This window comes from Peromyscus leucopus, chromosome 20 (genome assembly GCF_004664715.2).
Source record: "Peromyscus leucopus breed LL Stock chromosome 20, UCI_PerLeu_2.1, whole genome shotgun sequence".
Lineage (NCBI taxonomy): Eukaryota > Metazoa > Chordata > Mammalia > Rodentia > Cricetidae > Peromyscus > Peromyscus leucopus.
Genome location: NC_051080.1, coordinates 62759006 through 62831094, shown reverse-complemented (window position 1 = coordinate 62831094; position 72089 = coordinate 62759006). Strand labels below are relative to the sequence as shown.

The window sequence follows — 72089 nt, the reverse complement described above, 5'->3', positions numbered from 1 at the left end:
CAAGGAACAGCAGCCAGTTTGTGTTTTACAAATGTTTTCCTGATGAGACCTGGAACACAGATGAATCAAAAATGTCCAGAATATGTTCTTAAGGCTTAGTGGAGATGAAGACACCAAAACAAACAAAAGCAACACTCTACCTACTTGAATGATTATTTTTTTAAAAAAAATGATGGCTTATGGAAAATAAGTAAGAAAGTTCATCCAGAACAAGGGATTCTCAACAGAATTTGCTGAATGTGTCACATATCACAGGTTCAAACATTACCACCACAGTCCTAAAGCCTATGAACATTAGTTCTAGATACTTTTTAACTTGTCTGTATGGATTTATTCCAAAACATTGTACATAGAAGGTCTTTAATTAATATGCTTAATTAATTAGTACATATTTTTAAGAGTGAAAAAGTGAGTGAATGCCTAAGATAACTACTATCTTAAAAAAATTATACCCCCTACCATCACTCTTAATTTTCCATTTTCATTCAGAAAGGAAGCATGCAGACTTCTAAAAAGCCCTGCACTTTTCATTTCATTGATTAGTGTTGTTTTGTTCCCTAACAAGTTGCAAAGAGTGCTGTTGAAGGGTGATTGTTTTCTCACAGAAGGCTGTGGATGAGAAAGAAAAGGTCTCAAAGAGAATTGATCATCCGTGGACCTATTTACATTTTGTGTAGGTTATATGAGCCTCTCTACTGATATGGGAGAACCTGTAGCAATGAATTTCCTTTAGAAACTAGTTAGAGAGCATTGCTATTGTTGTGGCCTCCCCGGCCAGTGAAGACTGATCCAGTGGGATTCCAATCCCTGGTGTGAACTTCAACAGTTGAAAGCCATGAGACAGCTTGGTAGTGGAGGAAAGCAGAGGTTAGGAAAAGCTTAGTCATCACAAGAAATAGGAGTACAGATGTTGGTTTACATGAAGTAGGCTTGGTGAATCCATCGCTGGAGTGTAATGTATGGCATGTTTACTTATTGGTGGTCATTTAAAGCAATTCTGTCTTACCAGGGGGTCACAGAGAGCTTAGCTGTTATTTGCATTAAGAAAAGAAAGGATGCTGTTTTAAGTATCCTGTGTGGTTAAAGGCTGAGGAGAGTATCTGTCCCTTTACTTAATCACTTACTACAAGTCTCTAAAATATATCAGTAGACTGTCATCCCTTTGTGTTTGAGAATAAGGCAGGTCCTTTTTCCGGTATCATCATTACAAAGGCCCTCCATGCTGGTAATTCATTAAGCGTCCTGTGGTTATTAACCATTTATGAGGCTAATCAATCAACTGCAAAGTCTTGTTACTGACCACCAAGCTTAAAGTTCCATCCTGGTCATTGCCTACAAGGCATTTGTAATTGAACAGAATTAAAAAAAAAAAGATTGTTATTGTATGAATTTCTTCATAAGAGAATCAAATATACAAGCAACCATTGAGTTGCTGAAAGACTGTTTAAAAGCCACACTTTATCAGTCTTTTCTTGTAAATTATTGATTCTTATTTCTGTCTGGAAACATGGAGTAGTTTCTCTCATTTAAATGATAAATGTCAACAAAAATCAAAATCCTCACAGGACACTTGTTTTCTGCAGTACCCCTTCACTGTGAGTTTACAGAATAATATTTCTCAAAAACATAGCCTTTAAATGGGGTGAAGCTAGGAGCGGGAGAGGTGGTCCTCTTTAAGAAAGAGCATACTAATTGGTTGTTCAATGCCAAATGGCCAGTCCTGAAAACATATATACAAGTAACATATGAACTCAGGTTATATTTGGGGATACATATGTACATACAAATAGGTATATGCATGCAATAAGAATGATAAAAGAGGCCATGAATTTGAAAGAGAGGAGAGGGGGTACATGATAGGGTTTAGAGGGAGGAAAAGGGAGAAATACTGTACCTAAATTACTATCTCAAAAAAATTAACACATAAATATACAGTAGTCTTTAATTCCATCCCTCTAGATTCCATTGGTGTAGATTATATACTTCCTCTGATGCCTCCAACAAATCCAAAGTGACTTCCAAAGTCCTAGGTCTAGTAAGTAACAATGGGCATTTGGCTTGAGTTTTCAGCCATCTTTGACACAGTGATTTCTCTGAAATATTTTCTTTACATAGCCCTCTGGGTGCCACTCCCTTGGATTTATTAATCAAGTGACTGTTCTTGGTGTCTGGTGTGTTTGTGTGTGTGTGTGTGTGTGTGTGTGTGTGTGTTCTTAAGATGTTATTCTATGCTACTCTATTCAGTCTTATTTACCTTGTCTATCTTTAAATACTAAATGTCCTAGACACTATCAGTCTTACAATTCTATTTTCTTTCTGTGTCAATTCAGGCAGTGTCTTAAGTGGCTTTAACCACATTACTTAAGAGAACCCTCAGATTTACATATCCCATCAACAATATTATGAGAACCAAACCCTGGATCTTCTCACCCAGACTTGCTGGTGTCCATTCATTCTGTTTATCAGCCTCACTTACTGGTGTCCATTTTTTCTGTTTTTTAGCCCAGCCACCCTGGAGTCATGCTTGACTTCCTGTGCACTTTCACTCCACACCCAAATTTAGTAAATCCAAGGGGAGCTATGGATCCATGATCCATCACGATTGTTTGCACATGTTTTCTCTAATTAACAAATGGACTTGCAACAAGAGATGGGTGTGATGCTTTTTATAACAGCCATGTTAAAATGGAGTTAAATGAGGCCGTGTGTGGTGGCATGCACCTACATTTCTAGCACTGTGACATGGAGGCAAGAGGATCATCTTTAGCTACATTGAGAATTCGAGGACAGCCTTGCTTCAGGAGCCCCCATTTTAAAATTCAAGAAGAGAAATCAAGGGAGGGAGAATTGATAATCAAAATAGCTCTACAATCCAAGGGCCAGAAATTGGGGAGAACTGACATTAGCAAAAAATAAACTACAACCCCATGTTTCATGAAGAAACAGCATCAAAATATCTTATGACAAAGATATAAAATTAACATTTTTGTGAGACATGCTTTCATTATGTATCCCTGGCTGGTCTTATATTCACTATGCAGACCAGAGTGGTCTGAGACTCATAGAGATCTCCTAGCCTCTGCTTCCTCAGTGCTAGGGTTAAAGGCATCCACTACCACAACTGGAAAAGTAAACAAACAATAATATATTTAATATTCAAAATATTTGTGTAGCATAATAGTAAAAGGTAAGCAATCGCCATTAAAGCACTATTTGGGGGTATACTTAAAAATAGCCAAGCTATTAAGAAGAGCATGAGAATAATTAGATAGAAGTGTGTCATATCTAAGAGACAGTTGGGGAAGCCAACTTTTCCTTTAGTTGATTGACATAAGCAGGTATTGCACCGTCAGTGTTTCATAGGCAATTATGTAATCTGAACTTTGTGTATTATTATATTATGCACATCAAATATAGAAACTGATAAAACTGAAGGTGATAAATTATTATAATAAAGTAGCCACAGGACAAGAATAAAGCCAGAACAATGTGTACAGTGAGAGGGTGGGCAGAAGTCAGACTGACAAGTACCTCGTGTCCATTTGGATTTTGTCCTGGAGATAATCCCTCTTATATGGCTTCCTTTGATACAATCTCTCTCTCCTTTACCTCAACTTCTGGATCAGCAAAGGTCTCAGATGAACAGCTGATAAAATGAAGGACCATAAAAGCGTTGTAACACTGGAGAATGAAGAGCTCAGTCATAGATTACAAATGTAGTGAAAACATTACTATTTCTGGCTGTGAGAACAAGCTATTGGCCTGGGGAGATGGGCTCAGGCTACTAAGGCTGCTCTGGTTGCTAATGAGCCCTAGAGCTTTTAACCCTGCTGCAGCCCTGAAGTCCTACCAGGTTGGTAGCACCTCTATGGCTCCACCAGATCTTCCAACCCCTGTTCACTGATGCAATGCTGTTACCTTTCAGGGCTGCACTCAGAAATCTGGTTTTTCTCTTCCTGGTTGCCTATTAATTGCTAGTGTTTCCCAGAGGCAGCTCCTTTACATTTGGAGACTGCAGGTTGCAAATTTTGAGAAAATACATTACAGAACCCAGAAGAATAAGATTTGAAGTCAAAGCGAATAATATGCAATTCTCAGTTCTAGTCAGCTCCCCACCGCCCCCCAAACCTTCCTACCTTACCCAGGCAAAGCTCTCTCTTGCCATTAAGCCACTATTTTTATGGTTTCCTTTGTGTGTGTGTGTGTGTGTGTGTGTGTGTGTGTGTGTGTGTGTCGTTAGCCTTATTTCTGTGCATACATAGTTTGTTCTACCCTTCAAGTCTCCATTTAGTCTGAGGATACAGCTCAGTGGTACAGAATTTGCCCAAAGTCCTCAGTCCAATCCATAGAGCCACAAAAACAAACAAATCAAAAATCTTGGTTTTGTTTTGTTTACTTGCTTTGTTTTCTTGAGACAGGGTTTCTCTGTGTAGCCCTAGCTGTTCTGGAACTCACTCTGTAGACCAGGCTGGCCTCAAACTCACAGAGATCCACCTGCCTCTACCTCCTGAGTGCTGGGTTTAAAGGTGTGCACCACCACTGCCCAGCCAGACAAGATTCTTCAAATGGTTAATATTTTTGCCACAACAAGATCTTCCCAATCTAGAAGCTCATCTTTCCTGCCCCATTCACTGCTCTGTTTTCGTGGAAAACTCCTGAACATGAGGATGTAATCTAGAAAGTGAAAAAGTAGACTATGTTTTGTTACTTTAAGGGGATTAAAGTCTATATATATGGAGAATTAAATAGCTGAGTAAGAAGTCACAACAAATGGGTTAACTCTGGCTGAATGGTCTTGAAACAGTTGGACTGCATTTATGAGAAAACCCATCATAGCTTTAGAAGATAAATTTATTTGTCTCATTTCAAATTCTGTAACAGTGATTCAGAATTAAATCTGATGATCCATTTCCACTAAGTTTACAGTCTTCAAACTCATGTTACTGCTTTGCTATTGTTAGCTCATGGCTCCTATTGTCAAAGGCATCAATCATGAGATCCAGGATAGTGCTTGGATAGCTCCTATCACATCTGCCCACTGAACTGTCTCATGGAGGGCTATGCAAGGGTCAAAAAGGGAAGTAGAGTTGAGGGGGAGCCTATAGAGTAAAATCACTTACTTCATTTTGGTCACAAGTGAGTCACATTTTTTATGGTTTGAAACTAAAATGTTCCTACATTCTGATGTCTGGGGGTTTGTTCCCTGACTGTTGGCAATATTGTGGGACACGATGAACCCATAGGTAGTTAGACCCAGCTGGCAGAGCTCTCTATTAGTGAGCCTTTGAAAAGCTGCTTTGGAAGACTTGGTCAGGCCCCTGTTACCTTCCCATTCTCTCCTATCCTTGGTAATCCTGTGTACAAGCAGCTTCCACTATCTATTCCTTCTGTCCTAAGTGAGCTGCTTATTGGGGTGGACTCTTTTATTATTTTTAAGGGGTCATCAGGTTGGCCTCCATCTTCTCATATTCCTGCCTCCACCCTCCTCAGCACATCCTACTGATGTGTGGCACAAGAAGTAGCCCATGGATAACTCTTCTAGTTGACTCCATCAGGCATTTTGTCATAGGCACAGAAAAGTAACTGATACATATGGTAATACTTAGTTATAAAGGAGAATGTGGGGGGGTATTATTACACTATGTATAATGCTAGTGCATATCCAATTAGAATTTGGTTATTAGGAAAGGGAGACTGGAGATTAGTTAGTAATGGGACATTCTTGGCTACATTAGCATGACATGGGTAACCAGATGAGGGATCATAAACATACCTTTGGGAAGCCACAGCAGGATGCCATGAGGAAATGATATCAGAGGCACATACATATATGTTTGTCTTCATATATGTTTGTCTTCCCTATAAGACTATGAAGTCTCAGTCTGCCCTCTTCATTATCTATAACTCTTTAAGGGGGAGTATTTTGTGTAGAAGAATTTTGAGACATTTTTAGTGGACTGAGATGAAAGTAATAGTTTTTTTTTTTTTAATTGGATGACAGGAAAGTGTGTCATCTTTGTGAACATTTTTGCTGTCTTGGGGCTTTGGGGAAAAATGTCTCAAGATTTTATCATAATGGCAGCCTACACAAATACCTCTTTGAGGCATCTGTCACCTTACAATCTTTAAAATTCTTGCTAATGGCTGATACGCTTTTTACTCATCTCACCTAGTGGAGCTTTCCTTGTGCCTATTCCTAGTCTAACCTCTACCCTAGACATCTTAGCACAGTCTAGAATCTTAAGCCAAACCAGCTTCCAATCATGCATCACAGCTAGATCACAGGCATTGCGTAGGTAAGGAACAATGACTCAGGGATGCAAAGACCATGACTTGCCATCCTTTTTTTTTTTTCAATTCTAAAATCAAGTGACTATAAAAACCAACATTTAGACATAGGTCATTGCAATAGCTGATTCTCAGATGAATCATATTAACCATTTCCGGATTTATGGGGTTAACTAAAGTTGAAAATGTACATGACTTCTTAAGTGAATCTAAAACCTGAGACAAATCCCCACAAGAGGAAACTTAAAAGCAGCTTTTAACATACCTCCTCTTGTTTTATCCTATTTGTTTGAGCTGCTATGAGATTAGTGTCTTACTCGGAAATGACAGCCAAGCCTGCACGGTTATTTACCTTCCTGTTGGGTTTCATTTTAAATTACTGAGAAATGGCTCTCTATGTACGTATTAATTGTGCCAAGGCTGATGGAAACTTACTTGGCTGTTCTAAGTAAATAGTGAGCCTGGATATTGCTGGGACTTGATCCAGTATCCAGCTAGATTCTATCTACCCCCCGGAAGTGTCTCTTCCTGTATTCCAGCTTAGAGACAAAAAGACAAGCATACTACCAGTCACTTCACCTCAGTGTTTCTGAGTTGTCTGTTGAGTGTGGATGAGAGAAAACAGGCTTCAAGTTCTGCCTGGTCCAAATGGAGAGGCATGTTCATGAGTGCAGATTTCCGAGGAGCCCTACAATGTGCTTTCAAGTGCTTCACAACGAATGAGACTCTTAGGACAGTTCCTTATCTTTTAAGAATAAGAGATAACTGTCTCTGTTGTGTTTCTGGGTTCCACATGTGATGATTTGTGAGGAACTAACAAAGTCAGGAGGTCAATCTCACTGTTTAGGACAGTAGAATTACCTAAAAGGGCATGCTGATAAACTCATGAAGTTAGGTCGCCTAAAGCTACTAGGAGTGTGGTGTTCCTTTCTATCAACAGGGACTCCCGGAACACTGAAACTCAGGAAGGAGAAAGAAACAAGAGATGCTCATTTCTTGATACAGACTTCCAGAAATTATCAATACAGAATGTAAAACCCAACACTCTCTGATAGAGGTGTGTTGGCCCTGTGAGACATAGAAACTGGCACCTAACAGCCGGTCTATCACAGAACTGAAAAGAACCCAGATTTTGAATCCAACAATATTGTTACAGATATGAGACCAAGACAAAGGGAGGTAAAGTCAGGGGTTTCAAACCAGCCCCTAGACACACCATACACATCTGTAATGTATTCAAAAGTGGAGATATTGGGTAGAGATCTGACAGCTACTTCAGTATCTCTGTAAAACTGGTAGTTTATTGCCAGACTTGGCAGAAACAACCCTATATGCTAACCCAGACAAAAGTTTGGATTTTTTTCTTTAGTTGGAATGACATCAGCACAGAATGGCCCATTAGTTTCCCATGATCAAAAGTAACCAGTCAAAATATACAAATGATTTAGTAAACAGAATGAGTTTAAATCAGCTCTCTGAGTCCCAGTTTTATCATACACAAAATAAAAGGACAGGGGACAGGGAGCAAGATCGCTCAGCAGATAAAGGTGCTTGCTACCAAGCCCATTGCTGACTTCACTCTCTAGGACACATGGTAGAAAAACAGTACGAACTCTCTAGGGCTGATTTCCATTCATGTACTATGTCTCTCTCTCTCTCTCTCTCTCTCTCTCTCTCTCTCTCTCTCTCTCTCTCTCTCTCTCTCTCTCACACACACACACACACACACACACACACACCACCAAATTAATGAATAAATATATTAAAAATATTTTAAGCATCTTCCTGTTGATAAAACAATTCCAGATGATATATGCTGAGAAAAAACTTGCTGTTTGACTCTTTATACATACAATAATAGTACTTATCAATGCTATCAGTGAGTATTATTAGCAAGACAAATTGACAGCTTTAAATTGAGAGCAAAACTCATTTCTGCCTGGATCACAGACTTCCTGGTCACACCTCTTTTCTGTTTTCATATAAATCAGCCTTTTGCCAAGCTATGGATTTATATTCAAGCCTCAATTTAGCTCTTGACTCCTGTAAGGAAGTATTTTCCCATACATTCTTGTCCTGAGTCACACGCTGTTCTTAGATATCCTGGCATCCCATATACATTTGTTGTGTACTGAGTGTTTCTAGGTTGTCATGGTTTCTAATACTTCTAATCTGTAGAAGACAGCTTGAACTGAGAGGTTACCCATTAAAGGGAAGGAGGAGACATAGCCATGCCAGACTTCATCTAATATTACCACAAACTACTAGTCAAATTCATATTTCCCTTCCTCATAAAATGGGACCATCATAGCTACTTAACTAGTTTGCTGTGAGAATTACATGGACCCATACATGATAAAACAGGTAGTTCACAATGCATCAGGTGTTTTAATACCTACCTTTTCTTATCTTTGATGTTTTTTCTTCCTCTAGCATCCCTTAAATAATGTAATCTCTATAGTCTAGTCAGCTCTCTCTTTCTTTGACATACAGACATCCTTATCTCTTCTTCCCTTTCTAGGCGGTTCTCTTTTCTTTCCTGTTAGATCATTGAAATACACACAGTTGTAGAAAACAGTAAGAGACTTTGTATAACATTGTTTTCCTTACTGGCTCTAGTACTTTCCCTGTTTCTCAACATAAACTGCTGAAATCTTGTGATGAGCAAGATTTTCCAAAGAGGATGGGCTGAGTCACTCTTACTCATAATTGAAACCAAAGTGCTGAGCAGAATATAAAATCAATATGTATCAGGACTTCAGCATATGTCTTTTGAATCTCAACTCTCTCCTACCTTTGAACTTAAGCTACTTAACCTTTTTAAAGCTCTATTTTCCTGCCTTGAAAAATGGAACTGAATCCTCTACATGTGTTGAACTTTGTTAAAAAACTAACTTTATGGCTGGCCATTGTTATGGACTGATCTTTTACACTGGCCTCTAGCAGAACAGCGTAAAGCAAAATGGAGTCCTTGGTGCCAAGTGTGCACATCAGTAAGTGGAAGCAAAGTTGATAAACTAACCTGAGTAACGAGGAGAGAGATGTCACTGAATTCCCAAAGCAATACTATGGCTAGCATGAACAATGCCACTCCACCTTTCTAGCATGCGGAGGGTAGACTGAAGTAGACCAGTGGCGATCACTCTCCTCTCTATCCTGTGCCTTCCTCGCTTCTGCTCATCTCCCTCAGAAGAAATAACTGCTCTGTCATGCCGATCAGAACACCTCATCTAAGTCCTAATGTGAAACCCTGTCCCAATCCTAAGCAAAAAAAAAAAAAAAAAAAAGAGCAATTGTTGACTGTGGAAATTACATTTGTTGAAATTTTGCTTTGCAGAATAAAATTCAAGTGCTTAGCCTGTCATAAAGGGTGGGTGACTTTTCATATTTATTGACAATTGCAACCCAAAAGTATCGAGTGCAGGAGAAATGATTGACAGAACGGGCACTGGAAATTAGATCCGATTTATCCTGTGATTACATGAGCAGCTATCTCAGGGCACTCCAGCCTAACATCACTTGTCAGTCTCAAATATGTCATATCCTGAATGCTGATGTTGCATTCTTTGTGCGCACACTTCATTGCATCCTTTAGAAACCCTATCCTCCTTTCAGATACAACGTGAGTACAGCACACGCTGCTGCCTCCCTGGATGTTCCATCCACGTGACGCCAACATGCCTTCCCTGTTCCAAGCACAAGAGGTCAAGGGTCTCCTCTCTCACTACTCCACAGGGACCTGTTCACACCTTCCTGGTTTAATTGGCCTCCATGGCTTATCTCTGTGAGATTAGGAACATCCTGTCTCACAGCCACTTCCTTCTTTATCTCCTGCATAGGGAAGACTGCAGGAGTCTGGCCTGGTCTTTGGATCCCATTGTGTAAATTCAATTGGAACTCGGGGCAGTTTATGAAATCATTTGCCTGCCTTTTATCACTCCTTCGCAACCCTTGCTGATACAGCTACTCACTCTCTTTACCTCTTATTGGAAGCGTGTGTTCGGTTTCATTTCTTGATATACACAATAACATGGCAAACAGGCTCCAGAAGGGTGAGGCTGCCTTATGTGTGATTATAAGGAGTTTTGCAAAGTAGCATCATGGGCTCATTTAAATCAGTAGCATGGATCCTCAACACTAGAGTCTCAGAGTTCTCAAATATCTTTATGCTTTCTTTCCTAAGAACCATCCTGAAATAGGGTCTCTCTCCATGGACCAGTCTGACCTTGAACTCAAGAGCCTCCTGCCTCAGGCTTCCAAGGGCTAGCATTGCAGGTGTTCTCATGTTGAAATCACTTTCTGTTGCTTTCTCTTTTTCTTTCTCTCTCTGTCTGTGTCTCCCTGCCTCTGTTTCTGTCTCTCTTCCTTTATTTTTAAGGAAAGTCTCACTAGGTAGCACAGGTTGGTCTCAAACTAAGGACTCTCATGTCTCAGCCTTCTGAGAGTTTGAATACAGGCTTCTGCCACCATATATTGGACTCCATCCTTCATTTTTATTGTTAAAATGGGGGGGGGCTGCACACATGTGCATGCATATGAATGCATGTGTAAATATTTCTCTGCTGTTGTCCTATTTTATTTTTTAACATACACGTGTAGTATATATTGACTTATTTTATGTAGAAAGGAATGAAGGAAGTGGAAAGAGTTCAACGTATATTTTAAGTATTGACAGGATATTGGTGACCAAAACAAAATATAGATCGTCTGACACTACAGCTAAAGCATACACTAATTTTGGTAGCTGAAGGCCAGAGAGTCTAACCTCCTAAAGCAATGTATAGCCTTACACTAATCCTGGGAAAGTCCAGAGTGGATTTCAAGTGTCTGCAATCTGTCACAGAGACATATGTCTGAGTCTGTTGCCTGCATCAGTGTTTCACGAAGTGGTTGTCACTGATCCATTGACTCTATGCCTTCAAAGCAACTTCCATTTATCCTTGAGGAGACAGTTCAGATGAACTGCTATGTGTTTTTCTTTTCTATCTGAGGAAGTATCCTGTATATCCGTATAATCTGAGGAACTAATCCTGTTCTCAGTATTTCCATTGTTGTCTGTTATATTGTTTTCTTCTGTCACTTACTTCTATCCACTCTTAATTTCTCCACAATAGCACCTACTCATACCTTTATATACTCTTGTATCTCTTGTAGTTCAAACTACCAAATCATTATATGTCAATGAACTTCTTACTTATGTAGATATGAGACTTGGCTTATGGTGTGTTACCACACTGAAATGTATATCCTCATTCAAGGATGATATTGTTGATATTTAAACAAGATTTTTGAGTATCCACCACTCTACAGGTTAGGTCATTTACTGTATGTGTGGTACTAAGCATATTGTTTAATGTCTAGATCCTTCTTTCTGTGTGTGTGTGTGTGTGTGTGTGTGTGTGTGTGTGTGTATATGTGTGAACCTTCCACCTTATTTTTTTGAGACAGAGTTGTTCACTGAACCTAGAACTCACAAATTAACTAGCCATGTAGCCCCAGAGATTCTCCTGTCCCTCCCTCCCCAGCACTTGAATGACAACTACACACTGCCATGCCTAATCTTTGATGCTTCTTACTCTTCATGTGTCTGGCATTTTATTATATGAGGTGCTGGAAACCTGAAAATTAGGTTTTTCGTGCTAGCTTGGTAAGCATCTTATCAAGTGAGCTAAATCCCCAGTTCCCTAGTGTTTCTCTGTATGGTGTCACATGACTCCGATGCAGCTTTGGTTCTGAACACATGAGAATGCTGCACTGTACTTTCTGTTACCCTATGAACTGTCGATGAATGCTGCTAAAACATTCTAACTTCTATTACTGTGGGTTAGTAATTGATGTGTTTTTACTATATATATCTCGAATATTATTAAGGACCATCCTTAATATTCTTCCCAGGGCAGAAGAGAAGCTATTTTCGGGAAAGGAATCTATATACACCAAGCTCTTTTGTCCATTTACTTTATTCTTCAGGGATAAAATTCTATCTACATAGCTTCTGAACTGTTCTCATGCCTAGCTTCTGTCTTGCCTGATTTCTCTCTACATTTATCTGCTGTCCCCTCTAAGTTCTATCTTAATTCTCTTGTCTTAGTTCTGCCCCATCTTGCTCTTTCTCATCTCATTCTTCTGTGTCTGACTCTTCCTCATCTTCCATCTCATCCTCAAGTACTCTAGTCAAAATCCTCCTCTAAGTCTCCTTATACTTCTCAGTTCTCTCCAAGTCTCTGAGGTATTCAGTTATGAACCCAAGCAATAGCAATTCTCTGGCAGAGCAAGGTCACCAGGCTTGAATTCTTTCAGGGTTATAAAGGCAGATAAGAGTTTTCTCCAGGCAGTGACCATCAGGCTTTCTTTTACAACCCAAAAGGGGAGTGGTAAAGGAAGAGATCAACTGAGAGCTAATGATCGGTTAGTACTAGAGAACAGTTTGGAAGCTATGTATATAGAATTTTATCCCTGAAGAATAAAGTAAATGGACAAAAGAGCTTGGTGGGTTTATGTGCTCAATCTACACTCCTAGAAGTAGTTTGGTAAAATGTTAGGAGTCTATAATGTTAGTATAAATGCTACTAAGGCTGTATAAGAAAGGAGGGTCTCAGCTTAAATTGCACACGAAATAAACTATCTGCCTGACCTAGGAGACAGGTATTGTTTCTATAAGGGTGTTACCTTAGTTCAGGAGATCATTTGGCCTTGGATGTTTGATAGATATTTTAGATAAATGCACTGTTAGGAGTTCTTGGAAGCACACATAGTGTACAAGAAAATCATTGCAGGAATCAGCTAATATATATACAAAAGCTAAAATATCACCAAGACTTCTTAAGCCATGGCTTGACCTTCAGAAAAGTCCTTGACCTTTCCAAATAGTAGCTTTTGAGATAGTAGCTGAATTCCATTACATTTTCCTGTGGCTTGCAGCATATATACTAAGTTCTCTGATCTTATAAATATACTGGTTTTATAATGAAAAACAAAGAATTAATAGTTTCCTGCCATCATCCTTCATTTTGTATCTTAGTTTCATTTCTGTAGCTGTGATTAAAAAACAAAAACAAAATAATAAAACAAAACAAAACAAGACTTGACAAAATAACTTTAAAGGAGAAAAATAAAGAACTTAATTGGCCAAAATTCCATGATATAGTTCCTCATTGTGGGGAAGTCAAGGCTACAGCATTTGGGGGCAGTCAAGGCTACAGCATTGTGGGTGTGGAGGGCCCCAAAACAGCTTGACCACACAGCAGCCATGACAGGCTTAGAGGCCTAGACAGCTTCTGTGAAAGGCAACACCCAGATCCAGGAAAAACCTTAAGCTGATACCACCCAGGGATCCATCCAGGGATGAGGAAGTACCTGACATCCCAAACATTCCAACCATTAGATAAGGTGGCCAGATGTCCTTGAGTCTGGCACGTACCTATTTTTGTTTTACAGATACCCCTAGACAATTGTCAGCCAATCCCCTGGAAATCCCCTCACCCCAACCTCTGCTATGATAAAAAAAACTCTGCCGCACCTGAGCTCAGGGCTCTCTGCTCTCACTGCTGCGTTGGACAAACAGAGGGACCGAGCCCTGGAGGGAGGAGAAACTGTGATCAGGATGTAATATGTGAGAGAAGAATAAATAAATATTAAAAAAGAGAAAAATATTGACAATTCTTATATATTGTTGTATCAACTATTCAGACAAGATTTAATCAGTTATGTAAAAAAAATGTACAACTATCTCATTATTATACACATTTATTTTAGCCTTTAATAAATGATAATATATGTATACCAAAGAATTAGTTTAAATAAGTTTCTTTATGGCTTATCATCAGAAAAGGTTTGATTTTATGTACCTAGGGTTGATAAGATTTCCGTGGTGAAAAGGGACCATGATAAGAAAACATTTTAAAAAGCCCTGATCTATACAGTGGAAGTCGAAATCCCCACCTGCACCCCATGTTTGACACAAACGTTAAACTAATGACCACAAGCAAAGTGTTAGAAGCAGTGCTTGATACTCAGGCGTATTAACTCTCAACTCCTTTTCACAATATATCACACCAGTTAACAGCCAGGGGGTCTGGAACCAAATCTCCTGATTACATGGAGGGACCTTTATAAACTCCACCACAAGCACTAAAATCTAGCACCCTACACACTCATGGACAGATTAAGTCTTCTTTTTTATTTTTTTATTAAGGTTTTTTTTTTTTATTCATTTTACATACCAACCACAGATCCTCCTGTCTTCCCTCTTCCTGCCTCTCCAGCCTCCCCTTCCCAACCCACCCCCCATTCCCTCTTCCAACAAGGTAAGATCTCCCATTGGGAGCCAGCAGAGCCTGGTACATTCAGCAGAGGCAGGTCCAAGCCCCATCCCCTGCATCAAGGCTGTGCAAGGTGTCCCACCATAGGTAGTGGGCTCCAAAATGCCAGCTCATGCATCAGGGATGGATCCTGATCCTACTGCCAGGCGGCCCCTTAAGCAGATCAAGCTATACAAGTGTAAGTGGATACTAGATGCAAAGCAAAGAACAAACAGACTACAACACAGCCCCAGAGAAGCTAGCTAACAAGGAGGACCCTAAGAGGGATGCATGGATTGCCCTGGGAAGGGGAAATAGATGAGATCTCCATGAGTAAACTGGGGATGAGAGGGGGGTGGGGTGGGTTGATGGGGGATAGTGCTTAGGGGATGAGAACATAAGGGAACAAGATGGTCAAACTGGAACAGGGACAGAGCTGGAGAGCAATGGAAGAGATACCATAATAGAGGGAGACATTAAGGGAATAGGGCAATTACTGACCCCAGTAATCAGATCAGTGAATACCCTGTCATCATAGAGCCTTCATCCAATAACTGATGGAAGCAGATGCAGAGATCCACAGCCAAGCACCAGGCTGAGCTCCAGGAGTCCAGTTGAACAGAGAGAGGAGGGATTCTCTGAGCAAGGGGCATCAGGATAATGATGGAGAAACCTACAGAGACAACCAAACCTAACTAATGAGAACTCATGAACTTTAGGCCAACAGCTGTGGAGCCTCCATAGGACTGGACTAGATTAAGTCTTCTTGTACCTGTACTCTGCTAAGCACCTTATTCTTGAACTCGCCCAATGATCCCAGAAAATGACTATTTCAGGTCAGCACTTTCTCTGCAATTTTACAATTGAAACCTGAAAGTATTTATTCAATCAATGGATGTATTGATATAAGATCTTTCAGAGGTGAACTTTGGCTTGATTTGAGACAGTCTATTCATTTATAGACTTTATCTATTTAAAATCAACGTTTATCTGACTCACTATAGATATTGTAATAAGTTTCATGTTGGAATTGTCTCAAATTCTCTAAAAATGTTAATATATTTCTTTGGATTATTAAGTAACATGCAGTGTTTGTACTGCATTGCTTTCTAAGCATTTAGAACTCCTGATCCCTTTTCAGGATGATAGAAATTATTCATGCATGTCTGCCAATTTACAAAATAGTAGTGAGTTAGACACTAAACCTAGATGAATGCTGTGTTCTAAAAATTTTAACTTAATAAAAAGCTTCAGATGACTTAAAAACATTGTCATAGTTGTTAGGAGCATTAAGTATAAGCTACATTTGCAACTTTTTGAGTTTAACATCACCAATCGTTCTATTTGCTGATTAGTCTGAATCAGGGTTTAGCCGCTCTTTGAAGATCACTCACATGGGCTTGTGATGATATACAGCTAACACTCTCAAATTCTTCACTAAAGAGAGAGGAGATGACAGTAGAGACATAGAAGAAACAAAATTAATAAAGAGAATTTGTGAAAAATATTAACATCGAAGAACAAGTCCACATATTATTTCCCTTATAAGCTGTTCCTGATGTACTCACTCTAGCAGATGAATTTTTGCCTCTGTGTGTCTGCAGAATTTCATAACTTTACAATAAAACTTAACTCACACTAGCCATCTAAATTATTACACAGGCATAAGCTTCCTGATAACGAGGCCAGCCAGTATCCATTTTTGTACTATTCAGGGTACATGAAAAGTGCTTAAATGGTTTAATACATATCTAAATTACATTAAGTAATTTCCTTAAATAAAAGTTTGTATGTAAAATGTTTCACTTTTCTATATTACCAAATGCATCTGCTCTCCAAAGTTTTAATTAAGGAATTATCAGTCATTATCGTAACATCATGTAGCAGAAATGAAAACCAAAAGTTGAAGAGCTACTGTTCAAAATGAGACAGCTGCCAATGAAAAGGGCATCCCAGTCTGTGTTTGGTAGACTTAGAACCCACAGCTTTATGTTTCACAAGAAGACATAGCAGCTGCAGACCAGTATGTGCGAGTAGGTGATCTTGACTTAGAGAAAACATTTCTAACATACTTGGAAACACTATCTTTCTTTGTTTGTATGTTAAAATGTTAAAGTCTGATTTGTTCTCTCCAGAAATTCCCTGATATTGGAATACTCAAAGCTATTGGTGCCTCATCCCTTCGCTTGATTTTTCTCTTTCAATTATACAACATTAGTTAAATTCAAGAGTAAGGATTAGCTGAGCTAGTGAAGACTAGAAATAGTTTTTTTTTTAATTAAAGTAGGTTCAATAATCTACCCTTTAATTCTATCATTTCTATATCCCATTTTTTTTTTCTTTTCAGAACAAGATCCCTGAATCTAATCTTCTCTGTTTAATTATTTTCTGACCATTACCAATTACAACTTGTAACCAACCCCCATAAATGATGACAAACATTCATAATTTATGTTTGGGAATATGGGCATATTTCTATAGACTATTCCCTGTTGATTGGAAGTGCTGGTAATTTTGGGGGGACCCTGAGAAAATTTATGATTATCATCAAGTCCTGACTGAATTCTATGAGGCTGAATCATCTTAGCCAGCAGCCTTAAAGCTGTTCTGGATGTAGAACTCAGAGGAAACTGCAGAGTGCTATTTAAAGTTGGATTATCTGGACCATTCATTCCCAGCAGAAATGATTCAGAGAGTCTTCCTCAATCAAACCTGATGTTTCTTAACCTGGAATGTATCACAGCCTCTCATTCCCTGTGGAAATAAAAGCAGAATCTCTTTCCCAAAGTAACATATCTTTTGACTTAACTTTTGAAGTCATGATATTTTTAAAATATATAGGTTGGTTTAATCTGGTAGTGTTCATAATCAAATGTTTCTTAGAAGTTACATTTGTTTAGTAGTAGTCAAACATTTAAAGACAATACAATAAGATATAGTATCTAGACTCTCTGTGTATTTTCCATCTTTATGTGGCTTTTCATATTTCTTTATTACACTATTCCATTTTTATGGACTTTATTTTAGAACTATATTTTTTAATCTAAGACTGTATATATAGCCAGGCGGTGGTGGCGCACGCCTTTAATCCCAGCACTCGGGAGGCAGAGGCAGGTGGATCTCTGTGAGTTCGAGGCCAGCCTGGTCTCCAAAGCAAGTTCCAGGAAAGGCACAAAGCTACACAGAGAAACCCTGTCTCGAAAAACCAAAAAAAAAAAAAAAAAAAAAAAAAGTAAAAAAAAGACTATATATATATATACACACACACACACACACACACACACACATTCTTTTTCTTCTCTCTCCCAAGCCTATGCATATTTCTAAAACATACTATGACCCATTTAGAGGCTCTTTTTTTCTGTCTGAATCTCTCTTTACTGCATATCTCTATCTTTTTCTGACCACATGAGCCTTTAAACTGCAGTGTGGCTAGGACCAAAGAGGTGGCTTTGGTGACTGTCTATGCCCCACTTGGTTCACTATGAGGCTAGTCTCTTGGCAGAAGTACATTTACCACCAGCTCTGGGAGTCATGTTATCACCCCAACTCTAGGAAGTTTCTAGGCCATGCTGCCACTGAGTGGCATGCCATTGGCTGCTCATAAACACCATTTCAGTGTTTGTCAGCAGAGCCTCTTAAAAGAGCCACCCGTTTTTGTCACTAGCTCCAAGTCAAGAATCCATCTTTTAAAGGTGTTGCACCTCTGCTCACCACCAGCAAACAGAGCCCACCTGAGAAAAGACAGTACCAACAAGCTGTTCTTGACTCTGTTTTTGTGTGGTTAGAATCTTTTTAAAGCTTTGTCAGGTTTTATGTGGAAATTTTGGCCACACCACACGTTGGAATGCCATATATAAACAGACGTTTCTTGTCCCACAGTTACTCTCAAATAAACACACTGAGGCTTATATTAATTATAAATGCTTGGCCTATAGTTCAGGCTTACTACTAGCTAGCTCTTACAACTTAAATTAACGCATTTCTATTACATAGGTATTGCCAAGTTGCTCATGGCTTTTCCTGTCCTCTAGCATGTCTTTGTGTCCTGGGCGGCTGGCTGGCATCTTCCTGACTCTGCCGTCCCTCTTCCCATCCTTTTCAGCTTGGTTTTCTTGCCTACTTCCTGCCCAGCTACCAGCCTGTCAGTTTTTTGTTAACCAATGAGAGTGATACATACTAATAGTGTAGAAAAGGATTGCTCCACAGTACAAAATGTTAAGTTTCTCATTCTAATTTTATAGTAATCATTTCAAAAACCTTAGCTTGTGTCCATTAAGTCAATTTTGTTGATTTATGTAGAATTTTACAAATGTGTTAATTATAACAGCTCAAAAGTGGAACAAGCCAGGACTGGAGAGATGGCTCAGTAATCAAGAGCACTGCCAGTCTTCCAGAGGGCCTGGTTTCAATTCCTAGTATCGCCTTGGTGGCTCACAATCATCTATCAACTAGTTCCATGGGATTTGATGACCACTTCTGACCTCTGAGGGTACCAGGCAAGACATACTGGCAAGCAAAACATTCACACAAAAGATAGTAAATAAATCTCCAAAATTTTTAAAACTTAGAGCAAACCTCTGCTTCTGGAGAAAGTAAAATGCACATTTTTTTTTTTTGTATAGTTTTCCGTGTGCTCAACTAGAAACCTTGTGAATTACATAAGACCAATGTAAGAAAAGCTTGAGAAGTGGAGAAAAGAAGGTTGACTAACTAGGCATCCTGGGATCTAAAGAATGACAAATGAGTGCCTTTCTGTGAGTTTCCTAGGAATACACACACACACACACATTTATGTGATATCATATCCATATACTCACGTAAATGATATCACATATACATGAACATATGTATATGTTATTATACATATACCCATATATGTGTAGACACAAGTACATGATATCACACATATATATATTATATGCATACAGATACATATACACATATGTATATAATATCACACACACATATAGGCACATATGTATATAAAATCATATATACACACATATATGCACACATGTATATGATATTATATACATATACACACATATATACACACATATATGATATCATAGACACACATATGTTTTGCAAATCACACTGTAGCAAAGTTGGCCACTTAGAAAGATCAATTAATTTAGAAAACAACTTCAAAACCCTACCAAATATATATATGATATATCTCTTTAGCCAGTATATCAAGAAAAGAGCAGCTAGCAAGACAGAAAGCATTCAATAGAATTTCCAGACACACTGAAATAACTATGGCATCTCTCTGTTTGTGCAGGTAAAAGCCTAGTGGTGAGATAGGTTTACCCCTTTATCAGGCTAATCTAGAAGATGTCACAACTCCAACATCCTCTGCCAGTTTGCTTCCAAAGATTTAGCAGGTAACCAGTAGTGCCTGCCTTGTGGTAATGAACCCTTATTGCCTGAGCTACCACAGAAGGTGAATTAGGAACCTGGAAGCCTCACCTCTACCTGGCAGTAACAATGCCCCACCCCAGCTCTGTGTTGGGACAGTATTTGTGAGAACGGCTATAGTGCAGGACTTTACCATTGTCTCCGTGAGTCAGAGGCTACACCCCTCTCCTGTCCACTGTGTCAGTGAGGACACACCAAGAGCCATAGCACACTACCCCTTCCCAGACAGGATGCCAAGGCTGGAGACCTACTCCAAGTCCCAGCTGTATCAAGTAATAATAAAGAGAGCCTTCCTAAAATGTCAAGTGGAAAACCCAGACTCCTACCCTCATCTGCCTAAGATGGGCTGATAAACCTTCTCTCTCCCCACAGTGATGTCAAAAAAAGATGACTGTAACAGGATTTAAATGAAATCCATAATCTCTTGTCATAATACCCCAAATACCCAAGTTTCTATTTAGAATAACTCATCAGACCACAAACTAGGAAGATCTCAAACTAAATGAAAATAAAAACATGGCTATTTACACTAAGAGGGCAAATAAATATGTTGAATTCTCTCAAAGGTGATTTTAAAGTAGTATTATAAAGTTGTTTCCAGTATTTTAAGATGATATATAAATGAGTAATTATGGACATCCACAAGGGAGAAACTAGAAAGCCTAAGCAAAGAGATGGAACATTTATGTTACTACTGAGAAATTAAAATACTCTACACTATGGTGATATTGTGTTCCCCAAAATATTGTGCACCCTAATAAACTTATCTGGGGTCAGAAAACAGAACAACCTCTAGATAAACATAGAGGTCAGAAAATGGTGGCACACACACCTTTATCCTAGCATTCCAGAGGCAGAGATCCATCTGTATCTCTGTGAGTTCAGAGCCACACTGAAAACAGCCAGGCATGGTGACGCACGTCTTTAATCCCAAGAAGTGATGGCAGAAAGGTATTTAAGGCATGAGGATGAGGAACCTAGAGTTGGTTGAGCTTTTAGGCTTTTAGCAGCAGTTCAGCTGAGATCCATTTGGATGAGGACTCAGAGATATTCAATCTGAGGAAACAGGATCAGCTGAGGAACTGGCGAGGGGAAGTGGCTGTGGCTTGTTCTGCTTCTCTGATCCTCTAGCATTCACCCCAATACCTGGCCTCAGGTTTGTTTTTATTAATAAGACCTTTTAAGAGTCTTGCTACACTACACTCAATCATTTCCACTGAAGGTCAGTTAAAAATATCAGATCACGGAGAGTGTTGGCCTACACCTGTAAGTCCAGCGCTAGAGAGGCTTAGGGAGGAAGGTCATGTGGTCTATGCCAGGCTGGCCTACTTAGTGAGGTGCTCCCAAAGGTGGACAAGAGGAAGGGAGAAGAGAGGAACAAAGAGGAGATGTAAGACTAGATGATTTGAATAAGATTGTAGACAGGAGACCTAACACAGACACACACTGAACATTCCACCTAGCTGTGCCACATGATATGTTTTTCACATTCACACGAATCTTTTTCCAGGACATAGTATGTGGTATATTATGTGTTAAGTCATACAATGAATGTCACCAAATTTAAGACTAGAATAATGCCAGATTCTGTGTGTGATCACAGTGGAATGAACCTGAAAAATTCACATGTATGTATGAATTACAACACATGTTTGAATAACGATTGTGTTAAAGTAGGCTACTTCCATGGGAACTTCCACCTTTTTAAATTTACATAACCTAACTATACCTCAAGGAAATAATTCCTCCAATTAGTAGAAAGACTTTACAAGGATTATTAGAGCAGAAAATGCAAAATACAAAAAGTTAAAAATCACTGAAACTAAGAGATGGCTCTTTGAAAAGATAACAAAAACTGACCTTTAGTTAGACTAAGAAAATAAAAGTGTTAAATTAAACTCAGGAAAGAAAAAAGATAATTTATTACTGCTGCTACAGAAATAAAAAAAGGTATCAACAAACAACCTAAAAATGGATATATTATCAGAAACACACAAACTACTTAGTGAACCCTGAAGAAATGCAAAATCTTAATAAAATTATAATTAGCATGCAGTTGAATCAATAAAGTCAACTTTAAGAAAAGCAACCATTCAGATATGAAACAAGTGAATTTCAACAAGAGGTAAGAGGCAATGCCTCTCCCTCTCAAATTCTCCCAGTAGACAGAAAAGAAGGGAGTAATTTCAAATGCAGTTTGTGCAGCATTTCTCTGATATTACAGCTAGTCAAAACAAAGGAAAACTATAGAGTAGGGTCCCTGGTGAATGTAAACAGAAATCCCTTGCCAAATTAATAAACTAAAATTAACAACAAGTTAAATGGATCATATACCATGACCAAATAAATTTCATCCTTGGAATTTAAAGGTAGCCTAATTCATAAAAATCAATGGTGTATTACCTCAGCAAGTTAAGAGTTAAAAGTCACATGATCATCTCACTAGAAGAAGGACAGACTATGCTTAATGAAACTAAACACTCATTCACAACAAATTTTTTTTTTTTATCAATTGAGGGTAGAAGGAGTATAGTAAACAATAGGGATGAAGACCAATCAATCATCATACTCAAGGGTGAAAACTTAAAGCCTTTCCTAAGATCAGACATACACACACACACACACACACACACACACACACACACACACACATCACTACTCTCTCCACTTCCATCTAGCAGAATCCATCCAGAGCATTCTGGGATAAGTAACCAGACAAATACAGAAAGCACGTCCAGATCAGGATCTGAAAGGAAAAAATAAAATTAGCTATGTGCAACAAACGTAATGGACAGAAAGCCCTGTATTCCCTAAAATAACTAAAGTTAATTTGGTAAAATTATAAAGATACAAAATCAAGCAAAACTCAGGAGTAGACTCAAAGGAACTTAGCGAAATAACTGTGCTTGAAATAGCACCAAAAAGAATGAACTATCTAGCAATCTACTTGAAAAGCTGAAAGATAGAAAGCTACAAAACACTAAAGAAAGTAATTAAATGCGACAACCCTCAAGGACATAACTTTGTTCTTGAACTGAAGAGTTACTATGTAGTGTGAATTCTAATTGGTCTTAGTAATAAAAACCTGGAGTCAGATATCAGGGTAAATGCTAAAAGATCAGAGAAATAAAGGAGCTAGCTAATAGAGAGACTTCTTAGCTCTATGGAATTGCCAAACCAAGTTGTTGCTGAGCTCCTGTCTCCTCACGCCTTGTATTACTATCTCCACCTCCCTAGTGCTAGGATTAAAGGCATGACCTTCACAGCCCCGCTCTGTTTCTTTTTTAGACTGGATCAATCTTGCAGAGCCCAGGGTAGCCTTGAACTTCTGATCTTCCTGCTTCCCCCTCCCAAGTACTGGGATTAAAGGTGTGTGCCACTACTGCCTGGCCTCTCGGGTTAACTAGTAGCTAGCACCTCACTCTGATCTCAAGCAAGCCTTATTTGTTAGTGCACTACAAAATATCATCACATGTACTACATGTAAGATGTCTATACTACCTCAAGTGATCAATAGATCAAATATGTTCCCTATCAAAATCTAAATGACATTATTTTCAGGAAAAAAGAATTCTCTAACACACTTTTTTTTCATTGTTGCCTCTGATTGAATGCAGAGCTTTGGGAATGTTACAAAGTACTGTACCACTACGCTGCACCTCTACCTACTCACTCCCAATATTTCCTGGCAAGGAATATTAATATTAATACTCACATGGAATGAAAACAGCAAGTTTTCAAGTTTTGATTGGCAGCATCAATATCTGATTTCAAAATATATAGGAAGCTGCATTGATCCTGCCATTAAGACAGGCATAGTCAATGAAACAAGAATATAGAGCCCAGAAACAAATCTTCATGTATACGCTTGACTGACTTTTGACAAGGCTACCAAGAATTCACAATGAGAAGAAGATAGTATTTCCAACAAACATTCTTGGGAAAACTTGATATTTGTATGCAATGAATGAAATTAGACTCACATTATACATAAAAATCAAGCGAAAAATTGATTAAAGATTTAAATGTAAGATATGACACAGTGTAATTAAAAAAATATGATAAAAAATCTTCACAATGATGGTTCTTTTACACTGATTTCATGGATCCTACTACAGATGCAAGCAATAACAACCTGAAATAAACATGTAAGATTATCTCCAATTAAAAAGTTTCTTGACAGCAAAGGAAACACTTTGCATATGGAAAGTACTCTTGTGGAGTGAGAAAAATGTTTGAAAAATTTATACGTAAGGGATGAGTCATCAAAATATATAAAGGACTACAACTCAATAACTCAAAATAAAATTTTCATTTTAAAAATTAGCCAAAGATGTTTCTCCTGTGACAATACATACTATGTCAACAATATAGGAAAAATGCTTATATCACAAATCATCAGACAAATATAAAGCAATAAAATAAAATATTTAATTGTATCTGTATTACTACACATGTATACTACAGAATTCCATTTACATGATCTGCCTAGAAGAATAAAATTTCCCTCAGGAGTAGAATGGAGAGGCAAGTTTCATTTCTAGAATATATATACCTTAAACTGAATGAAAACAACAACAACACAGGATCTAAAATGTGTGGGCGGTTTCTACAACAGTGTTGTAGGGAGTTCACAGTGCTATGTGTTTTAATTAGAATTGAGAAAACATCTAAAGAAGAAAAATCTCAATTTTAAATACCTACATGTTTTCAAATTATTTGTCTCTCATACTTTACATCCCGACCACAGTCTCCCCTGCCTCCCTCCACCCCTCCTACTCTCTCACCACAACCTTCCCTCTCCCCCAGATCCACCCCTCCTCTGTTGCTCTTTAGAAAAGAGCATGCCTCTTATGGATATCAACCAAACATGGCATAAAAAGTTACAATAAAACTAGATACATACCCTCCTATCAAAACTGGACAAGGCAACCCAGTAGAAGGAAAAGGATCTCAAAAGATTAATTTAGATTTACTGAAATACTCTTACTATCCTATTGCAATTTAAAGGACTCCTTAGCTCAAAGTCAAGACTCAGTTGAGTCTACATCTATCTGCTTTGCCATCTTAAACTCTAGGTCAAGCATCTGCTTCACTACACACATCTTATTCATTCATCTAAGGACTGGCTGTCTGGAATCTGGGAATGCAGGTAGGTTTGCCTGAGACCTTCTGTGCTGTCTCATTCCCCAGGCTGAAGACAAGAGTGGTGTGTTTTGTTTTGTCTTTTCAAGTCTTCCAAAACAGCCCATCTTGGAGGCATATGAACCTGTGATGAGAAGTCAGGATGTCCTCACCCCAGCAGGAGTCATTACAACATGACAAGTCCCCACAAGGCAGCAATCATCTTGTGATGAGTAGCAAATTGCCCCCTCAAGCAATCAAACTTTCTCTGGAGTCAGCTAGTCCTCCTACAGACTGATCTGAGACTATGATAGGAAACCACAACTCCATCAAGACTGTTGGAGGATGAAGCTATGCAAACCCCTTGCCTCCATCCTTAATTCTTCCATACACACTCCTAAAGGTCACCTTGGTGTTCAAAGGAAAGGGTTTAGGATGCTAGTCCCTTGTTTCTTCCCTGATGATCATACTGAATAAAAAAAAAATCCCTCCTTAGAAAATGGAATAGAAGCCATCCTGGGCTACAGAATGAGATTCTGTCTTAAAAACAATACAAGGGATGGAGCTATTTCTCAGTTGTAGAGCATGTACCTAGTACAAAGCAAGGTCTGAGTTTAGTACCACATACTGCAAATAAAAAGGAAACCATGGAGGGCTTATTCTCCAAACTGTATGTTTCCTCTGGTAAAAGCTGGGGTCTCCTACTTATATAGCTACTCTAAAAAGCCATTTTTTACAATAGAGTTATTTATTTTTTTTACGTTTATTTATTTATTTATTTATTTATTCTCTCTCTTTCTCTGTGCGTGTGTGTGTATGTGCGTGTGTGTGCGCGTGTGCGTGTGCGTGTGCGTGTGTGTGTGTGTGTGTGTGTACAGCAACTTTGTAAGGGTTAAAACAACTTACTGGAGTTGCTTCTTTTCTATCATGTGCGTTCTGTGAATTGAAACTTGTCAGCAACTACCGCTTCCCATTGAGGCATCTCCCTGCCCCCTTGCAGTGGGATTACATATTACAATACAGTGGTAGAAAAAAAAAAAATTAAGTAAAACGTTTTCTATAATTTAGATAGACTCGGCAAGTTTTACTATAGCAACTACTTTCATTCCACATAATTATTGCTGTTAAGTGTTGTTTTCTCAAATATGCTCTTCTGCCTTTCAACAAAATAAGTTCTTGACACATGAGTTTCTTTAACGCCAAGGAAAATTATGCTGTTTGCTTTTGTGTCTCTTAGGATACCTGAGTCAAAGCTTTTAAACTATTATGTATTTAATAAATATCAACCAAAGAAACTAATGAGTATGTAAGTGATCACTTACTATCTTTTAATATAATCAACCAAAAGCCATGCTATGGTGGAACATTCTAGAAGGCACTGTGCAACAATTGCAGTAAGATGAATTTTAAAGGAGGAAATAATAACAGAGGAAACAACATTTGCTGTAAACAATGTGTGTGTTTCTTTGATCCTCGTAGTCATGCCATGATAAAGTAAAGCTGATGCCACAGACTCCATCTTGTAGCCGAATACTCCAGCACTCAGAGGAAAAAATTACTCTGGAGGCTAGGAACTTCTAATTCCTCCATTTGTCAAGGTAAATGTTTCCTTGTTCTGTTATCTCCTGGTGGAAGAACAACAGAGCACCCACAGAGAGACAGCCCAGACTTTGTATCAGAAACTTCCCCTTGATCACTATCCCCTGATGTAACAAGGGTACTAATCCTTCCTGAAAGCAGAAACTCCTGACCGGATCACCTCCCAAGGAGCCATCTCTCCAACACATCTCAATACTGGTTAATTTTCTCATGCATCTCAGAGGAGACTGTCAAGCCACAAGCTCTCTCAAATGAGTATTTTAAATTTTAAACAAGGAGCTTACAATACGCTGGGTGAGATTTGGCAATCATTAATCTAGCCAGCTCCTTAGGTACTGCATACTTGCTGCTGATGCTAAGGAGGTGCTTTCGGAGGAACTGTCTGCAGGTGTTGAAGGTCAGATCCGCAGCTCTGAAGTCTTCGGGAAGAACTGACCAGTGTTTTATGCTTTAGAATGCCTAACAGTCTCACTGTAATGAGAAGAACAAATTCTTAGGGACACTGCCATTTTTAAACTCCTAGTGTTTTCAACAGCACTAGTAATTATGGCTAACTCTTATTTCATACCTATCAGAACATTAAAAGATTATTATTGTCTATGTCCCACAATGTACTTCGAAGATAAACTTTCCCATCCATATCCATTTTATTATAGAGAAACTAAGGCTTATGCAGACTAAGCAATTTCCCAGAACCATGCAGAAAACAAAAGCGGGATGCCCAAGGGGGCAGTTGAGTTTCAAGCCCTCACTTTTCACAGGCTCCCAGCCTTCCTGAATGTACCCAGTGAATTAAAGTACTAGATTTGGTACTTTAGATAAAGTATTACAATTGGTAGCCTACCGATTGCATGGACCTCAGGGTGTAAAGGATAACATAAAGCCATCAACAGGAAATGCTTGAAACTCCGCAGTAGCATCATGCAAAAGAGGCAGCTTTTCAATGACCAAATAGTGTTAAAGACAAAAGCTGTAACTACAAATAACCATGTGTAAAAGGCACAGGGAATCTCATTTGCACCTCCAATGTTACTGGAGCTTAAGGTCCCTAGCTTCAGGAGTGCATAAGAACTACCAGGAGGCTTTCCAAATTTCCCAAGCATATTTCCTGGAGCCACTAAAGGTTCTGAGGAACTAGGTTGGCCTGAGGCTTTAACATAATCTGCATTTTTGTTGTTGTTGTTGTTGTTTGTTTGTTTTTCGAGACAGGGTTTCTCTGTGTAGCTTTGTGCCTTTCCTGGATCTCGCTCTGTAGACCAGGCTGGCCTCGAACTCAGAGAGATCCACCTGCCTCTGCCTCCCGAGTGCTGGGATTAAAGGTGTGCACCACCACCGCCCGGTTATAATCTGCATTTTTAAAGCAGTCTAGAGCATGTATTGAAGACCATCCTCTGACAGGTTTGAAAAACACGGATTTATATTTCTTTTCCCTTTTGACTCTCAATGCTCCTTGTCTTTAACCTTAAAACCACTCCGTAAACTGCTTAATTAAAAGTCTGGCAATTTTTGTATTGAACAAACTGCCATTTGTGAGAGATGAGCCAAGAGCAAAACCCAACAGTATATATCCATGCTCAGATCTCATATACCCACATTGATCCTATGGAACTAAGAACTGTCAAGGTGTTGGAAGGAAAATTCCACAGGAGAGACCATTTCTGAAACTCAGGAAAAGAGAATTTCTTGGAAAAGCACCACCATGTCTTGCTGTCATTCTCAAGTCACCCTGATGGTTAGGAAGTGACTAAGCTTGGAGTGGCACTTCTTGAAGGTACTTGGGTTGACAGCGGTGATGTTTGCCCTCAGGTGCAGTTCCCGTAACTGGGTGTGCACCTGGCACCTTCCTTCCTTAAGGGGAGGAAACCTCACTTTGCACTCTAAGTCTAGACACATCTCCCCCCAGTTTTTGCCACTTGAATTTGTTTGTTGTATTTTCTTCCCTCTTTCTTTCTTCCTTCCTTCCTTCCTTCCTTCCTTCCTTTCTTTCTTTCCTCCCTCTCTCTCTCCCTCCCTCCCTCCCTTCCTTCCTCCCCCTCCCTTCCTTCCTTCCTTTCTTTTTTTTCTTTCTGTCTCTCTCTTTCTTTCTTTCACTTTTTTTAACTTTTTTTTTTGTTGTTGTTGTTGTTGTTTCTTTTTTGAGACAGGGTTTCTCTGTATAGCCCTGGCTGTCCTGGAACTCATTTTGCAGACCAGGCTGGCCTCGAAACTCAGAGATCCACCTACCTCTATCTGTGCCTCCTGAGTGCTGGCTTGGAGTTTTCTTAACCTGAATACCTTCTTAACCTGAAAACTTTTGTATTAGCTTAAAGCTGTGAAATCAGGTGTCAATACCTGATTAAATACCTGAGTAAAGGAAATGTAATGAACTCTTGAAGAATCTAACATCCCCAGAATTCTCCCAGAGAACCAAGCATTCCCTAACATTTCTTCCAAATTGCTTCCTAAACACTAAACATTGTCTTCCAAAGTGATTTCTGAACAGTAAAAGGAACTGAGTATGCATCATTAAAAGAAATATCAGCATGGTAGTATTTTTCTCTTTTTTTTTAAATAAGCACATATTATAGCTTCTAAATAATTAGGAAGAGTTGGGATGTCATGGTCTTTTCAAAGATACTGTAATGTTTCACTTAGCATGGGATTTTTAGATTTGTGGAAACAGGTTTGGAAGGCAGTAGGGGGCTTCTGAAATCACATCGTCATTTCTGGATGTGTGTGAATTATTTTGGGAATACAGTAAAAAATTATCAAATGTCTGTCATACTCTCTGGGTCTTTTTGCCATAAGAAGCATTAGATATTTCCTATAGCTGTGCTTCATGTAACATACTGACATGTGTGTTCCTAGTTCTAGATCTCATCTCTATCAGTGAACAGTTTGTGTAAAATCTTAAAATAAAATTAATAAGAAAAGCACAGAGTCACATCCCACTGCATTTAGTGTATATAACATAAAATAGTTTTTTTTTTTTTTTTTTTTTTTTTTTTTAATCCTTGCGGGAACCCAAGACTCTTCAAGGTTATCTAGGCTAGTTATAATAATAACAATGCATTATTTTTATCTTCCCCCTTAGTTGTCTTGAGGCAATAAGCGGTGGCTATCCTGCCAGGCTTTCCAGAAGAAACAAATCATTGCACTGAAGTGACCCCCGGGCACACTCATGAGCAAAGAGCAGTTTCATTTGAGATGCCCTAGATGAAGCATTATAGATCCTGACCAAATTTCAACTCTCAGCTTTCTGAGTTCTTAAGACTCTTTATGAAGATATGGGAAGTACACGGAAAAGCCTTCTGCTGTGCACTTAATCACCATGGTTGTTGGCTGGATATGTTTCCTTGTGTTGTGTTCTGTATTGGACACTTAGATCCTAGAACATCATTTTTCTTGAATGAACAAACTACTATTATTTTATTGTTTTGTTTATTTTTTATGTATTAAGATAGCATCTTACTCTATAGGCCAGGTTGGCCTTGAACTCAAATCCTCCTGCCCCATCCTTCAAAGGGCTGGGATTATGGTTGTATACTAATAATGTTCAGCTTGAAGGATCTCTTCTAATTCAATGAAGCGAACCTGCCACCACAGTGTCAAGGACTGATGGTATCTGCTGCTGCTGGAAACCCTGAGCATCCAGAAGAAAATTCCTATGTGGGAAATGTCCATTTCTCATGATTGGTATGAAAGCTTCCAGTATTTGGAGACTTAGTGGATGAGCTTAGAGATTGTGCTAATGATTGAGTGTGCTTTTTAAATAGTGTGATAATAATTTGAACATCTGAATAACCTAGTAAACCGGTAGGTTTCAGTATCAACATGTGATATTACAAATTTATGAATGTTTTTAAAAGATGGTTTATTTATTTATAAGATAGATGGTACCAAGGCTGGTTTGAACTCATGATCTTCCTGCTTCAGACACTTGGTGTCTAGGAAAATTTAATCACAATGCACAGCACCAACCAAGAGACACATTTAGAATGTTAGATGGACACGTTTTTAAGTGGCAGAGTACCTAAAGTTCACTCCTGTTTCTGTAGGTTGGGCGGTGGAACCTCCCATGCTGTCTATGGAGACTATTAAAACATTGGTCCATTTCAGTGACATGGATGTGGAAAGAGCAGCTTTATTTTCATAGAGCTCTATCAAAGCAACAGATAAATACCAAAAAAATGCAGGAGTACAGTTTTCTTCTGTAAAAGACTAGACAGTAAACACACACACACACACACACACACACACACACACACACACACACGCGCGCGCGCGCGCGCGCGCCAAAGACCAGAGAGAGAGAGAGAAAAAGGGGTAAAGAGAAAGAGAGAGAGAGAAATGCATAAATGTTCCTTTTTCCTGTCCTTTCCCCCTCCCTTCCAAAATACAAAATTAAAGATCCAGAGAAGTAAAGTACCTTTCTAACCCCACAGACAATAAATACCAAAGGTGTGATTTGCTCGTAAGGTCTATTATTGTGAATCCCTTTTGCTTATAGGGAAACTTTATCTTCTAGCTTTAAAATGTGCTAGCATTTTCTCTCTTGCCTCAGCGGGGGAGGGGAGGGCAGAAGTTCACAAATGTAGTTTATATCTGCCCAAAGCAGGAGGACATGCAACATTGCTTCGTGCATGATGAACTACAAGGTAGAAACAACAAACGTGTTTTTCTTTAATAAAGAAACTCGGTTTTATAGGTTCTCTGTTGCTTGAATTGTTAGCATAGGGATGGTTTAACATTACTCACCAACCGGTAGAATGCCCTCATTGGTGGGCAGTTAGGTGGTTAGACATGGGATGGAGGCTACAAGGCCCTTTGCGTGTGGGGGGGGGCTCACAGGTAGAGAGCCTTGGCACCCCACAATGTCTACCCTACTCCTAACTCAGTTTAATTTACACTATAGGTCGTGGAATAGAAGTTGGGCCATACTTTATAATAATAGTTTACCATTCCTCAAACCCTGAAAAATCAGGAAACTCAAGTCTGATTAAGTGAGATGAACTGTGCTCTGAAGTTTAAGCCAGTCTTTGTAACAGTTGAATCACCTCAGGCAGAGTTCAAAGACTGAGTGAAGTCAAGCAGCAGGCTGCTGGGGAAATGAGGAAGTGGGTGTCCCCAGAGTGGACTGCAGTCATCCACCACTGCCATGCTGCCCAGAGGTGAAATGACCTGTGTGTTTTGAGGGTGGGGGCGGGGGACTGGATTTGCTGACCCAGCTCTGGGGGATGGGTCACGCTGAACTACCTGGCATTGGAGCCCAACGCTGCAACCCCGGTCACACCCCGCAGCAACTCCACACCTGTCCGATGTGCAGCAATCACCACTCTCAGTTTACCTTTCTGTTTACGTTTGAACTTCGACTATGGCCCAAATTTATGGTCTGATCTTATCAAAAACCAACAACCCAGTCATCAAGAAACAGTAGAATTGAAAAGAATTCCACATCAACGGCACGTAGAAGGGAGAGAAAAGAAAAGAGAGGAAGGAATAAAAGAAATGGAAGTAAAAGACAAGCGAGGCTTTACTAAATTACTTTAGCCAACTTTTCAAAGACCAAGTTACTGCGAAATCCGACCTCATTTTTTCCCAAACAGCGCCACCTACTGTCCATTTTTTTTACTCATTGAACTTTTTTTTTTTTTTTTCTTTTTACCTTTTACTTTGGGTGGGGGCTGGGGCGAGGGCTGGGGCTGGAGCGGTGAGGGATCAAGGAAAAGGAATAAAGGGGCGAGGACGCCTGCAGGTTGAGGAAATAACCGGGAAAACGAACTGTGCCGTCTTGGCGGCACTGAATTTTTTTTTTTTTAAAGTATTTTGAAATCATTGAATTAAAGGCTCTCAAGAAGCAAAAGTCACTTCAGCGGACTTTAGAGATGACAGTTTCCCTTCCTTAAGCGTCCTCAAATTTATTTGTATCACCATCATGATAAGTTTCTTTCCCATGTGTCTTTTGCACGTTTTCATATCTGGGAATCATAATACAAAGAAACTTTAAAATATTTTCTCTTTTCAGTTCTCAGCCCACCCACCGCGAAAACTTCTGCAGCAGCCTAGAGGTGTTGACACTTGCCTTCAGCTTAGAAAGTTTGGAGTTGGCAGGAAGAAAGGGTTAACAAATGGCAGACTGGTCGCCCTCTTTTTCGCTTCTTAGGCGGTTTAGGGAGGCTCCAGGTAGCAGGGGCGCGCGCGCGCGCGCGCGCGTACACACACACACACACACACACACACACACACACACACACACACCACACTATCTTGCCCAGGGCAGTGATTTAGCTTAAGAGAAACATTGGGACTTAAAACAAATCACTTATATGCAAGAGGGAGTTTATCCAATCGAGGGAATCCTTTTAACCAGGACGGACTTCAGCAGCATTTGCAAAGCAGGGCTCCCGCTCTGCCGCCGGAGGAAAGGGAGTCAGGAGGTGGGCAGCATCTGTGCGCTGCGTTTCTCTGCACACGTTAACAATCAAGTTAATTGAATTCATTGGACTTTAGAAGCGGCCTCTAGCTCTAAGAGGGCTTTGAATGGCCAATTTCTCTCTCTTCCCCCCTCACTCCTCCCCGCCTCCCATCCCGCCTAGTCCCTCCCCTCCGGGTTCCCCAGTCCACACCTCCCTCCTCCACTCCCCTCTCCCCCACTCTCTCCGTCCTATTAAAACACCCACCGGCTCACTTGTTAGGACCCCCTTAAGTTGGAGGAGGCAGAAAGGCAGCGACAGCAAGGCAGGAGAAGTCAAGGCGTCTGGAAAGAATTACCCAGTCCTGGCTTCGAGCAGCCCATTGAACGGGGGACTTGAACCAGCCAAAGACTTCTCTCTCCATTCTGCGCTTCCTATGCTCTGCTGAGTCTTCACCGGGCTTTTAGGTTGATGTGAAAAAGAGACTTTGCCTTATCGGAGGGAGGGGGATCGGAGCAAATAGCAAAATAGGGAGGAAAAAAGTTAATTTATTTTTAAAGCACGTTTAACAAAAAGAATTAGAAGATTTAAGTACAACGGAAATAATAAAAGAGAATATTAGTACAATTTCTTCTCAAAGAGGGGAGAACCAAGCATTGAAGGCTCCCCCATCTTTTTTTTTTTAAATGTTGTTTTTAAATTTCTTATTTTTTTTGGCCGGTCGTCTCAAATTCATCTGATTTCTTATTACCTCAATTTTGGAAACTGCCTTCCACGACCCTCCGGGACCACACAGACAGGCTGAGGACGAGTTTATGAGCAGGAGCTGAACAAGGTACGTTACACAGGCGCGTTTGGGTGAACTGTGAATGCCCTAGATAGACCCCGGGCAGGGAAGAAATTATCCACAGACCTTGGGGTGGGGGGGGGGGAAGACCCAGTTTCTATAGAAACATGTGAGGTCTAAAGTTTTCTTTTTCCAGCAGACTGCATATTAGGGAATATTGCCAATCACTATCAGATCTGGCAGCAGCTTTTATCATCCCTGTGCTTTAGCCAGAAATCCTCTCCCTCTGAGGGCGCACAGGTAACTGTGTAGCCTAGGGAAGCTGATTGTCCGGAGATGTACTTTTCCACTAGGCATCTTCCGGAGCGTCAAACGGGCTCCGGGGCTAGAAAACAAGGATTTCCACTGTGTAAGGAAAAATGCATTCCATAAATGACCTTACCTTCCCACCCTTCCCTTCTTCCTACCCACCCACCCCTGTTACTATGTGGGCAGGAACACCCTGACACAGTTCTGTGTGCTTTAAGGGGGGTGGTGGTGGGGAGCTGAATTTTGGCTTGCATTGAAAGGGTTAAGCGATCCAGGCTTCTAGCTCTGTTGGGCTGAGACCCCAAGGAAGGAAAGTCCTGCGCCACCACCTCGCTACCATCCTGGTTCAGCCACTCCCCCCTTTTCCAGGGCCTCCACTCTTTTGCAGTTTCCAAACTCCATTAAAGTGTCAGGCGGGGTGCATCCGGGCACAGCCACCCTGCGGAAGCCTTTCTGGGGCGAGGGGTCCCTAACGCAGGCGGTGGCATTCGCCACTGGGGGCGAGAGGAAGGCGCGCATCCCTCCTTGCTCCAGGCTGTCGCCTGAAGCCCGGAGGCAGGGCGTGCGCCCGGGCAGCACTGCGCTCCCGCAGCTGCACCCTTTCCTGAGCCAAATACGACGTGGCACGGAGCATGCTGGCGCTTCTTTCCTCTGCTGCAGCTGAAGACACCGCTGTGTGGGGGGACTTAGGGGCTCTTTCCCTAGACCCTTGCCCAGGGTGGGGTTGAGGGGCCCTGGGAGCCGGAGTGGAGGTGGGAGGGGAGCCAGAGGCTGGGTTGAGACGGGATAATCAACACCTTGGGCGGAATTCGTCACGGTGGTTCCCGCCCAGAGTGAGCCAGGGCTTAGAAATCGGTCCCGGTGAACCAGAGGGCGGGTCTGAAAGGAGGTTCTGTGTGAGGGTGAGAACTTCGCGGCGACAGAGGCAGCTTCCTCTGGCCCAAGAAAGACAGCCCAGGGGAAACAGCTCTGAAAAGGACCATTAAGGCTGGGAAGAAGGGCTGGGAGGCAGGGTGGTGTCTGAGGACCAGGGCTTACAAGACCCAGGTCTTATTACACCGTCTTTGGTTCCAGTTTCTACCAGCACTGCTCTGGACATCCCCCAAACGCCAGGGCACACTATCCTGACTCAGGTACCCCGAGCCACTAGGGAAACCAGCTGCAGAAACCCCGTCCCGGCTTGGAACATGTAGAAGCCCAGCCGGCCCCGCCCCGCCCTTCACTTCGCTACCTCCTGGGACCCTTTGCTGCCAAATGAGTCTCTGCGGCAGCTGCACAGAAACGTTACACTACTTCAACCCACGTGGCTGGGCTGGGATTGCATTTGATGTCACACCCTGGGAGGGGTGTATGTGATGCAATAGGTTTGGAGGCTCTGATTGGCCAGGAAAGGTTCCCCCGCCTCCCGCCTCCCGCCTCCCGCACCCCACCCTAAACCCCCACCCCCACCCCGCGCTAGAGGCCAGAGTATATATAGACACTCCAGGTCTGCTTAGTGTAAAGCGAAAGAAAGCAGATTGGCTTCCTTGAAGTGGTGTGGCACATACTTGGTAGAGCAGCCTCCCTGCCCATTGTAGATGTCAAGGCTTAGCCTGGGATTTCCCTTTAAAGAGAGGCATATAGCAGTGTACCTTTGGGGGTGTTAAATCTGGTTGTGATTTGTTTTTAATAAGTTATTTTAAAAATAAATATTTGAATAGTCGGCCCATATTTGATCTTAGAATATGAGGCTTTTAAATTGAAAGATGCATTTGTGTGGAACAAATATCCATGCCCATCAACCTATTTACTTACAGATAACGTTTACATTTTGCAAAAACTATTAGATTGAAAATAACTCAAATTTTAAACCTTTCTCTTTGCCTTCCAGCCTATGCAAAATGAGTCATTCATAAGTTTAATGTTTACAGTTTCCTAGATAAGATTAGCTACTCAAATGAGATCATGTTTCTGAATAATAATAATCTCTCAAAGGTTTTCCTAGTAGAGTAGTGGTTCTTTTACATTTTCAGTGAAAATTTAGAGACATAAAGCACAGATGTGGCACATATGTTATGCTTTGCGTGTTCACAATTCTCGACAAACCCAGATCCTATGTGGAGGTTCTAGATTAACGCCTTGTACCTGGAATATCATCTTTCCTATTCTCCTTCCCTTAACCCTTATCTTAGTTAGATGACTAGACATCTGCATTGTAAATGTGTTGATTAGATGCATTTTACCTTGGTTGGTTCTATTATATCTAAAACCAGACAATCATCAGCATATACAAATCCAAATATACAACACGTTAGTGATTAGCATCAAATTTGAATATCACTCTGAGGAAAGTAAATACTATATACAGTCAGCTGTTGTCCAGGAAAACAGGACTTGTGCAATGGGTGACTAAGCGATAGTTACTAGAAAGTAAGGTAGCCCGAACTGTTCCTTTTTATTAGCTCTATAGGATGTAAGTTCACAGTATTGCATTTCATAAATACTTCTCCATTTGGGCTATCTTTACCAACTAAGATTTCTTGATGTTCTGATTTCTCTCTCGCCCTCCTTCTTTCCCTCCCTCCCTCCCTTCCTTCCTTTCTTCCTTTTTCCTTCCTTCTTCCCTCCCCCCTTCCTTTATTTTTTTGACATGGTCTCACTATGGAACCCAGATTCATCTCCAAATCAAAAATTCTCAGTATCACCACACCTTGCTGCAAGACTTTACAAAGCATTTTCCTCTTTGATTTTTGAAAAACACATTAAAAATAATATTTTTTTCTAGATATTTCCTAATTTTGGCACTGTGGGGAAAGCCTTTGTCTTGGGATCCAAGTGGAGATCCCCTTTGGGGAATTTTCATTGCACAATATCATTTGAAATCTGAGGACAAATAACAAGGAGTTGTGTGTTATTTACTACCTGCATCATGCATGATGTGCAGCCCACAGATTTATGTAATGAAAGACTAACCCATAAACTCTGTGTCTTTCTGAGTTCTTTCATCCATGAATACCCAGGCTGTGTTCTTCTAGAAGCTGTAAGGATAGGGACAGAGCTCTTAGAAACTGTTGTGTTGACTGAAAAAGGGTTAGCTCCTTGTACAGAAAATTCATGGCCATAAGTTACCATAGCTTGAGTTTCATCACTTTCCCTGTCACAGAAACATCCATAGAATGAGTATCAACTTGCTACATAAGGCTTTACAGTATTTCACAGGGACCAGATATTTGTGCTGTACTTTACTGCATAATATGACCTAAAGAGTAAGCTTCTAAGCCCAAGTATTGGTAGTCAGGAAGGCTGCATGTCAACTCTTTGTAATTTCCCCCTCCACTATGAACACAGTGCAGGATGGTGACACTTGCAGTTTGGGAAGAAGGATATCCTAGAAGTACATGATTAAAATTGATGGTGCAGTGAGGAGCAATTTGAAGCCTGAAGTTCTGTTTGAGTGACAAGACAGTTGAAAGGCTTTGTATTCTGATTCTGCTAGTTGGCTCTAGAGATAGAAAGATAACTTCAAAGAAAAAGGGGGTCAGAGGGGTAAGAGAAAGACATTGATGTGCTCCACTTTGAAGACTCGGGAGAACTTCAGTTGGGTATTTCTAGCTCTGGTTTCTAACAGATAAGAGAAGGAAATCACACAATAAACATCAAGGTGAAGGAGGATTGAACTCTGTAACTCAGAGTCTGCTGGCCTAGACTTTGTTGCACTTTAGAATCTTGTGATACTGTAGTTGTAACTTATATCAAGGAACTCTGAATACTGTCCCAACAACACACCAGTTGATTTTATATGTCTTTAGGTCAATCGGATATATATCAACATTTGGGAATCACTGAATTTTAATCTTTCATTCACTATCAATTTTTTTTGTCCATGGCCAGCTGGCAGAACTATCATGTAAATATCTTTTATTATGGAGAAGCAAGTTTCCATTATCCTTGCTAATGTCACCTCTCTGCACCAATACTCTCAGTTCTAAAGACTGTACACAGCATATGAGACCTATAGGGGAAAAAATGAAGCACTTACAAAATATTTAATGAATTAATGGTAAAGAAAGTTTATGTTCCAGTACTGGTCTATATATTGGTAGAGTCTGGAGCAGTGCTTTCAGTAAAGAAACATCCTTTACATGTCTCCTGTCATCTCTATGTTCTTAATGTGATGACATGTTGATTGCAAGTTACAGTCTTCAATGGTTTTGAAAATATAATTAGGAGAGGAAGCAGAGGAAGCAGGTGTGGACTTTATAAATTATTATTCTCTGTTTGCATTAAAATATTTGCTTGTATCACCAATGATGGTTAAAAGAACCATTTTTAAATACATACCATATTTCAAGCAAAGCATTTCATATATGTTTTGTTCCTCAAAATGGTGTTATTCACAAGTCCTTCAGAGACCAGGAAATGAAGTGCAAGGAGTGGATACCAAGAAGAATTTTCTGTCTATTCTCATCAGGTAAATATGGTGAAGACCATGGAAATGGGAGGCTTAGTGTAACCCAAGTTTATCCGTGATACTAATGGCAGCAATACTAAAATTCACGTGTCTTAATGCTCACTCTCAAAACTTGAAGTTCCATTATATCAATTGATTTGTCACATAGCTTCTTCACAGAACCTTCGAAAGTTTGTGTAAGTCAGATAGCTGGTATAGGGCCAAGCTTGGATTGAATCAAATTGTTCTAACCCCTAATTCTTCTGTACTGTTCATCATGCCATAATTTATTAATTATTAACTAACAAGTAGCAGTGGCTACAAGGAAGGCAAATGAAGATAATTAGGCCATTATGGGTAGGAAAAGAGCATTACAAAGACTTAATTGATAGCTATTTCTTTTTAAAAGCTTCTCCTCTCTTTCCACCTCATTAGCTCCTTTGCAGCTCTACATGACAGCTCCACTGCAAAGCTTAAGAAACTGAAGTCAGATTATCTTACGTACCATGTTCAAGGTTGCTCAATGATTAAAGGGAGGAGCTGTGATTATATCTCAGCTCAGTCTGTTTCTTTAGGCCAAATTCTATGGGGTGAATGACAAACTGAGATTTGAACATAAGTATATCTGATTTCAAAACTTTTGCTAATCTAGTCAATGCCTCATAATCTCTTCAGTTGAAGAGACAACACAGATGCATGCACGGACACACACACACACACACACACACACACATACACACACACACACACAGAAACTCACAGTCATAATCACAATTGCAAGTCATTAGAGACAAAATGTAAAGCTGTGTGAGGATTAATGAACAGACTAGGACTATGGGGAATAGCCTTTTGGTGCATGAAAGATAGTCTTCTTATCCCTCATAGCCCAAATGTGACTCCCTTACTCGTAAAGTTGCTCAGATTGCAAGTCATAATTGCTCTGGATGCTCTCAGGGACCATGCATATCTTCTGCCTTTATTATCTTTATTGCCCCAGAGTCTTCTAGAGCTGGTCTGGGACTCCTCACAATCATTAAACTGTATACACTAGGAGGGACCATCTGACCTACTACTATCTGCTGCTTTCCCCAGATGCTCATGCAACAAATCTGAGTGAGCTTCAGTTCCCCAGATCAAATATAGAAGGATGCTGTATGAAATCTATGGGAACTCAGTTCTCAACATGGCACTAAGACTTTTCCTCATGGTCAAGGGTGAGGAAAAGGCCCTGATGCTTACTGACCCAGGGTCCCATGTGGGGGAGATGAACTACCAGTAAGGCTGTATGTCTCCTCCCAGGTGGCAGTACTGAAAACTGTAGTCCCTTTCTTATGGTAAGACAGGATTTCTGCTGCTGGCATTAAAATCACACTTGCTTAGATGAGCCACTAGCTTATTTGGAAGCAACACTATTCTTTATCTCTTTAAGCTGCATGCATATGGAAAAGTACACAAGCCCAGGAGTTTTTGAATATTGCCTGGCTATATATCCGAACCAACGTGACTGTTCATTGTCTACACAGCACAATGACAGGGATGCATCTTAAAGTTCTCCCCCAATCTTCCCTGTGCCATGCAGTTTTTAGCTAGAAACAAAAGACTTCTGTGTAATTTCTCTTAAGGATTCAGCATTTTCTCAGCAAATGCTATCTGGATTTAAGGCACTGTGTCGGTCCCACTCCTGATTTGTAACTTTGGGTGGGTAATTTCAATACTCAGTATCTTGGTTTCTTTGTCATATACATGCATTATGATGTGTGATTAATAATATGTTTGCCACCTCAAGACATTAAGATGAAATAAGATCATATGACTTAAAAATAAAACAAAAGCCTTCCTTTTCTGCTTAAAGCCAAATAAATGACAAATAACTATTAGCTGCCACTGTATAGGGGATAATGATGATGACAATTTTGATGAATGCATTCACTTAGCTGAGTGAATATTAACTGTAAATTAGGCAGTGTTTTATGTCATGCATACATTAGTGAAAACAACAGATAGATAACTATATGGATGAATAGATAGATGGAGACAGAAAGACAGACAGACAGATAGATGATAGATAGATAGATAGATGATAGATAGATAGATAGATAGATAGATAGATAGATAGATAGATAAGAGAGAGGGGGTACAGATGCATGAATGCATGGATGGAGATATGAGCTTATACTGTATTAGAGTAATCCATTCTCTTACATTTTGTTTTGACCTAAATTTGGGGAGGGGGAGAAAACAAGTTATTAAATAGTTGCTATCAAGTCCAAGTACAGTAGCAATCCAAAAGCCAATGGGCTAAAATCTGATCTAGCCACTCCCCAAATTCAAGTTCTACATTTGAAATATTTGTAAATTTCTAAATCATCTTTCTTAGGATCTAGGACTAAAATAACCCAATTTCTCTAACTCAAGAGAAAAGCCTCATAGACATATTCTTCTTTTAGTTGAAAAGTAGGTTTGTGTAACAGAGTGTTTGAATTAAGGATTGTCTGAGAAATTTTACACATATGGTACCCACATCTATGAAATTGCTCAGAGCAATTAAACAAACCACACACACACACACACACACACACACACACACACACACACTCACATCCCTGTTTGTCACTCTCTGAAATCCATGCATCCACTCGGCAAAGCAGCAGGCTTTACAATGTGCCTTTTGCCCTTTGGCCCACTTTGAGATGCTCTATGTGTCTCACCCGACAGTACTGAGCTGCAGCAGGAATACAAAGGTTCAATTCTAACCACATTATTGCAGTTTGTTAGCAACTTTCCCAGGCTTCAAAAGGACATTCTGTAGACGCCTATGATGTCAGAGGGTGTTCCCACCTCAGCTGTGGCCAGCAGATGCTCTGTGACTGCTCTCCACATCCATGTGTGCTGATAAAAGCAAGGAAAATGTGAATAAGGGAAGAACAGCAGGCTGTTCTTTTGCTAGTGATGGCGATTTTTAAACGCAAGCTGAACACACACGTAAGCTTCTCCCTGGCAAATGCTTTGGTCCCTTTGAAATTTTTCACTCTTGTGAGAATGACTCATGTCTTGGAAATGACAAGTTCCAAGTCTGGTGCTTGCAGCACCTTTAGGCATCGGTTAACGTGGGCTCTGGGAGTGCTCAGCATCCTGTCAGCTCTGTTAATTAACAAGGGATGCGGTCCTTCCTCACTACTCACTGAAGACTCTGCAGCTCACTCTTTCTCCAGCAGACTCAACTTGCCATTTGTGTGGAAGTTGCTGTCGTTAGACTCCGATGCCACACACCAGGGGGTCCAGTATATCTGCTAAATGTGTAACTCACATCTCTATTTTGTTTTGAAAGTTTTTCGGCTTCCTAGCCAACTGACCCTTCAAAGGAGGCAGTGACTATGGCTTTTAGACACACTTTCTACTGTTTTGCTTTGCTCCTCAGCACAGTGTTTTGGAGAGTCTGATGAACCTGATCATTTCCATTTAACAGAAGAAAATGGTGTCCACAAGGTAGAAAGATAGCCAGCATCTTGGTCTGTGGCCTACATTGCATTATCTTGGTTATATTAATTAGGGTTAATGAGATCCAAAAATGTATAATGGCCAATTTAAACAGAACAAAATCTTGTAAGTTAGTTACTGCTGACATGAGTCCATGCAGCTGCCTCGATAGATGAATGACTGCATTCTACATTTAATACAATGAATGACCAACCTCTATTTTTATCTTGGGGTGATATATACCCCCAGAACTTTGCTGGTATATATTCAGGTCAGAGGAAGATTAAACAAACAACAAAAAAAAAAAGATTGGAGGGAGATGATGTTCTTTTTAAAAATCTTTCTCTCTTCTACTAGAAGAAGCGTTATCTTAAATTTCCACAGGCCACAATATTGTAGCTCCATCATACTGTCTGTGGACAAGGAAAGGCAATGTTTTTGGTAGACAGACTCATCAAAATTTCTGAGAAGTCCAGTGCATACCAAGTCAAGTGTGATTAGATGCAATAAAATGTGAAGATAGCTGCACAGTTGTTAATAACCAAGATGTTACTACTTCCTAAGGGATATTCATCTTTACAGTTTGATAAGGATTAGGAGACTATAAATAACATACAAAGGAAAAAGTTTTGTGGAGATAATTGGACTCTCAAATTTTTCATTTAAAATAATTCATTCCATTTCAAACATTAGTTGGACTACAACATTATTATATATTAATGATATGCAAATATAACTCATTCCCAAAGTGGGTGTAGAAATGTGAACAAAGGAACACTGCATTTGTAACAATTATTCATCTTATGGCAGTTCATTCCTAGAAGGGGAAGCTTAAAGTAAAATAAAAAGGGTTTATGGAGCAAAATTCCAATGCTTAATATCAGAAATGGTTTAGGAAACAGAAAAAAAAAATGACTCTCCACTCCCTAAATTATTTAAAACCTTGTTTAGACAGAGGTGCGCAGATTCTTAAGGTTCATTGTCCAGGTGACTTGAAAAATTCCAGGCCAATGATATACCTTGTCTCAAAAAGAAAAAAAGTGTGATGGAAAGTGGACCGCATTGGAGGCATAACCCTGGAGGTTGTCATCTGGTTTCCACATGCATGCACACACAGGTGCATATGTACTTGTACATACAGAAATATGCACACACACATATCCCCCACCACATAACCTTATTTAGGATACACGCAGAATTGAGGGGTGAACTGAGAGCTGAGATAGGCTTAAGGTCAGATCTGCTGGATCTTTTGATAGGATAGACTTTCAGTTGCTGGAATCCAGCAGGATGTTTTTCCTTACTCAATGTAGCCATTATTCTAATAATATGTATTTTGTTCTATAATGATGCTGTTGTTTTCCTGACCTTCAGGTCTATACCACCTGACATTGGTGGATGGAGTGTCTTTCCAATACAGGAGCTTGGAAAGATCTTTATACAGGACATCTAGGGGCAACAGACTTTAACATCAAAGGGGGATTTGTAAAATGTGAGCATTTGAACAGGTCTTAAACAACAAACATATGCACGAACAAATACACTGAGATCCAGGGAAGTGAGATGATGCTTGCCAGATCACAGCACTAACTGATAAGCTACTCCCAGAACCCAGTCTTCCTAATCTCCAACCTCATCCAGCTTCATGGAGATGTAAGCCTAGGGATGTGTGTTAGAGATGAGATGAAGTCATACTTTCATGGGAAGGTCAGCAGAATCTTCTGTGGATTTCTTACTCATCAGTAATTATGGACTGAAGAAAGTATTGAGCAGGCAAAAATATTGCCTTAGGAAATTTATTTTGATGCCTAGCTGTGGCTACATTCAAAGGGAGCTAGCTGCCTTAGGCATTGGACCTAAGACACTGAGAACAATGCATCCAGGTTTGTATTCAATGCAATGTGACATATTCTAGCACTACCCACTCACTTGATTCTTGAAACAGTCCTGTGAGTTATGCTATCTGGGCATCCTGACATGAAGGTGAGCTCTGATGTCAACATAACAAGTTAAGTGAGAAACTTGGTATTATAATTTCTGAATGTTGTGTGGGGGAGGGGCACACCAAATCCCATTCCTAGCTAAGGAGCCATTGACCATTGATAGCTGCTGGAGAATGAAGACTCAATTTTCATCAGTAATGCAGATTCTGATAGGTTGTCAAGCTCAGGATATGGCTCTAATGGCTCTATGTCTATGCACAGGTTGGCAGCACTAAGTAGACTAAGCAGATTTAAAAAAAAAAAGAGTGCATGAATTTGGGAGAGTGGGAGCGTGGTGGCAGTATGAGAAGAGTTGGAAAGGATGGAGTAGACAATAGTATTGATCAAATCTATTGAATACAAGTTTCAAATTATCAAACAATAAATATAAAATGAATAAAAATAAAAGGTGTGGGGGGAAATCCCTGAATGCTCCTCATACAGTGCTCACTGATGCCCATAATACCTGTATATGATAAGTATGGGACAAGATTAGTTAACAACAAGTGTCTCTGATTACATTACAGATGCATTGTGAGAGGTTTCTATGTGTCCTGCGAATAATTGGAACTACACTTTTTGGAGTCTCTCTCCTCCTTGGAATCACAGCTGCTTATATTGTTGGCTACCAGTTTATCCAAACGGATAATTACTATTTTTCCTTTGGACTCTATGGTGCATTTTTAGCATCACACCTCATCATCCAAAGCCTCTTTGCCTTTTTGGAACACCGGAAAATGAAAAAGTCCCTTGAAACCCCCATTAAATTGAACAAAACTGTAGCTCTTTGCATTGCTGCGTATCAAGAAGATCCTGACTACTTACGGAAATGTTTGCAATCTGTGAAAAGGCTGACCTACCCTGGGATTAAAGTCGTAATGGTCATAGATGGGAACTCAGATGATGACCTTTACATGATGGACATCTTCAGTGAAGTCATGGGCAGGGACAAATCAGCCACCTACATCTGGAAGAACAACTTCCATGAAAAGGGACCTGGTGAGACAGAAGAGTCCCATAAAGAAAGTTCACAACATGTAACACAATTGGTCTTGTCTAACAAAAGCATTTGCATCATGCAAAAATGGGGCGGGAAGCGAGAAGTCATGTACACAGCCTTCAGAGCACTAGGACGAAGTGTGGATTATGTACAGGTAGGTCCGAAAATGCCTGCCAGGGCAAACATACGTTGAAATAAAGCAGCTTTTGTATCTCCCCAGCCCTATGCTATAGCCCATCCTCGTCCCTTCTGAACACAGGGCTCCTTTCAGTCCATTGGAAAACAGCATGACTGTTGAAAGCACATTTTGAAAGACAGAAAAAAAAAAATTCTTGTAAAACTGTTAAAAGCATCTATGAAAGTGCTTCCTTGTCTGTGCCATTGGTTAGAAATTGGGATTATTTGGACAGGAGACCTCTCCTTTCGTTCTCTCTCTTTTCCTTCATTTTTCTCTGTCCCTCTGGATTCTGCCAAGTCAAACCCAACATCCTTGTCCTCACTGTTTAAACACACACACACACACACACACACACACACACACACACACACACACACACACACACCACCACCAGCAGCAGCAGCAGCAGCAGCAGCAGCAGCAGCAGCAGCTCTGTAAGAAAATAACCTCTGCCTGAGTGGAAAGCTTTTCTTGAGAAAAGCTGCAGGGCTGAAGGGAAGACTAGAAAATGATTGGTGTGCAGACTCAGGGGAATGGGGAGCGGTGAAAATGGCCTTGACTTTCAAAAGAGCAAAGATTGTAAAATTGAGAGGGAGAAAGAAAAGGGGAAAGGAGGGGCAAATCATTGGAGAGGGAGCAAAACCAATGTGCTGTTTATTTCACTCCTCAAGCAGCATTACCTCACTGCAACTTGACCTTTGAGAGAGTTGGGGATGATGTGTACTTGCTGGAAAATGAGGCAGGCTGTGTCTCCTTAATTCCCTTCTAGCTCCCTGCAAGGCTACTCCTCCCTCGGTTCACACTGGATATGCAGCATTTTTCTCGTTTTCATTTGCTTTCAGCTTCTTTACTTAGATTTTGAACGTGATGAGACCAAGCAAAGAGGAGTAAGTCTGGTGTAAGAAAGCCATTGTAACCCTTTGTCCATCCTTACAGAAGGGGAACTCTGTTTTTAGAAGTGGGATCCATTTCTTAGGGGTCTTCATTGACACATATCATACTCCCAAGTCCAATAATGAGATGAGATTGAGTAATGATCTCACAGTCATTGCTTGAGTATCTAATCACAATGATTGTTAGCTGTTGACTGAGAAATTTCACCTCCTTGAGCCTCAGTTTACCAGATCGAATAAACCCATCTTAAAAGCACTTTAAAATAATTAGATCAATCAACACATCTCTAGGGCTTAGCAAAAGTTACATGGTTATTGCCCATATAACTAGAGATCTTACTGTAAATAGGTTGTTTATTATCCCTCCAATTTTTACTAAAATATATAGTATGCACGATCTGTTGTCGTGGGGTTAACTTCAGACAGTGTGGGAAGATTAGGAGGTATTTCACTGGTTTCCATTTGCGCATTAATATAATTTCTGTGAAGTCAGCATAGGTCTTTTGTTTGTCTCCTAATTTCTCAGTGGTGCAACTTTTGCTATTAAGGCAGATTCAGTTATTTCTGGACATTTGATGTTTACATGCTTTACCTTTGGATCTAGATAGGAAGATGATAGGATGTTTCCTAAAGAAACGAATAACTTAGAACACAAAAAACAAAGCTTTTTTTGCCTTAAATAAGAAAACATCTGTTTTGATATTTTGCTTTTAATTCTAGTTACACTCGTCAGTTCCAAAGAAGACATCACTGTGTTAATTCTTCCTTTTCCTTAACCTACTCCTCCCAAACCCCCTTCTCCCATCATTCTTGTTTTGAGCTTTGTTTGTTTCCTTGACAACTGTGCACTGTGCTTGTCCAGGAAAAAGTAATAAGGAATATGAAAGGCTAGAGTAGGCTTTCTGTTGGAGTCTTCCTCCAGACTAAACTTTCTAAAAGACTGACCCCAGCAACTCCTGGCATCTAGGCTCTGATGCCTTCTGAGACTCTCTTGCAGTTGCAAGCACACAAATAGGAGTAAAAATCATTTAATATCCCAAAGCTGGCTCTTCCTTTCCATGCCATCCTCCAACAAACCTCCTGAAAGACAACCTTGCTTGATTACAAAATGGCAGCCACTTAAGGTTCAAACTGAACCCTGAATGCTCTAATTTCCCCTTGTGACTGATGGAAAGTGTGGAAATTGTGAAGTAGAGGCCACATTAAGAAAAAAGGGAGAGAAGTGTGAAGGCAGTGGTGACAAAGCCTGGCTGGGGATTGAACCTGATGGGTAAGTGCCTTAAGGAGAGTAGGATGCAATGCTCCCTGGGTCTGACACAGGGAATGGAAGTCTAAGGAAGAAGCTGTGACCATCTGTGTACTTGCTAGAGAATATTGACCCACCATGGAGAGGTGTGGGGAAGACATTTGGTTTCTAATCACAGCTGGTCTTCAGTGCTCCTCAGTACTCTGTGCACTTGATTTTTGGTTTTCTGGCTTATTGCTCTCATGACCTATTATTTCATATCTTCACCATGCTCCCAGTTCCCAATCCAAACTCCTCCCAGCATAACTACTAACAGATGATCTCACCTCCCACAAAGGAGAAACCCAACAATATGAAATGTTCTTAAAGCCATCCGTACCCTCTGCTGTTTTTCCTATCTCAATAGCACCCAAGCCAACTTGTCTTTCTGCATGAGTGCCCTCTTTTCTAGATACTCTCAGGGGACTCTATACTTCCTCTGGACTGCTCAGAAATAAGGCCTCAGAAATTGTGGACTCTCCCTTTATCTGTCTTCTGGGCTGACTACTGTCCTCACTTGCAGCCTTTCAAGCTAGAATATTGAGGAAGTCCTAGTCAGGGAAAGGTAGTGTAGTAGCAGTTTACCTGTGATGGTGGTGGTTGCTCTCAGAGATAGAGCAAGTAGAAAAGCAGAAGAACTGAAAGCAAGGAAACACAACGAAAGGAAGGTAACCCTTATGAGTAGGGGAGGAAGAGAGAGGAAGAGGAAAGTTTAGACATTGGAATGGATGTATTGTGTAATGAAACCAGTTTCCAAGAAGGGGCTACTCTGACCTAATTGCCTATACCTCGCCAAAGGGGAAAAGTCTTATTTACCTCCTCAAAAGCAAGCTCATGTTGGTTATCTCATTTATTAAGGCAGTGCACATTTATAATAGTATATTTTATGTATTTAAAAATCACAATGCACAAAATTAAATGGCCTGCAAGAAATCAGTCACTAGTGATGGATCAATGCTTTCTAAATATATACTCTTGGTGGTTTTTCCAGAACTTTCAAAAGTTTAAGATTATATTTAATTTTTCATTAAATTTTGACATAATATTATCAGACTCTAAAACATTTTTTGATATCCACGTTATATAATTGTTTATTCAAATCTCTTATCTTTGAACAGGCATAATCTATATAACAAAGTGGCCATCAGGCTATAAGACAGAGAAAAAGCCAAAATCTCCTGATGTGTACATTAAGGATTTCTCAGGCAGAAAGAATTCTATAAATATGAACATTTCCTTTTTTTTAATTAAAAATTTTTTAAATTCATTTTTATATAACAACCACAGATTCCCTATCTCTTCCCTCCTCCCATTCCTCCCACAGCCTCCCCTCCCCAGTCCAGCCCCCACCCACTCCTCCAAAAGGTTAAGGCCTCCCATGGGGAGTCAGCAAAGCTTGGTACATTCAATTGAGGCAAGACCAAGCCTCTCCCCTCTGCATCAAGGCTGAGCAAGGAATCCCACCATAGGTGATGGGCTCCAGAAAGCCAGTTCATGCACCAAGGATAGATCCCACTGCTAGGGGTCCCTCAAACTGAACAAGCTACACAACTGTCTCCCATATGCAGAGGGCCTAGTCCAGTCCCATGCAAGTTCCACAGCTATTGGTCTAAAGTTCATGAGTTCCTTTGAGCTTGGTTCAGTTTTCTCTGTAGGTTTCCCCACCATGATCTTGAAGCCACCCCCCACCTCCCTTCTCATATAATCCTTCTTCCCTCTCTTCAACTGGACTCCCTGAGCTCAGGAGAATTACAAGTGGCAATTTTATCATTAATTTAACCTGACAGCATCATAGGTATACAGATTTCTTTTGTTTGTTTTGATTTGAAACAGGGTTTCTCTGTGTTGCCTTGGCTGCCCTGGAACTCACTCTTTAGATGAGGTTGGCCTTGAACTTATAGAGCTCTACCTGCCACTGCTTCTGGAGTGCTGGTATTAAAGGTGTGTGCCACACTGCCTGGCATGCATATATACATATATACATACATATATATGTATATATACATACATACATATGTATATATACATACATATATATGTATATATGCTATTATATGCCTCATGGAGAGGAGTTTTCTCCAGGATGTGTTACTGGCCATGAATTCAATGCTAATACTCAGTAATATTCATTTATTAAGAGATGTTTGAACAGAAGCACAAGCACAACAAGGTTATGTATTGATCAGGTATATGCATATAAACAGTTCTCAAACAACTACCAATAAAAATGTTAAGAAAATAATGATTGAAAATGTAATCAGTGCCTCAGAGAAGCATAACTCTGGATTCCTGCTAGAAATGTTTTTAATAACTACTGCTCCTGTCTTTATGAAAAATTATAGAACACAGATATCATAAATAATAACTGCTGCATGACATTTGTCTATTTTTGAGTCTGTGTAGAAAGCCCAAGAAACTGAAATATTCCCAGGGCAGTGTTGAGAATATTATATTTAGAGATATAAGGTTGAGTGCACCTTGAAAGAGGAATAGTGAGATCCAGTTCTGTTGTTTGTTGTGAACTTGACCTCTGCTGAATCCATGTTTGCAGGCACAACTCATGATTGACTAGTCCTTTTCAGATCAAGGCTGAACTTAGTACCATTATTACTCATCCCACCTGTTGATACTTTCTAGCAAAATACTGAAGATCTACTAGTGTGAGGTAAAAGACAAAGGACAAATCGTATCATAATGTTCTCTCCATGTATCTGTTACTATCTTGGTTCTCATTTTCACTTTGTTCCTTGAGGCAAAAGATATGATTAATTAGTTTTAAGCATTATAAGATACATACCTCTTAAAGCATCATACAGTACCCCCCTAAAGATGTGCAACTTTTGTTTTTCAAAATTGTTTAATTTATTCTTTGGCCTCCATCCCCTAATGCCCCTTACCTCCTACCAAGTAAAAACCTTGACCACAGCTAGTGCCTGTAAGTTCAGATGGGGTAAAGAGAAGTAAATCCCTGAAATTCATTGGACAGCCAATCTAGCCTAATCCATGAGCTTTAGGATCAGCGAGAGACCCTATCTCCAAAAATAAAGGTGGACATCTATGAAAAAAGATATAGTCATAGTCCTCAGGCCTCCATATTCAAGCACACACGTACGCTCCTGTACTAACAAATACATACAACACACACACACACCACATAACACACCAACACAAATCAAAACATAAGGAAGGGAATAAGAGCTGGGCCTGGTGACACACATCTATAATAGCACAGGGCAGGCTAAAGGAGGATCACAAATATGAGGCCAGCCTGGGGTGTAGCAGGTGAGCTCTTGTCTTAAAACAAATAAAAACACATGAGGGCAATGTGGAAAACTCAGTACAGGGCCCTTAATTTAGGATTATGTTAAAGGACTCTACTTTGGAGAAGAGAGCAGATTGACAAGTAAAAGTGATTTGGTTTGTATCCCAACCAAGTCATGAATTAATCACTGTCAAATGCATACCACTCTTTACAGTTTATACTTCTTTCCACCAAACTATAACTCAATCTAAGATTTTTTTTTTTTCAACAATGGCTTTAGATCACTTGGGTCATCTAAATTTGTCAGGTATTAGTGAAATTCTGGTTCCCTCTGCTTCAGGGGTGGGTCATAGTTTAGTTAAAATAACTTCACCAAGAGCTCTTTCTTGGAACTAGAAACAAGAGTTTATATCTTTTTTTTTTTTTTTTTTTTTTTTTGTTGTTTGATATGCTTCTTCGAGTATATCATTTCTATTCATTACTTACTATGTATTATCCATTAGTAAATGTTTTATATATATTATCTTATCATGAAACAATTCTGACAAGGTTTGATAAGAACAATAATAATCTATGTTTGTCTTGAGGGATAGAGGTTTAGAGAAATGGGCTGAGAGGTTCAAGTTAAGAACCTGGTCCAAGTTTATGTAAGTGGCAGGTTGTGGATTGGGAATGGTTTTATTTTCATTCTAAAATCTCACATGGTGCTTTTGTTGTATTCCCTGCTCCCTCTCTATCTCTCTCTGTCTTTCTTCCTTTCTTTTTGCTTTGTTTCTGAAGACAAAACCTAGGGCCTAATGCTTTCTAGGTGAGTGTTCTACCACTAAATTAGATATCAACTCCCTTCCCCACTCCCATGTCTTCCCTTGAAGTTCTCAGTGTTTACAGTGGTGCATCCTTAGGGGAGTTTAGGGAGAGTGGGGCCATCTTCTCTTTCCTAATTGGTAACTATTTGTGAGGGCTTTGTGTTGTTGTTGTTTCTATTTATTTGTTATTGCTTTTTCTTTTTTTTTCCTCACTCTTGCCCTCTTTTGTTTAGAGACATTCCTTGGGATAGAGGACCAGAATTTCCATTTACTTTATAATTAAGTTGTAGCAGGAACCAAAACCGAATTTCACACCCTCTAGAAATAGTCACATTGTCTCAAGGTTAAAATGAAGGGCCAAGGTTAAGATGGAAAGTCAAGGTTAAGATGAAGGATCAAGATCAAGAAAGAGTTGAACTGGGAAAGGAAACACTTGAAGAGGTCTTGATTTCTTTTCAACTTGTTTCCTCATAGAAGTCAACCACAGCAATTTCAGATTTCCTCTTGCTGTGCCGGCTTCACACTGCTTGTTAAGATGAAATATGAACTACAGAGGTGATCCATTAGTGAAACTGAAAGGAAGGACACTTTCCAAAAGTTTGAGGGAAACATTCAGCCTTTGCCTTTTGGACTTGGGTCTTAGGATATGAAAGGCGATGGGGGAGAAGCGCTCTTGAGGGGAGCTCCAATTAGGTTGCTGTGAGGTTCCTAACTGTTGTAGATGGTTTCAGGTAAACTATAATCTGTTTCCATAAGAGGTAGTCTACATGTAATCAAGTCTTGTGTCTCTTTTAGTGCTTATCTCAATTGAGCACTCTCTGTAGGGCAACGATCTTTGAGGTTTGGGTTCCCTTGAGAAGCAAATCATTTAAGGATTACTTACTACTTTGTACTAATGACATACAGTGCTTTGTAACACATGCAGTATTTACGTATTCAGGGTCTCACTAACGAACTGTGATTGTAATAAGTTCAAAGCCACGCACTGGTAAGAAGCAAGACTCAAGAATTTAGGTTTCTTGATTCTGTGAACATTTGTTCTTAAGGTAGGCAGTCTTGACTATAGAAAATCTATACACTAGTTAACATTCTCTGCATTATGAGTCACCACTCTGTACCATATGGAGAAGAAGGGAACCTTTGAAAAGCCTGCATAATTAAAACTGGGATTTAAAGCATTTAATCTCAGTGTTGCTGCTACTTTTTTGAAAGCAGAGCCTTTTCCTTCAGCCAATTACTTTAAACCCAAGGTCGCCACACTTTGCTTGTAAAACCCTGGAGAGTAAATATTACGCTTTGCAACTGTTTGACTTTGTTGTAGTGTGAGCACAGAGGAAGATAACAGGTACGTGAACAAGCTTGGCTGGATGCCATGGACAGTGAAATTTGAATTTCATATAATCTACATATGTGACAAAATATCCTCACTTTGTTTCTTTTCAAATTCAAACACAGAAATCATTGTAACCCCTAGTCAATCTCCAAATAGGTGGCAGGCTGGTTTTTACCTAAAGCTTCTTGTTTGCCAATCCCTGCTTATTATAAGGAGAGATATAGGAGATGTGGCTAACTCTTGGCTAAAATGGTGGGAGTGAGAAACAGAAAGAAGAGGACTGGTCTTTCTGTGCTTTTCCCAACAGTGGGCTGGACATTGGACTATTTTTTTCCTTACTTTATTCAAAAGTTGTTATTTTTCTTCAATTCTGTTATTGGCTGCTGAGAAATCTTATAACTAATTATTATGTGCTTCAGCTATTCACAATCATACCCTAATATGGACAAAGACTTTTGATCTATGCCCAGTCTCCTATGTGCAAATCACACCGTATAGCTTTTTTTGACGTGAATTTCAGTTACTCATGAACTAATGTATGTCTGTCCTAGGTTCTAACCCTGAGCTAAGCAGCCAACATTTATTTTGTACGTGTTATTAACCGGAGAGGAGAAAATTAGGAACAATGTCCTATTAGAAGTGTTTTAAGGACCGAAACTGTATTCTTCACATCTTATTAAGTAAAAGTTCTTGTGCCCCTGAGTGCACATGCTTTTTCTAACTGGCAAAGACAGGGTTTCTAGTTGGCATTCAGTCACTAAACAGCATCCAGAAACTGAAATTCTTTAAAGCTCTTAAATCCTATGATAACAAACCCCTTCCCAGGAGATTTCTGAGAACTTTTCCTCCCAATATAGCTAAGCTCACCATACTAACAGCCTCTCTCAGAGACTGCCTGGAGTTTCTTTTGCAAAATGGGAGGGGCCAATTCAAATATGAACTTCAGAGATTTAGTTCAAGTTTAGTCCATTCAAAGTGGCAGTTCCTCTTTCTCGCTTATGCTCAGAAGCAGGCGGGGTTATTTGAATGTTACTTCTGAATTGCTCCCTTCCTGTTGTTTTAAGCTTATTTTAGCCTTTGGTTTGCCATTCCTGACTTAAGTCAATAGAGGTAGATGTGTCCTTAACTTTAGATGTTGGAGTTTCAAGCAGGGCTGGAGTTGCGCTTTTACCTTTCTCTCCCCTTAGCGCAGGCCTCCTGCCCAGCATGTAGGCTTATGCAAACTTGTAATAAACAAGTCATGGAAGAGACAAAGTCACTTTTTGATTGACTTTGTGTAGCTTACTCAGGCTTGGAACGCTTGGACTTAAAACAGTGTTAGTGAAGTCTTGTGCTCTAGAATGAAAAACCGAAGACTTCCCTCTGCCTATTTTGTCCTCCTCAAAATAAATGACTACAGTGATCCTAAAGGTAATTTTCAAAAATCAATAAGGCAGAACAGACAACCACAACAAGAACAATGGACAGACTTTTTTTTATTTGTAAAGGAGTGCTTCTACTTAGTAAAACAACAACAAAAAATTTAAACCCATAAGTTAAACTCAAATTCCCTATGACAATTAAAATCTGAAGTGGTAAGATTACTTCTACTAATTGCATGTGCATACATTATTTAAATCCATAAATTCCAATGCTGCCTTTAAATAACTGTTTCCAGCAATCTTCACTAGCAAGGAATCTTTTCAGAAAAATAGCCACTAACATAATTGAAAGAGATAGGTTTTAAAAATGTTGGGATTCCTTATTTAATAAATGTAGTTAGCTCCTAAGGCTCCATGCTTCGATAATTTATTTATTTTCTTCAAATTATTTTTAAGGAAATTCGAGGCTTGGTTAAAATTGCTCATTTTGATTATAAATGTGGTTATGTGTTGTTTGATAATGGTAACATACTCTGAAAATGCATTTTAGATGGCTTTTGTACTTGGGCAAACATCATAGATTATGCTTATACACACTAAAATGGCTACAAAGCCACTCAATGGTATAATCTGATGAGGCCACCAGCAAACACGTCACCCATCTTTGACCAAAATATCATTGTGTTGCATATGACTGTAAATAGGATAAATCTTGAGTTTGTACTATGAGGATAGCCAGGACTGATGTCAGAAAACAGAATCCGGGAGAAGCAGGCAACATCTTAGGGGAGGACGGATTTATTTTGCCTCAGGATTCAAAGGAATACATATCCATCATGGCTGGGAAGTCATGGCTGTGGGTGACTCTGTGATCATGGGAGCTGGCTGCAGCTACTGTCTCATCTCTTTGTGGATCAGGAAGCAGAGAGGGCAGAGATCAGTCTAAAATTTTCAAACCCCATCTCCCAGGATTCCAGCAAAGCTCCATCTCCTAAAGGTTCAACAAACTTCCAAACCAGGGCCACTCATTAGAGACCAAGTTCACACAGACAAAATCATAAGTGACATTTCACATAAAAACTGCAATAGCCTGTCCAATGGTTCATCACAAAGCAACTCTGGTCAAATTAGGGCTTTACTTCATTTAATAGAAAAGAGTAGTATGAACCATTAATGGGTGTCGTGGCACTCTTATCTGAGATGATTTCTGCTGCTGTAACAAAATACCTAAGACTGGATCATTTATAATGAACTTTATTTGGCTCACAGTTCTAGAGACTGGAAAGCTCACAGGCACCTTATAGAGACTTACATGTACAGCATGATGAAGAAGCAGAAAGTCAATTACAGACTGTGTGAAAGGACAACTGAGATTAACCAGCAAACTGGGACAGGCTGATTATGCACACTCAACTACTGTTTAAGTTAGCCTGTCTAGCAGTGTATTGTGCTTGATGGAAACCTGTCTATATTGGGCATGATATACAGAATCCTCTGTCACACTTTCTGACAAACGTTTTGGGACAATAAAGCTAACTGTACAGTCCATAAGCTCCACTGTGATTGAGGTCCAGTTGTGTTTATCTTTAAATCATTCCCTGCTTTCTCCTTGGCAGGTGTGTGACTCAGACACCATGCTTGACCCTGCCTCATCTGTGGAGATGGTGAAAGTTTTAGAAGAAGACCCTATGGTTGGAGGTGTTGGGGGAGATGTCCAGGTACATGTGGTTTCATTGTTTTTGTATGAGATAGTTTTAATAACACTCATGTATTGATTCACTCGATGTCTATGTGTTCAATGTTCCATGATCTTTGTGCTGGACATATGTGAGAACATGCATCAGACAAACTTCAATCCTGGTTTTCTTATCTAACTTTAAATAATTTGGGATGTCTATGCTTAGCCCTGATGTATAACATGTATTTGTAGTGACTGATAAGTTACATATAACACAAATGTATAAATATGAATAATGATTTCTACCAAGCACCCTTAGGTCACAATTTAATATTCAAAACCCCACTAAAATCTGATAATGCAGTCATTTAGTAATAGAAGCAGTGAAATGGAAGTGTATTTAGAAATGGATGGTATATTGTATACCTCTGCATTTAGAAATCTGGCCACTGTGGTAGGTTAAAATTACAGAATGAAAGATCCGAAGAAATGATTGAATTGTTAAGAGCATTTGCTGCTTTTGCAGAGAACCTGGCTTCAGTGTCTAGCACTCACATGAAGGCTCAAGAACTCTGTTGCCATTTTCTGGTCTCTGTGGGCACTGCATACATATAACGGACATGCATATAGACAGGAAAAGCACTCATATGCATAAAATTTTAAAACATATAAATTGAAAAGCAAAGGCAAAAGAGAGAAATACCAATTCAAATTTATACCAGTAAGAACAGACAAAGACAAAAATCAACAAGTGTCCCACTATGTATTAGTAATGGAGAAACAATTATTAATGATACAATACTGATGCATCTTGGACAGAAATATAAGTATATGAAAATATGGAAAAGGTTAAATCAGAATATCCCTTGAAAGTACGGTATTCAATTTTTAACACCAGAGGGGAAGTACAAAGAAAATGAACGTCAAAACATGGATTGGTTTGTGACTCATGTATGCATGCATGCTATAAAAGACAATAATGAGACATCGTATTAGGAAGAACAAAGAAATTTATTTTAAAAAGGAGATAGGTATACAAAATTCAGATAGAAATAATTATTTGGGGGAGTCTTTTATCCCAGGCATTCATTACTAAATGGAGAAAGAAAATGAACAGATAAGGATTGGAAACTGGGAAGTTAACCAGAACAGAAGAATTCTAGAGTGACCCCGTTTCTTTCAGGGACCAGCGTGAACAGAACACCCATCACAACACACCTAGAACCTTAAAAATCTTCCAATCTTAGATGGTAATTTACAAAAGCACATATGGGAAATTTAAGGATTGATGATTGATGCTTAAAAATATAATTCAATATTAGTGCCCAACAGCACAAAAGAATATAGCAAGAAGATGAGAATAATGAAGTAGGAAAAAAATCCATTAATATACAGACACATACACCCAACCAATCAAGCTTATTTCATAATACAGAGCCTGAGAAGACAAGGAATGGCAGAAAGAGAAGAGATGCCAAAATGGAGTCACAGAAGAACATATCTCACGCCAGGCAGTGATCTCAGGACACTTTGGGGCTTGTTGGTATTATTAAGCTAAAGCTAACTTCTGTTTATTTATTTTTCTACTTGCAGATTTTAAACAAGTATGACTCCTGGATCTCCTTCCTCAGCAGTGTGAGATACTGGATGGCTTTTAATATAGAAAGGGCCTGCCAGTCTTATTTTGGATGTGTTCAGTGCATAAGCGGTCCTCTGGGAATGTACAGAAACTCCTTACTGCATGAGTTTGTAGAAGACTGGTATAATCAGGAATTCATGGGCAACCAATGCAGTTTTGGTGATGATAGGCATCTCACCAACCGGGTGCTGAGTCTGGGCTATGCAACAAAATACACAGCTCGGTCCAAGTGCCTTACTGAAACACCTATAGAGTATCTCAGATGGCTGAACCAGCAGACCCGTTGGAGCAAGTCCTACTTCCGAGAGTGGCTATACAATGCCATGTGGTTTCACAAGCATCACTTGTGGATGACCTATGAAGCTGTTATCACTGGATTCTTTCCTTTCTTTCTCATTGCCACAGTCATCCAGCTCTTCTACAGGGGTAAAATCTGGAACATCCTCCTCTTCCTGTTAACTGTCCAGCTAGTGGGTCTCATAAAGTCATCTTTTGCCAGCTGCCTTAGAGGAAATATTGTCATGGTCTTCATGTCTCTCTATTCAGTGTTATACATGTCAAGCCTACTTCCTGCCAAGATGTTTGCGATTGCAACCATAAACAAAGCTGGGTGGGGCACATCTGGAAGGAAGACCATTGTTGTTAATTTCATAGGACTTATTCCAGTGTCCGTGTGGTTTACAATCCTTCTAGGTGGTGTGATTTTCACCATTTACAAGGAATCAAAAAAGCCATTTTCTGAATCCAAACAGACTGTTCTCATTGTGGGAACCTTGATCTATGCATGCTACTGGGTCATGCTCTTGACTCTGTATGTGGTTCTCATCAATAAGTGTGGCAGGCGGAAGAAGGGACAACAGTACGACATGGTGCTTGACGTATGATCTCACTGGGATGTTTGCAGTCACACATGGGGACAACACACACACACACATACCTTAGCTCCTCCAGGGGTTGTACAGTATTGTGGCATCTCACCCTGCCACCACAGGAGACATATCACTGCTGCTGGGACTTGAACAAAGACGTGTGATGGGTTGATTTTTGATTCTGCCAAAGTGAATTGACACATCAGTAAGAAGAAACTCGGATTTAACCCGACATTTTGAGGAACGTGGGATGACTTCTTTGTTTATGCACTTTTCCCCTTACTGTGCATCCGCCTGACAGTGTTTGTTCTATATACCTCACTAGCCATGCTTTATGTGGGTGATTGTGGAAGAAAAGGATTCTGTAAACTCAAGGGAACATTCTTTCAACCTACACAACCTAACTTATGGACTTTTTTGATAGATGATTTTTTTTCTTTCTTTTTTTAAGGAAAAATGTTTGTCTTTAACGTTACCAAATCAAATGCCAAAGGAGAATTTAAAGGCCACCGGCTATGCTGTATTTTGATATAATTGTACTGTGTTTTTACATTTTGTATGCCAATTTTTAAAAACAAATTTCACATCATAGTCTATATTTTACTTTTCTGCCAAAATACACTTTTCTTTTCTTTTTTTTATAATAAAATAGGTTCTAAAAAATTCATACTATAAAAATTAACCTGCCCAAAATGTGAAACTTGGTTGACCGATGTTCATGAAAGAATAAAATGATTCTCTCTTTCTCTACCTTTTATAATTGAATAGTTTATTTCTGTGAAAAAAATATGTAAACTTTCGATATTCTAACGTTTTATTTCTTCTAGAAAGGGCCAAGATACATTTCAATTTTTAGGTAAAAATACATTACTCACATGTGTACAAGAGCAAATCATTAAAGTTGAGGCCAAAGGGGTAGAAAAGTGCAATTTTTGAATGTGATTTTTTTTCAAAAGGGAATGCTAGTCTTTGAAAGAAAACACTGGGCACCTTGTACTGAATAAATATGAACATCAAAAATGAGTCATCTCTAGAGATGATGGCAGTATTTGTGTAGGCCTAGGAAAATGGAAAGCTGGTGAAAATTTATCTGTGTGATTGGAACAAATACAATGCAATTCATCAAAAGTTTTATTCTGTGGCCTGTATGTGGTAGACCTTAACATATATACATTAGGTGTGTTTCCCCTGTTTAGTGTCTGAGTTTGCCAATTCACACTGCATGTTGGTGATGTTTACTTGAGTGAATTTAAACTAATATAAAACATAATTCAGAACTGGCACATTTGTGTTCCAAGTGTCCTCTTTACTTCTCAGGAAGGTTATTTTTCTGAATTGTACAGGTAACCTTTTCATCTCTTCCATACTTGGCCTTCCTAAAAATGTCCACAAGCAGAAATGATGTTAAGATTTAATTTAGCATTATTAAGAGCGGGTACATACAAAAAGGGATGAACCAGTTCTTCCGAACTTGACTAATTCAGTTATTCCAAGGCCTCAATTATTCAATTTGACTTTTCACACCATATATCGTGCCTTGTGGCTGGTGCTGTGTAGACCTGTGCCAAACATGCACTAACACAAGAATAGCTGGATAAAAGCATTGTGGTGAAGCAGATATCGAGTCAGTGTTCTGTTTCCTTAGTATGCAGACTTCCGTGGTCCATCTTGACTAAGGGAAGCTGCACATTCTACCTTGTGAGTATGAAGAGGTTTGTTCAAGTTCTGAAAAACTCAGACTCTCACTGCATGCACAGCGAGTAGAAAACAAACACACCACGACAATAAATGAGACTAAAACTTGAGTTTGCCTTTTTAACTATTTATGTTCTAAGTTAAGCTTTGATAACGTTCAAGTGTCAAATTTTCTCATTCTTATAAAAAGTTGAATTAATTGCCTTGTATTTATTTTAGCAATTATTCAATGTATTTCCATTATAGGATGTATAGTATAATTGATTTTTTTTGTAAATAAAATATTTTTGATAAGATTACCGTCTCTTTTTTCTAAGGGAAGGGGGGTTTGTTTTCCTGAATGTAATGGTCTAAAACTGAGGTGTGTAGAAAAAGTATCATGGCTGGTCAAAGATAATATGTCAGCTAATGATTCATGTACTCAGTGGACATCTTCCAGTTTTATGTTGGAAATCTCCAAAGAGCCCATATCAACTAACATTATCTTTGTCTCTAAATTTTTCCTCTATGCTTCCTTTGTAGCTATCCAAATTAGAGAGAATTTTTATTATATTAATTTGTCATAGTTGGAAACAAATCCCAGAAGTGAAGAAAAGCAATAAACAAATTTGTATATCATTGCATTCCTCACACAAAATAACAAAAACGTAAAGTAATTAAAATGGAATAACATGGGCAACAGTTCGATGGTATATTAACATTATTTAACAGTTAAATGGAACGTCAGCCACTTAACAGGCTATCAGAGAGTATATGAGAATGTTGGAGAATGTCACACTTGAAGTATTCATGACCATTTTGTACAGTAGCATCCCAATTTTGTAATGACCAGTGTTTAAATGTGGTTATATCTAATTATGGCAATATGGTTAATTTATATTCTGTATACACATTTGTATTCTTCTAGTACCGTAAACATGTATTGTCTTTACATGAAGTAAAAGGATAATAAATATCATTTTTTAAAAAGTAGGTTGAGGCATCGAATAGCATTTTCTGGCTTGAGGAATTTTTGTGGTTAATTGTTCCATTTTCCCAGTTATTAAAATTCATCTAGTTTTCTAAATTATTTTATTTTTATTGTTTTGTTTTCAAAGAATCCTTCATTTCTTTGGCAATGCTACCATATGGCTAGATGCACCAGATAGTATGGGTTCAGTAGGGACCAGTGGTATTATTGATTCTAGTCCTAGGAGTTCCCACTGAAGTCTCTTGGTGCTATAGTAAGGGTTGACAACCTTGTAATGTAGAAAGATAGTCTACATTTCCAGTGTTGGTGGTATGTCATGAAAATTCTCACCTCTGCCAACTTAGTACAAAAGAAAACAAACACAGTTGATATGTAAATAACCTCATGAGTATGTGGCCCAGAGTACTTTGCTCATGAACATTGAAATTTTGGAGTTTTGGAATAATGTTCATATTACAGAGCCTCTTTGTGATAATTTTCAAACAAATGTTACAAACAGTAACAAATGAAAGACTATTCTTAGTTCATTAGCATTACCAAAGCAGGTATTACTGAGACAGATTGTACTGCCATCCACTGTAAGTCACTAGCCAATGTTTCTCAACTTGCTTGCAATCCCTGTACATCAAGCTTCGTTTCCTTTAGATCTTTCTCCCTTCTCTCTTGTGAGATATGAATAAGAGAACAGAACAGGATAATCTCTTTAGAAGTTTCCTCTGCCAATTATCCACTGCTTTTCAATTCAGCTTCAATCCAGTTTACAGGCCATGAGCAGAATGGATCCACATTATTCACCAGATTATAACGTGTCTCTTGTCCCAGTTCTCTAAGGAGTCCTAGTTATCCATTGAAACTTCATGAACCAGGCATCTGCTGTGCACATTTATGAATATCTTAGCATTTTAGTTCTTCAGACTCCCACGGGAATAGCCCATTAAGCTCTGATTACAATATCTCAGGGATATTTAAGCACAGAGCTCCAAACTCCTCCGTCCACTGCCCCTTGCAAAGCCATTCTAAAAGACTATGAATCACACAGTCAAGTTCATCACAAAAGCATCCCACTCTTTGGGACCAATTTCCCTCTCACTGCTATGAAAAAAAAAAAAAAGCTTGCAAATGTGTGTGTGTGTGTGTGTGTGTATGTAAAATTGAGAAAGGAAGGGTTTATTTTGCCTCACAGTCCATCACATGGCAGGAGTATGAGACAACTGGTCACACAGTATCTTCATTCAGGAAGCACAAAGATGGATTCCAGTGATCAGCTTGATTTGCCCTTTTATCCCATTCAGAACCCCATCCTACAGGATGGCACCACCCACATCAGGGTCAGTGTTCATTTCTCACTTAAACTTTCCCAGAAACACACTCAGAAATATAGTACCATGGTGATTCCAAGTCCAGTCACATTGACATGATTATCTATTATCACACCATCTCTTGGTTATTTCTTCCTTGGAGCTTTTGAACTCTTCCCTAGATCTTCATTAAATGTCTAACACTTTCTTATGAACCGTGTAAGAATCCAGTGTGTGATGATAGCCAGAATAAAATTCAATACTGACCAATTAGCAACTGACAAAATAAAAGTTTCAGAATATTCAAAACACGGGGACAGTAGGAGGAAGGATGTGACATTGGTACCCCGTGGATTTTAGTTCTCCATCCACTTCAGTGAATCCACTGTCTTGATACCCTTGTTGCTAGATAGCAGAGTATATCTCTGCTGCAACCTCTGTGGGGATGTTATTGAGATTTAAAAATAGTAACTGAAAGGGAAAACCATTTGAAATTCAGAGAAACTCTTCAGATTTGTGTTGCTATTGTATTTATGAATGTTAGGAGACACTGTGTTTTTCCATGACAGAGAAATTTAGGGCCCTCAATCTTCTTGTATACTTCTCTTCATCCTTATCATGACTGTCGTTGCCAATCTCTCAGCACCTTGTGTTTATCATCAGAGACATCTGTGTCTTATCCATTCTTCTTGCTCTTTATTTCGTTATAAAACAGTCAATGGGAGAGCTTGTCATTCACCTGCTTAGATGCTTTTATGTATAGTGGGTAACCATTCCAGCTTTGGTCTGGAAGTTCCAACCCCCACTGAGGCTTCAGTAACTATCAGGCCTACAAGGCGGGGTGAAGGGATGGCCCTGAAGAACCAAGATTGGGATGCGCTGTGCTCTCTTCCTTCTTGGACCCTGGACGCTAGAGGTAGACTGAGGAGAGTTCTCCAGAGAACACCGCCCGACTGCGCTGCATCTTTCACAGAACCCTCAGCCTACCTATCCCTTCATTTGTAAGTTATGCCATTAAATAAATCTCCTTTTAACTATGTGGAGTGGCCTTAATAATTTTACCAATATTTATGTGCCATTTTTCTTAGGATACCATGTTCCATGAGGTCCAATAGATTCACCACTCTTTCTTTTCATGACTGTTTACTAAACATACCTTTGCCTTATTTATTACACCCTTGCACTTCTTTTTTCTGTTCCCTGGCCAAGATAAGCTTGTTCTTTCTCAGGGTCATGAAAAGTTAGTATTTATTTTTCCCAAAGCACTCTTCTCCAAGAAGTTACCATGGTTGATTTATTCTTGTCATACAGATCACCTCCTCAAGAGTCCATTCTTGACCATGCTATGGAATGTGATGCTCTAATCCCATCCAATGTCTAATGTCACTTTCTTTTACTTTATTCAAAGCATCTGTCATTATCAGAAAGCAGGCTATTTATTTATTTACTTGATTGGTAACTCCCTTTCTACATAGGGTATAACAGTCAGAGGACAGAGGCACACTCTGGATCTCAGTGCCAAGAACAGTGCTTAGCAAATAGAAAATGCTAGTGAATGTGGTTCAACTCACATTCATATGGCGTCATGCCAAATATCATCAACTTTCCATAAATCTAGTAGGAAAATAACCTATAGTATCATCAGATTTTTCCTTTGCCAGACAATGTTATTTCCATAGAGACTCTTAGAAAAATTTCAAAACATTTTTCAAAAATATGACTACATCATTTCCCTATATTCCCTTTCCTTCTTCTGACTCCTCCCACCCTCACCACTACATTTTCTATCCCCACACCTCCTGTTGCCTCATTCTTTCCCAAATTCCTCCTCGCCCATCCTTTGCTATTGTCATATATGTGTATATATGCATGTATGCATGGATACAACCTACAGAGTCTCTTCAGTATTGCATGTGCATAATTTCATGGCTGATCACTTGGTATTATATATTCAATTAGAGGGTCTCTCTGTGGGGGAAGACTACTCCTTCCATCCATAGCATTCCTTTGTTACCTGTAATTCTTTGTCTAGGAATGGGACCCCATGATTTTTCATTTTTCCTCCTTTCATGTTAGCATGTCTACTGGTCTTGTCCTTGACTGGGTCTTGCTTAGGCATTTTTATGGTTGAGATATCATGGCTGAAGCTTCCCTGCCATTTCTAGGAGACACAATCCCATAACAGATTTCAGAGGACTCTGGCGTTTTGTTTTGTTTTCTTTTGATTTTCGAGACAGGTTTTGGTGGCTGTCCTGGATCTTGCTCTGTAGACCAGGCTGACCTTGAACTCACAGAGATCTGCCTGGCTCTGCCTCCCAAGTACTGGGTTTAAAGGTGTGCGCCACAGCTACTCGGCAACTCTAGCTTTTATAAATCTTTCCCTACCTACTCCTGCCATGTCTCCTATTGTAGATGTATCCCTTTGGTCTGGGAGCCCCATGGTCAGTTGTTTTCTTCATGTTAACTAGCTGTAGCTTTTTGTAAAGGTGGGGGCCCTTTCTTAAACCGATGTTGTCCAGGCTAGCCTTCTGTATACACAATGAGATACCATTTTTATATGGCCAGAAGGAATTTTGAGGATAGTTGACTTTGGACCTGGTAGATCAACACTGAAGCCTAAGACAGACACATTGGAAACATTAAGTCTCATTTATTCTCCCCTGCTATTTATTGTCATGAATTAAGAACTTTTCCATAGCAGATTCAAGAAAATACTATGAAAATGTATTGCTTGATTTTGGATAGACTGTGAAACTAGAGCTTTGTATGTTTAGAATGCTTTTTTTTTTTTATCAGTCCTTAGGAATGTGTATTTAAGCTCCCAATATGTCTTTCTTATCTGGTAGTACTTTTTCCTGTCTAAATATGGTGCTGTTTGTTAATCTAAGAAAGGGAAAACGTACTTCTGTACACACTGAAGTTACTCCTTTCCAAACATCTAGCCCAAGATGAAAGTAGTCTTGCTCCATATAGCCAAGGATCTAGGTGTTGGGTTGTGATTTGTAACTAGCAGTAACTTTCCCTAAGCAGAGTTTTGGCAGAAGGCACTCAGAAATCCGAGCATACAAAGGAAGCTGAGAAATTCTAGCGACCTTCCCCCAATGATGACTGACTGCTATGATCCCAGTAGATAGCAACTTTCTAAATTATTCAAAATTAATTCTGGGCATATAGATGATATCTCACTGTATGGACAGAAGCCCGGACTGCATGAGGTTTGTTTGAGAGAGTGTCTCCATGGGAATGACATTATCTGGCAAGGGGTAAGTCCAATGATGCTGTAGGTAGTTCCCATTTTCCCTCCTTGTACTTGAGTCATTTCCTTCATAGACAAGATAAGGAGTAGCCTGCAGACTTACAACTGGGTAAGAATTCATCTATAAAGGTTGAATTATTTCCCTAGAGCTGACGTAACTCAGCTGAGTTTCCAGAGTCGGATAAAGACAGGCTTTCTCAGCATAGCTTTCCTCATGCCATTGGGAATGTGGGCCGTTAACAGAAGACCAACTTTTCCACTCTAAACCCACTGAGAAAGGAAACTCTTTTATGCTTTTGTACTTAAAATAAGTTGGTAGAGTGTAGGAAGACAACTTTAGAGTGTGCCTTAGTTAACAGATGTTCACAGCAATTCAGTCTCTTCCTAGTCATGATACTTTGGTTAGTTAACTTTATAAGGCTTCAAATACCTTATCCGATTACTCCACCTATGAGCTTTAGTGGCTTTAGATCTCTTCAAATACTTGAAGGACAGTTAATGCTACAACATTTTGCTTTGCAAAGAAAAACAAAGTGTTTGGGAGGGGTTTACAACTGTTCGCTTGGCTAATGGGAAGCTTCTGCTAGAAATCTCACTAAGGTTTGGAAATAGTCCCTAATGAATGAGAATGATAAGGTTAGGAAGTTTGTTTCCACACTGAGTTGGTCTGGGTCGAGGGGGTATATTTTATTAGCCAATTACCATGTTTTTCAAATAAGATTATTTTTCTGGGAAAAAATGGTTGATTTTTCTATATCAGATGTCTTGTTATTATTTTGGTCTTCAACTAGCTAGCCAATTTATCCTCTTCTGAATGTCTGGCACAGTACAGTAGTCCATAAATGTTACTTTCATTCTGTTTCTAGAACTCAATATAGTATTGAATTTCATCAGAGTTCATGCTAGAGGAAACAAAGAAGAATTAACTTACATGAAGACAATAACTATTATTCTACACACTGAAGGGGAGAGTTTGATTAGCCTACCTGCACTTAATACCCCTTACCAAAAAAAAAAAAAAAAAAAAATGTACAGGTAAAGTAGCTCCCACATGGTGTCCATGGAGCCTAGCATTTGGAAGATCAGAGGAGACAGACATGAGTGTCCATCACATGCACTAATCAAATAAAAGTCAATATAAACAAATCCAGTGAAGCAATGTAATGGTGCCTACAGAAACCAACCCCATCTTCCATGAACTACTTAACAGCACTCCAAGTCCTGTGCTGTGGTATGTCTTTCTGTATGCTGTGAATATGTGTTGCTATGACTGTTTAATAAAGAAGCTGCTCTGGCCTATGGTGAGTTAGGATATAGCCAGGCAGAAAATCCAAGAGAAAGACAGGAAGAGGAAGGCAGAGTCAGGAGTCACCAGCCAGACAGAGGGGGCAAGATGACAAGGCGGAACTGAGAAAAGGTACCAAGTCACATGGCTAAACATAAATATGAATTATGGGTTAATTTAAGTGTAAGAGCTAGTCAGTAATGAGCCTGAGCTAATGGCTGAGCACTTATAATTAATATAAGCCTCTGAATGATTATTTTATACATGGACCACAGGACTGTGGGGGCTTGGTGGGACCAGAGAAACCTTCCAACTACAGTCCTAGAAGTTTCTGCCTCAGCCACTTCCTGCATGGGTGGGTGGAGAGGTGCTGGATGCTATTCTTTTTGCCCAGCATGACTTTAACTTAACTTTATTTGTAGGGCATAGGGCTCACCCTTAGTATACCTGCTTCTGCAAGGCACACCCCTGGAGGACCTTGATACCATGTTCTGATTTTGCTTAGGCTATGTGTTTCTTTGTCCTTCCTTCCTTCCTTCCTTCCTTCCTTCCTTCCTTCCTTCCTTCCTTCCTTCCTTCCTTCCTTCCTCCCTCCCTCCCTCCCTCCCTCCCTTCCTTTCTTTCTTTTTTGTCTATCTTTCTTTCCTCCTTTTTTTGTCTGTCTGTCTGTCTTTCTTTTTTGCAGCTGTCACTCCATTGTCATATCTACAGTGAGCTCATCTCCTGTAATGTCTGTAAAGTCCTCTCACTTGGGCTTCAGTTACTCTGCTTCAAAACCCCAACAAAACGAGTGAGAACTCAGGAGACTTATACTACACAGTCCGGGACTAATGGCTTCATCATTGTTGATTTTTCCCTGATTCCAATGACAAACCCCTCAGGTCAATTCTGAATGTTTATCATATATCTTACATGTGTTCCTAGGACAGAATTCACCTCTATTTTCACAGCCGGTTTAATGCAAAGTGCATCCAGGAAAAACACGTATAAGTTAGTGAAAGGGGGTAATGAGAGGTAGAAGAAGACGACTTTGGGAAGATGCATTTGGAATGGAGGCCTCAGTCTATTGCCCAGGGTTTCCGGAGATGAAAAAGCCCTCCAGATGATCCTTAGTTCAGACAAGGGACTACTAGACTATGTCTCTGTAATCCCACAGGCTGTACCAACCAGTAGTTACATGGAAGTTATTTTAGGGCTGTTGTAGGTGCAGAGGGATTGAGTCAGCATAGGCATTTCCCTGGGAAACGAGTCACTCCACTGTCATTCAAAACAGTACTTAACACTTGGCAGCTGAAGGGATGAGTAACTGTGTCCTAAGGCAGAGAAGCAGGTATGGCATCTATTGCATGGGGCTCATTTCACGCTCCCATTTGGGAACTTCCATCAAAATACCTTGCTCAGGGCTCCAGAACCTCTGAATTTCCTGGTTTGTATCTCCTCTAAGCCTGCTAGTTATTTTGGTAAGGACTGGTGCAAGTAAGGACTCCGGGCCCTCAGAGGAAAGGCTCCTTTTTTTCACATTCTTCTTTCCATTTCCATGCAGAATATACTCCCTTTTATTAGCCAATTGTCCCTTTACAAGATTTCCCATGCTGTCCCTGGCAAGAGTAAACTTCCCCAAACACTGGAAAACTCATAACTACAAGGCCTATTTCATTACTTCCTGAATTGCTTCATAGTCATTATTTTCCCTCTCTCTCTCTCTCTCTCTCTCTCTCTCTCTCTCTCTCTCTCTCTCTTTCTCTCTCTCTCTCTCTCTTGGGTTTTTCGAAACAGGGTTTCTCTGTGTAGCTTTGCGCCTTTCCTTGAACTCACTTTGTAGACCAGGCTGGCCTTGAACTCACAGAGATCCACCTGCCTCTGCCTCCGGAGTGCTGGGATTAAAAGTGTGGGCCACCACTGCCGGGCTTCTCTTCTTTTCTCAAGAGATTATATTATGATACCAAGTTTTAGTGCCTCCCAAAGGTGACATGCCTGGTATTCTCTCACTTTCCATAATATCTGACACCTTGTATCCAAGCCTCTGATACAGTTAAGGTCTTCAGGGAAGGCTGCACTAAAAGGCTTATCTGTACTTTCAGAGGAAATCTGGGGCAGTGGATGTCTGCAACAAAGCTTGGCAGGAATTTGCATGATGCTTCTCTTTCTCTGCAAAACCAGAGTGAAGGACTGTTTTTGTCCTCTAGATAGAACATTTGCGTTATGAACAAATTCCAGAATCAATAGTTTAAATTCAGGAGGGGCCAGAGATATTGCCTGTTACGGTTTCTCTTTGTCCCTAAGTCCTCTTGAATTTCAGGCACTGTACTGAGGATCATTAAAACTCTACTATTACTATAATAGTAATAATAATAATAATAATAATAATAATCAATTGCAGCCCTCACTTGGATTTGAATTTATGTTTCCTAAGAAAAAAATTAGTAATATTGCCACAGAAGGCAGATTTAAGCAAGGATTGCTCTAAAGTGCTACACCTAAACCTTATGTACATCTTCATTCTACAGCAACCAGATCCTTTGTCAAACAAGGTCAGTCAATCAGTTACTGCTCTCTCTCTCTCTCTCTCTCTCTCTCTCTCTCTCTCTCTCGTTAATGGCAGCATGATTAGAATAACCCCCATCTGCTACCCACAAAGAGGAATTGAAACTTTTTTGCATTCAATTTTTCCTGTAAGATATTTGCAGATTTACATAGTGGAGTCATAATTCCGACAGCGCCCACACCTTTTTCCTCTTTACTTCCATTCTCTTACTAGTTACATTTTGTAAAACTATCTTAACAATACCATGAACAGCAAAATAGGTTTGGTGAAGTCCTTCAACCTTGTTTAGGTATCTCCTGTTACACTTGGAGCGTATGAATGACTGTGTGTGTGTGTGTGTGTGTGTGTGTGTGTGTGTGTGTGTGTGTGTGTTTAGGTCTCTGTTTTAATTCATGTGTAATCTGTGTGTTTGCCACCTCTGTCATTTTAGTATTCACATAATCCTGTTATGTGAATCCTTTCTGCTGACAGTTTATAACCACATACTTACCTCCTACAATCACTCTTTGGTAACACTTGCAACAACTCCAGCTGCCCCATGGAGACAAAGTTGCGGGAGAGCATGTAGAGGGGGAGGGGGACAAACAAAGAAGCTGTTGCAGCCATCTAGCTTGCAAGTGACAATGGCCAAATAGATTACTTGTATCCAAACTACAAAGGCAGAACAAACAATGTGCTGTGGAATACTGGAAGAAGCTGTTGAGAGAAAGATGTTGAAGGCTTAGTGTTTAGACCCTGGTACTCCTTACTGGAGGAGGTAGAACCTTCAAGGGTTGTGCAAAGTATGGGAATTGTGGTCGTTGAGGGTCTGGTCTTGAAGGAGATTTTACATCTCTGGCTCCTTTTCTTTCTTACTATTTGTTTTGCTTCCTGGTCTCCACGAGGTGGGTAGCTTACTTTTATCACATAACTGTAGTAATGATGTATTGTCATGGTACAGATCCAAACAGAGGCCAAACAGCAACTGATCAAAGGCTTAGAAAGTGCAAACTAAACTTCATTGTCTTGTGCATTTTGCCAGAGTGATAGAAACATGACAAAAACAATCACCATTCTAAATTATACCGGAAAAGTTTTCTCTGTCCTAAAGCCATTTATAGGGGAGCATTCACCCAAAGGTGCTTTCTTACCTATGAAGCCACCTGAAAGGTATTGCAGGAGAAGCTGCTCAATTCAACGATGAGCATTTGCTGGAGGCCCAGCATTTTTCAGGCAGGATGCTGGAACCTAGTCCAGGAGAATCATATGCTTTGCAGCATAGCAATGTTGAGGAAGTCACCCACATTATTAGGGTTCGGCATTGCATAAAATGCTCACCGAAGATATTTAGCTTTGGAAAATATGGTGTATGCCTCTTCTTGGAGGAAAAACAGCTCAGAGAGAAAGCAAATCCCCTTCTTCCTGCTTAGCTGCTGAGCCCTCTACCAGCAAATCTTACTCATTCAGCAAGCAAAGTGAAAATGCCTAAGGGGAGGGGTGGGGTGGATAGATAATAAATCTGTAGCTGGTCCTGAATCATGCTCCAGCAAGATTTGTAGATAAGTGACGGGTGTTAGTGGTATTTAGAATTGGCATGGCAGAGCAGGGGAGAGAGGAAAGGAAGTAGGGAAAAGGGAAAGTGGGGTGACAAAATAGAGAATTAGGGGTGAGAGTGAGAGAAAGGATGTGACCCTTGCTCCTTTCTAAGTAGTTGTCCAGATATTTTAGAAGTTAAAAATCCCCAAGAAATTGATCATTCTTTAGTAATCAGGAGGAAATACAAGACTTCCTTATAATACTTCTTTATACTTCAGGATAGTTTTCTGTGGGGTTTAGGGAGCTCCCTTGTGGGACAACAGCACCTAAACATTAATCAAAAAATAACCACACAAAACTTTTAAGCTCAAAAACTTCAAGCTCAGGCAAACAACAAAGCTCGCAAGAAACATTTTGCAAATTGCGGGATATATTGCATAGGATATTTTGAAATCACTTTCCAGTCATATGGGGAATTAGAGACAATAACAGGTCAAATGAATGAGGAAATCTCTAAAATCCTTTGCTCCTACTGGGGTATGCTTAAAATAACTCTCATGGGTTCAAGATTGTTTTGTAGGCTCAAGGCACGAACTGTGTATCTCAGACATAGCTGGATGTTGGGGGTCAGAATTCTAGAAACTTTAAAAAAAGTAATCAACCCTAAGAATCCTAATGAAGTGGCTCAAGCCCAGGAGTCATGAAAAGGGAGGTCGTGAGAGTGAAGGACATGTGACAGAAGGGGAAAATGAACCTGGATTTACATACCAGGGCTTTCCCAAAGGTGCTGGGGATGCCTTTCTGTGCGCTGTGAATGTGTTGCTATGATTGATTGATAAATAAAATGCTGATTGGCCAGTAGCCAGGCAGAAAGTGTGGTATAGGCAGGATAAGCAGAGAGGAGGATTCTGGGAAGAGGGAGGCTGAGTCAGGAGCCGCTGCTGCCACCACCATGAGAAATAAGATGTAAAGTACCGGTATGCCACAAGCCGCAACTTATAGATTAATAGAAATGGGTTAATTTGAGATGTAAGATCTAGCTAGCAAAAAGCCTGCCAGTTTATAAGTAATATAAGTCTCTGTGTGTTTTTTACTTGGGTCTGAGTGGGA

The 72089-nt window shown here is 39.7% G+C and overlaps 1 protein-coding gene across 1 annotated transcript; it reads left to right on the top strand.

Annotated features, from left to right (window-relative positions):
* Positions 1-33352: 33352 nt before the first annotated feature.
* Positions 33353-61082, top strand: Has2 (hyaluronan synthase 2). The gene is made up of 4 exons (XM_028871903.2): positions 33353-33962; positions 44639-45265; positions 55846-55947; positions 57501-61082. Exons 2-4 carry the CDS (start codon positions 44639-44641, stop codon positions 58428-58430), a joined length of 1659 nt encoding a protein of 552 aa, XP_028727736.1. The 5' UTR covers positions 33353-33962; the 3' UTR covers positions 58431-61082.
* The last annotated feature ends 11007 nt before the right edge of the window (positions 61083-72089 follow it).

What these genes read in the sequence shown, in the direction of transcription:
- Has2 (XM_028871903.2), top strand. Translation starts at nt 44,639, where the DNA reads ATGCATTGTGAGAGGTTTCTATGTGTCCTGCGAATAATTGGAACTACA. An exon ending in GAAGTGTGGATTATGTACAG is followed by an intron (nt 45,266 to 55,845) that starts GTAGGTCCGAAA and finishes TCTCCTTGGCAG; the next exon opens with GTGTGTGACTCAGACACCAT. An exon ending in GTGTTGGGGGAGATGTCCAG is followed by an intron (nt 55,948 to 57,500) that starts GTACATGTGGTT and finishes TTCTACTTGCAG; the next exon opens with ATTTTAAACAAGTATGACTC.